The 72,089-nt window shown below is 33.4% G+C and overlaps 2 protein-coding genes across 6 annotated transcripts; one reads left to right on the top strand and one right to left on the bottom strand.

Annotated features, from left to right (window-relative positions):
* The first annotated feature begins 19,318 nt into the window (after positions 1-19,318).
* Positions 19,319-33,519, top strand: LOC120080519 (autophagy-like protein). Of its 5 annotated transcripts, none has more exons than XR_016530213.1 (7): positions 19,339-21,340; positions 22,110-23,790; positions 29,804-29,946; positions 30,116-30,168; positions 31,675-31,895; positions 32,471-32,663; positions 32,829-33,519. XR_016530213.1 is itself a non-coding variant. In XM_039035203.2 (5 exons), the coding sequence occupies exons 1-5, from the start codon at positions 20,397-20,399 to the stop codon at positions 33,237-33,239; spliced, it is 3,450 nt and encodes a 1,149-aa protein (XP_038891131.1). In that variant the 5' UTR covers positions 19,319-20,396; the 3' UTR covers positions 33,240-33,519. The 5 variants fall into 5 exon arrangements, 3 of the variants coding, with proteins under 3 accessions (XP_038891131.1, XP_038891130.1, XP_038891133.1); XR_016530212.1 differs by having other exon boundaries at positions 32,462-32,663; XM_039035203.2 differs by lacking the exons at positions 29,804-29,946; positions 30,116-30,168 and having other exon boundaries at positions 19,319-21,340.
* A 1,406-nt stretch (positions 33,520-34,925) lies between these two features.
* On the bottom strand, positions 34,926-38,795 carry LOC120080162 (uncharacterized). The gene is made up of 6 exons (XM_039034730.2): positions 38,353-38,795; positions 37,732-38,016; positions 37,472-37,645; positions 37,237-37,343; positions 36,536-36,846; positions 34,926-35,781 (listed from the first exon to the last, which is right to left on the bottom strand). Exons 1-6 carry the CDS (start codon positions 38,506-38,508, stop codon positions 35,213-35,215), a joined length of 1,602 nt encoding a protein of 533 aa, XP_038890658.1. The 5' UTR covers positions 38,509-38,795; the 3' UTR covers positions 34,926-35,212.
* Between the last annotated feature and the right edge of the window lie 33,294 nt (positions 38,796-72,089).

Here is a 72,089-nt window from a genome sequence, read left to right as displayed (position 1 = left end):
TCCTATTTCTAGGGTGCATGCGATGTGTAAATAGCAGATAGAATTTATTCCTAAGTTTCTACTCTTGCTTATGTGATCTAATCCGACTCTCCCAAGCCTAGATTCTATCTTTAGACTACTCTCTCAAGTACGTCCAAAGGGTGAATGATGCACACATAAGACAAGATGATCTCATAAAATGTATATCTTAAGTCATGCTAGCTAAGTACTTCTCAACCCATTCAGAAATTTAGCTACTCATGCATGGTGTGGAAAGATTAAACGTAAATCGAAATGAAGTTTCCATTTTATGCAAATAAGGTACTGAATACAAAATAACAAATGGATTTGAGAGATAACAAGCCCGGTAATCTTTCTTCCCGTGGCCTTTTACACTGCTCTTTTTCACTTCAACTCTGTTCTCGTTATGGATTCTTGCTCTCGCAAGGGTTGGTCTTCTTTCATTTGTATTTTTTTCCGGCAGTCTCTCGATCTGTTTGGGAGCGATTTCTCTCGACTTCACCTCGTCTCCTTGTTCTCTCCGTCCTCTATGTATATGTATATGTATGTGCGTGGAACATCAAGATAAAAGTAATTATGCATTGGAAATCCATAATTAAAACACCTAGCAAATGTTTTGAAAACTAGTCATTCACTATCTTAAGTTACTCCCTCAAAGGGTTGTAAGCCTCCCCTATACGTGTTTGCCCTGTAAGAATAACAAGAGTCTTTAATTAATGTCTTAGCTTCCTCTCGAGCTTAACTTATTATTCAAGGTAACGTATGCTAAGCTCAAACCTAGTTTGACACATCATCTTAATTTCTTTCTACTCGACGCATCCTCAATACATTGGTACTTAACGCCATTACCACACTTAACCAAATTTGTACCTTACGGCCAACTTGGTAGGTGGAAGTTTGCACATAAGAGGCTCCTAGGCATTAGAATGTGCTCATCTCCCCTGTGTGATGGATGTTTGTACACACTTAGTCTCTACTGGTCAGCTGCTTGCTTATGCGTGGGTTGCAATTGCCTGCTTGTTTATCCAACCAAAATTCCATATTTCACTTTCAACTTGAATAACTTAAATTCTAGACATAATCTCATGAAATTTCCTTCTGAGAACTCATTCCTAAACGTCTTAACTAGTTTACCTTAAAACCCCAACCTTTGATTCTTCTCCACGAGTTTGGAATTACCAATTCTTTTCAACTTGTTCGCATAACCTAGGATTCTAAAACACTTGAAGAATTTCTTCAACTTTCAGTCTAGTTTCATGGAAATCTTCTCCTAGCAGCCTTGAATTAGCTTCTTCACAACTCAAGCTTCAAATCGCTGGCAACTCTTCCTTCTTAACACAATTAAAATGCCTAAATCGAGCTTCTTCAACTTCAACTTCCTTTTATATTAAGTTTGCATGCTCATAAAGCTTTCTCAAAGTGACAGTTAGCATACTAGCTCATCTTTAGGGCCTCTAAGCATACCATTTAGCCCACTAATTAGGCGCTTAAGTTGAATACTTAAGTCATTCATCAACACCTAGGTTTGCATCCTGTCTTATTTTTCTTCTCAACCAACGCATGCCCCGACTAATGCTGCTTTCCCTTGTTCACACATCACTAATCAACACATGCGTTGACATTATCCTTAGACACTTGTGCAGGCCTATTGCTCATAAATGCCTCCATTAACTTCTAATATGCCTCAACGTCTACCATGCATTCACTTAGGCAGACTTAACTGCCCGCATACTATCCATCCTAGGCCTTCACTGGCCTCTAAAGGCCCTTGATACATACCTCCTGTTACACTTAGCCAATTTCCACCCTTAGGCTCTTAAGCCAACAGATGCTCATGCATTCCTCACTTATACACTTATAATTCCCTTCTAAGCATTAGCTCTCTTATCTTGCCCGATGGCACAACTTCTAGCATTTAGGCAAATTCCTACTTCCCTTTCAACCTGGCATCACGCCTTCCTTCACCTACCTTAGCTTTCCTAAATTTTGTCTAAGTGTAGGTTGTCCTTTACTCCGAGAGCACCCCATTTCAAGACTTAGAAAATTTCATCTTTACCTCGTACGCATACATCATTATAATTTCCATATTGTTTCAACTGTTACAAGCATTAAAACTACATACTTACAAAGAGTAAAAAACATACTGGGGTAATTAAACATGTAATTAAGGGAACTTAATCATGATTAACTAGTAAAATAGGTTTAGGGGTTTATAAGTATTAAGCATATACTTCGTTATCTCCAAGGAACAATCGACATGGGGTTTGTTTGATTCAAATAAATCAAATTTTGATCTAATTGGTTATGCAAATTCTGAATATTTATTTGATCCACACAAAGGTAGATTACAAACAGGTTATCTGTTCATATGTGGGGGAACTGCTATATCATGACGATCAGTGAAACTGACCATAATAGTCACTTCCTCAAATCATGCTGAAATTTTTGCAATTCATGAGGCTAGTCGAAAATGTGTAAGGCTAAGATCAATGACTCAGCATATTCATGGAACATGTGGTTTGTCTTCTAGTAAAAATCTTCCAATGATAGTATATGAAGACTACATAGCATGCATATCCCAAATCACATGAGAATATATTAAAGGAGATAGAACAAAACATATTTCACCAAAGTTTTTCTACACTCATGATCTTAAAGAAAATTGTGACATCATTGTACAACAAATTTGTTCAAAGGATAACTTGGCAAGACTTATTTATAAAATTATTACCAACCGCAACTTTTGAGAAATTGGTGCATAACATTGGAATGCGGCGACTTAGAGATCTCAAATGATGTTCCTATGAAGGGGAATAAATATACTTTATTCTTTTTAAGAGTATTAGATTATTTTAAATATGTATTCCTTTTCTTCACTAGGAATTTTTTCTCAATGGGTTTTTTCCTAGTAAGTTTTAACGAGACATATATATATATATATATAATGGGTATCTAGGGGGAGTATTATAAATATTACAAATTATGTGTAAAATAGATACCCATTCTTAGTGTCAAAAACTAAGTGTAACTCCCTCTGCACCCCATGTTTCTTGTCATGTGTGTTGTAGATACTCATTCTTAGTGTCCAAATAAACCACCTCTCACTTGCCATTTTGTCTATAAATAGATACATTTGGCGGAGCTCGTAAGACACACACATTGGGCAAAGTCCATGAAAATTGGAGAAAGTAGAGAATTTAGAGAAATTTCTTATTTTATATTTTGTTAATTTATATATTATGTTTAATTTATTTTATTATTTTATTATATTTTATTTATATCCGTGTTTCCAATTGTCCTCCTCGAGTTTACAGTAATCTTTAGTTTATTGTAAAAGTTTCTTGTTTAGAGTAAAATCAAATCAAGTACTCCAAATTATAATTTTTAAAAAATGATTGAAACTATATAAAAACTTGTGAGAATTGTTAGAATTTTAGATTTCTAAAAACCGATAATTACACAGTTTTCCTTTCTGTTATAATACTCTCTCACCATAATTTTGTCACTTTCAAATAGGGAAAAAAAAGTAATGTTTGTTTAACGAAATCAATTTGAATTTTTTATAGTTTATATACAATTTAATATAGTATGATCCAAATAATGAAAATATCAACATATTTCTTACATTTAAAGATTTGAGTCCTCAATGTTTGAATATGAAAAACACACTAACATCATTTTTAATGTAAAAGTATAGTAAAACAAACACAATAAAATATGACCAAATACAATGTATCAAAGTTGGTGAGTTCATTTGTTTTTATTATTAAAAAATTTGGTTAGTCCAACCTTGTGGCCATCAAAATATAGCACATGATTCATCAACTTGTGGGAGGGAGAAAAATGAAATATAAAGGAAGATAGGGAAATAAATATGAAAATGAAAAGTTGATTTTTTTTTCTGATTTGAGGAAATTTGAATCTCTAACTTTAGGGTCGGAAAAAAAAAACAAACTTTAGACCTGTTTGAATTGAAAAAAGTATTTAAAAAATATATTTTTAAGATTGTATTGTTTAAAATTAATTTTGAAAGTGTTTCAACAACTATTTTGAGTGATTATCAAATATTTCAATTTTTTTTTTCAAAAATGATTTATTTTCAAAATTAAACACCTAAAAGTTAATCCAAACACAATTTGCAATCTCTCAATAATTTCTTTACATTTTCAATCCTAAAACTGTGAAAAAAAGAATGATGTATTGAATGAGTTAAATTATATTATATACTTTAATAATTTGTGAAATTAATATCTTTGAAGTTTGAAAATTCTATATAGTTGTTGAGCAATTTGTATAAACAAAACAAAAACAAAAACGATATAAAAATATTTTGTCTTAAAAGTATATTGACTAATCGATCAATACTAAAAGATGGAACTAAAATTTGAACTTAAAAAGAGATTTTTTTTTATTTAGAAAAATAAAAGAGAAAATAAGAGCCCCACGAAATCGTCTTTGCCTCATCTCAAGTATTGTTCTTCAAAATAAAATAATAATAATAATAATCTTAAAAAATAAAGAAGTAGAAATTGAAAGTTTCAACCAAACTAAAATTTTAAATTAAAAAGGAGCTTATATAAATATACTTTTATAATACAAAATAAATATGTAGAAAATCAAACTTTAGAATTGAGTATGTTTTTCCACCCCTCTATATATATATATACGCAATATGTGATGAAACTTAAAGGAGATTTAAAGTTTTTTTCATCAAATTTTAATAAGCTTTCAATATATCCAACTTAATCTAGACATAAATTTTACTATTTTTATCCTGCTAAATTCATATAAAATTATTTTAATTTTAAGAAAAATATTCAAATATTTATTTAGGTATATAGATTCAATTTTTATCTTACAATTTTTCAAACTTGTCTTAATTTCCTCAAGTTGGACTATGTTTAAGTTTTACTTCATTCGTCAATTTTTTAAAAAAGAAAAAAGAAAAAAAGAAAAATGTGAAAATATTTTTAAATTCGTTGATTTTAATAATATTAAGTTTTGTATAAACTTAAGTTTCATTAGTGCTTAAATTGATCGGGGAATAATATTGCTAGAAACTTAAGAATTTCAACAAAATTTAGTTATGAAAATGATGAAATTTGTGACACGAATTATAATTTATTGAAAGCATATTATATATACTTTATTCTTAATAACAAACGAAAACTTTTCATAGGATAAAAATGGTAACACGAAGAAAGTGAATGAAATTGAGGTTTTAAAATCAAAATGGATAAAGTAAAAATTGTATTGGAGCGTTTGGGTCACAACTTGTCTTGTAGGGAGAGGGTTATTATAGCTCACATTATATTTAGGCCTCCTATTATAATAATTGAAATTCTCCATTCTCACCTACTTTATCTTCAAATTTCTTATTCTGTTTATCTACTTTTTATCAATGATTTAAAAAATCAAACCAAATTTTGAAAAAGAAAAAAAAATTAAAAACTTGTTTTTGTTTTTGGAGTTTGGCTACAAATTCGACCATTGTGCTTAAAAGATATGCAAATCATTGTAAAAAATGGAGAGAAAATAAGCTTAATTTTTAAAAACAAAAAATAAATGGTTATCAAACGGGCCTTAGCTATATTAAAAATATTTGAAAAGTCTCAATATTTATAATGTTTATTATTTTGTATCATTCTCTCCCTTAATTTGTAATTCAAATTAAAAAGTCTAGATTCCAAAGACAAACTATTGTAACTAAACTAAAATAATATCTACATCAAACACGGACTATTATAACACGAACTATAATAATTTATTGTAATAATTTTTTAATACGACAATATTAGAATGAGGGATCGAACCTTCAACTTTTAAATTATAATTCATACTAATTACTTAGGATCCTAACTATTTGATTTTTTTGTTTTTGTTTTTAAAAATCAAGTCTATAGACACCATTTTCTGCCAGATTTATTCATTTGTTATCTATCTTTTATCAATAGTTTACAAAATCAAAATTTAAGAACGTAAAAATGTAACTTTTAAAAAGTTATTTTTATTTTTAAATTTGACTAAAAATTTAATCATTATATTCAAAAAAAAAAAAAAAAAGATGATTATTATAATAAAAAAAAAGATTCAATTTTTAAAAATTAAAAATAAAATAATTATCCAACCAGCTCTAAATTCAATAGACTATAATGATCTCCACGCTCGAAAACAGAACTAACACTACATCTCGAATTTAATTTTTAGAGCATAAATTTATATGAGATGAATAAAAGCCGTTAGATCTGGGGCCCACTAGAAGATCACTTTGCAGAAAGTAGTGGGGCCCTGGGATTCGATCAAACCGTTAAGCATACTCATGTGAATTTCTAAGTGGGCCCCACTGATATTGGCCCACACGTGTATCATGTCGACACAGCCATTTACACGTGTGTGAAACAGATACCTTCCACGTCACCTTCTTTGATTTGAGCTGTTCAATGTTATCGAAAGAATGGACCAATATTTTTTCCAAATAATGTTTTTGTTTTATCTGGTTTATGTAGTTTTTGAAACGGATGGTTTAATTCCATTTATTATTCACTTTTAAAATCTTTTTTTATTACTAAAAATATTTTTTTTTATTTTGTTTCTAGGAGGATTCAATCGAAAGTTTTCTTTTTAATTTATATATTATCGACAATGAGAAAAAGAAACAAAATGAAAAATTCAATAAAAGACACCAATTTTAAAGGTTATGAAAACTATTTTGTTTTATAGTTTTCTATTTTTAAAATTTAGGTTTATTTATCATACTTTTTTAATATAATTTTAAAAATTATGTTTGAATTCTAAGTTTAATTTTAAAAATTAAATCAAGTTTTCAAAAACTCGTGACAATTTGAGTTTTTAGTGTTTGATTTTTTGTTTTTATTTTTTATTTTTAAATAAAATATGTGATAAAAGCAACAAAATTATAGGTGAGAGTAGGGCTTAAAATATAAAATGAAAACAAGATAGATTATCAAATGTGACAAAAAATCATATAAATTTCACTGTAATAAGAAAAAAAAAACAAGATCCAAATCCAAATGAGCCTTCACTTTTTTGTATTTAATTTATATTTAATTTAGCTCAACTTTTAAAATGATAATTAGTGTCTTATCATTGAACTGTGTTCATGAATTATGAATATTCCCTTAACACAATTTTTTTAGCACGACATATATTTGATATCTAAAAATTTTAATGAATTTCACGTACCTTCGTAATTTTTTTTTTAGAATTTTTTTTAGTGATTATGAAATTATTAAAATCACTTTTGTCATTTAAAAAAAAAAATCTCCTTTTCAGATGAGTTTAAATTATTTATTATTATTAATATGTCCATGTTTAGTGATACTTAGTTGGTATTTTAATTATATTTTATCAAATTTTCTATGTTATGATGAAAATGTTAATTCAACTTCATGTCCATATCAAATTCCTGGATATATATAGAAATACTGGCATGTTGGTGGAAATTTAAAACGTTGAATGGCACGTCCATTAAAATCTCATTAGAAGTTATTAAAAGGGCTAGGGACTTGCATGTAAATTATACTAGATAGGAATATTGCTTTCTTAATTTGCACGAGACTTAGTTGCCCTCGGAAGAGACAGTTATGACCTTAAAACTATCGACTTATGAAATATTCCATATCTATTAATACGTTGATTTTAATTGAACCATAAATTCAAGAAATCAACTCCTTAAAGACATATTTCACCTAAATTTGCTCACTCGCATTAACTTTGTTTAGTTTTAGTTTAAATTCATCATGTTTCTCTCGTTTTAAATAAAATCAAAGATTAGTATTTACACTTCTTATAAAGTGATCGGCTAGAAATCCAATTTAAAGGATAAAACTTGTATTTATTTACGCACTAAATTAAAACTTGACTTCTACACTCCATTAAACATTCATCGAATACCACGTGACAATTAATATTTTGTTAATATGATAGCAACAAAATTAAAATTATAAGAATGTCGTTGAAAATTTTTAATGTTGAAGAACTAAATTGGTAATTTACTTATATATTTGCAACAATCTGTGAGTTTTAAATATTATATAAAACATTAAAAATGCAATGATTTTGTTGAAAGAAAAAATATGTGTGTATATATATATATATAACTCGATAACTAAGACTCCCATGGGAATTAGCTAAGATGAGTGTATACAAAAAGTAGTTTTCAATGTACTTTCCTTCACATGGGAAGCATAGGCCAAAAGGAGAGCAAACAGCCAAGCAGCCATGGCAGCTGCCACAACTTGTGGAATTTTTTGGGATTGCTTTCCAAAGAGTCCAAACAAGGAATGGGAATAAGAGCTTAGATTAAGGATGGGGACGGGGATGGAGACGGAGACAGAGATATGACAATTTTGAGATAGTTGTATGAGTGGTTTAAAATTCGAGTCCAAAATGTAATTTGTCTCATTTTTAATTTTTTTAAAAATTTTCTTGAACATTTTATTTACATAGCAGGAAATCACCAAAACATTACGTATGCATTTTGATGAAATCACCAAAACAGTTCATTACATTAGGATCTCACTTTTCATTCCCTTTTTAAATTTGTTTTCTTTTCGTATTTTGATTAAATGTGTCATTGCTCTCGTTGTTTGCTCTTTGCTCACGTTATTACTGAGGTGTGAGATCTTTACTGTCACTACTATTAAGAAGTGAGAGTAAAGTATAGAGAGTGAGTGCGAGAAAAAAGAGCGCAGGATATTTAATCCTCACAAAGAAAGAAAATCATATCCTAATCCGCATGCACAACAATCCGTTTTGATAATTTCATGTTTTACAAATAGTCAACAACATTTACAAATATTTTCCGAAAAGCTTACTTATAAAGCGCTTTTAACTTATGTACTTTTAGGGACGTAGTAATAGTTTTTTTTTTTTTTTTTTTTTTTTTTTTAAGTACAGTAAATTATAATTTTAGGAAAATTTTCACAAGAGATAGTATATATCAAATACAATTATGATATGCTCACTTTAGCCATAGACATATAACTACTAAATATTTAAGGGGTGTTTGGACAATGAGTTAGTTATTATAATCCTAGATTATTATAGTTGGGTAATAATAGTTTATATTTGAGGGGTAGATTATTTTAGTTTGGTTATAATATAGTATGTGTTTAAGGTGTAAGCTATTTTAATTTGAGAAGAAAATAGTAAACACGGTAGCAAAAAATAAAAAAAAAATGTAAAATAGTAAAAACTATAGCAAATAATAAATATTGTAACAAACAGAAGTTTTGAAATAGCATTGATAATTAGAAAAAGTAAAATAATATCTATTGTAGCAAAATGTGGTTATTATAGTTTTAAGATAGTACTTACCTAAAACACATCCTAAAAGATTATTAAGTAAATTACAAAATATCCATGGAAATATTTACAAAATAATTTTGCCGATGGAAAGGCTATATTATTATTATTATATTTGTTTGTTATAATTAATTTGACTTTAAAATAATTAAATGAATTGTTGACTGATTTTAGTTTTTGTGGTGGTGGGAAATTTTCACGCATATAAAAAATCAAACAATTTACAGTTAAAAAAAGTAATGATAAATAACATTAATCACATCGTATTAATGATAGATTTCTATCTGTTTCTATTACGAATAGATATTGATAGATTTTTATCAACTTCTATTAAAAAAAAAACTATATATACACACAAAAAAATGATGCTGATTAATATTTTAGAGGCTGCTTTCAGTTTAGCACAAGGAAACACATTTAAATTGAAAAACAAATGCCCAGGCATCCTAAGAAGATGCCAAGAAATAGCCTTTTCTTTAATTTTTCTAACTTTTTTTTTTTTTTTTCCTTCTCTCTTTTTTCCACTTCTGTGGGTCATACAAAGCAAGAAAATGTGAAAGCATGAATAAAGAGATTTGAACTTAAGCCCATAGTTCTTGAGATAATATTGTCTTTATTTTTTGTTTAAAAAAATTATATCTTCTTCTTTTTATCATAATAGAACATTTAAAAGAAAATAAAGTTAACAAATACAAAATAACATAATAATATCGGTATTTTGTATTTATAACATTTTGCATACTTAAATTTACAGATTTAACAAAATACTAAAAGGAAAAGGAAAAAGAAAAGCAAATTACAAAATACGTTAAAGTAAATAAACCATTATGTACTTGAAAGGATTGCAATCTTTACTACTTTTTCAAAAATAAAAACACAGCCTTTGCAAAAAAAAAAATAAATTAATAAATAAATAAAAATAATAATAATAAATAAAATCATAGGTTGCTTTGATTTTAAAAGTTTTAAATTCAATTTTTATAGTTTACTTAAATTTTATATTTCTTCAAAAAAGAAAAAAGACATGTACCTTAACCAAAATTTACTCATTGTTCATGACATATTCGAAATGAATATATGTTAGAGTTTGATTTTAAGGATCAAGTAAAAAAACAAAGAAATGAAATTTATAAAGGTTGATAAAAGAATCAATTTAGATTATTTATTAAGATTACATTTGAAAATTATAAATTATTGATTCTGATAGTGTAGACTTCTTCAAACGTCTAATTAACAAAATGGACAGTTAGAATTAATACGTGACAATTTTAAGAGGAAATATTGTCACGTATCAAATGATTAGAGTTCAAACAAGACTCTAAATTGATTTACTTATAAAAATTTATGGGTTTAATTGATTAAATTAGTAGTTTCACACGATGATTATCCAAATGAACGTAGTGAATAGATTCGCTTTCGAACGAAAGTTAAAATGTTTAAATTAATACAACTATTAACTTATAATTTTAATCGGTATAAACTGATATTTTCTCTAACATTTTTAGTTTGATTATTATTATTATTTTAATTAAATAATATTTAGAGTTTGGAGATTTGAACGTTTGAAAAAAGATTAAAAAAACTAGTTTTTTTTTTTTTTTTTTTTTTTTTTTTTTTTTTTTTTTTTAAGTTAAAACAAATTAACTTTAATGATTTGGCGTAGGACATTTGTTTTTCTTTTATTCATCTTTTTTCCTTTTTATCCACACGTGGATTAGTGGGTGCCTTGCCTTTCTTCTCTTTCACGTTTGGCATTTTGGATTAGGCTGTAATTTTGCGTTTTCCCTTTTTATTGTTATTTTTTACATCTCAATTAAAAATATAAAAAGGAAAAAAAAAGTTGAACAAATTACAAAAAAATCACCCTTAAAATATGGCGATAGTTGCAATTATAACTTTAAATTTTCAATTTTAAAAATTGAGCTCTCAAACTTATAGGTTGAAGTTGGACACTAAAACTTACATAATCGTATAAATTATAATAATGGTTTAAATACTCTTCTGGTTCTTATACTTTCAGTGTTTGTTTATTTTGGTCTCTATACTTTAAAAATGTTTATTTTAGTTTCTATACTTTCAACTTTAGTTTATTTTGGCCCATGTAATTTTAAAATATTCGTTTTAGTCATTGTATTTTCAGAAAATGACAATTTCGGTCCCTTCATTTCTATTTTTACTTCATTTTTTAGGGATCAAATGTTGGAAATGACTTTTGGGCTTAGGTTCATGAGATTTGTCCCACATGAAAAAAATTAGCATTACCTAAAAGGTATAAATACCAAGGCATCCTATATGAGTCCATATAATGTGTCGGTGGTGGAAGTACATAACCCTTTCACCACATGTATGTGTCACCGCTGTCGTCTGTCCATGGACGAGTTTGAATAACTGTGGGTATACATAATACCGATCACTGAATGGCTTAAAAGCCTACTAGGTCCCACATGGGAAAATTTAGCATTGCCTAGATGGTACAAACACCAAGACATTCAAGATATAAGTTCAAAGTGTGTTGGTGGTGGAAGTATAATCCTTTCACCACATGTGCGTCTTATCCGTCCGGTTAAATTGGCGGAAAATTAAAGTATAAAGACTAAAGTAGTATTTAAACCTATAGTAATCGTATAAGTTTGAGAGTTTAATGTTTATCATTGGGTCCAACTTCTATAATTATTAAGCTTGAGGGTTTAATTTCAACACTCTTAGAAATTTATAGACCTAATTTTTACCATTAAAAGTTTAAGGGTTCAATTACAACCACCATCATATTTCAGGGGTGGTTTTGGTAATTTGCCCAAATTTTTTTTAATATATCATTTGTATTTCAATATCCTTTCCAATATTTTCAAAGTTTCAAAGTCCTTCCAATAATTTGAGATTTTTTTTCCAAGTATTATATATTATAAAATTAATATGATCCTCATTTCCGAAAAAAGAATATGATCCTATGACTAATAAAGAGAAACACGTGTACATGATCATTTAAAATTTCTATACTTACAAAGTAAATAAATAAAGAAAAATTAAATTTTAAATCAATTTCTATTTAATAAGCATGTTTCAAAATATTATACTTTTATGGAGTTAAATTATAAGTTTGATATCATGATTTGCAAATATATATATATATATATTCACGGTATATTTAAAAGTTAAAATTTAGTTCATGCGGGTGGATAAAACTTCATAAATAATCTATATAGCTCGAGGTCTGGGAGTTTCGTTAAACATATAGACTAGATTCTAATTATAAACCATACTCCATGTTGAGGGATATTTTAATTCTTGTCTGGGTGAGATACCATATATCATATATGATAAATGATGATATGTTGCTAGTTAGATTATATATATATATATAAACCCTTATACTTTCAAAAGTTGCAATATTACCCTTAAACTTTCATAAATATTTCAAAAATATACTTGGAGTATAAATTCATTAGAATTTGGACGGAAATTGAGATGTGGAATAGTGTAGTAGTTGACACATAACGAAATTTTGAATCACTACATCGTTTTAGGTCATTCCCATACAATTCTAAGTCTTGATTTTTATTCAATATTCTAAATAATTTATACCCAAATAGTAGTTTTAAAACGTTTATGAAAATTAAGGAATAATATTGCAACTTTTGAAAATATAGAGATATTTTTTTAAACAAAACGAAAAGTTCAAGAGCATTTAAACCTATCGTATTCTGTGAGTATTTAATCAAAATATGTCAGCTCAAACATGATTGTAGTTTAGCGGTTACTAATATGTATTTTTTTTACCCTTAAAGTCGAAAATTCGAGTCTTCGTACTTATTATCAGAGCAAAATAAGAGGGAAGTCAAAACCTAACGTTTGACATATGATGCAAGTTCACATGAAGTAAGCTTTTTAAATTTAATTTCAATATTATTATTGAATAGGCACTTGGGTTTTAAAAATATATATGGAATAAAAGAAAAATATTATATATTAGAAACTAATTAATAAATGGAAAAATGATGTATATTTACCAACCATATGATGATGTATTTAACTAAAAAAAGAGGTTGGATGACAAATTTATGTGCTTATAGTAAATGAAAAAAATTATATAAATTCTGATTTCTTTTTCAAAAGGAAAAAAAAAAATAAGTTCTAAAATTAATACATAGGCTTAAATATGATGTCTACCCCTTAATTTTTTAAGTACTTCAATATAAGTTTTAGTACTTTTGACTTTAGTGTCTAATCATTTAATCACTTTCTGTGTCCATCCTCAGACTTTATACGTTTAATTTTCAATGGCAATTTCATTATATCGAACCTTTAGTCGTTATCAACTATGATATATAGATAATAGAGAATGTTACATCGTAATTTAATGACTTATATGTGTGTGTGAATTAAATTAATATTAAGAGATCTTCAAAAAAAAAAAAAAAATTAATATAATTAAGGGTTTACATGGATCGAGTTGGCTATCCAAATAGGCTAACCAAATAAAATTTGGGTTGGGTTGAGTAGTTGAGTAGTTGAATTATTTATTTATTTATTTTCTTTTCTTTAATATTTTATTTTATTTTTATTAATTTAAAATACTTAAAAATATATATAACACAAACTAATAACTAAAATTTCATAAAATTTAAATATTAAATATCAAAATCCAAGATATCTATTACAAACTTAATACAAAGATCATAGAAATATATATGAGCTATAGTATTTGTGAATTATATATATATTAATAATATTAAAAACTCAGGTTGGATTGGGTCAACCTAAATTTTTAAAAATGTAACCCAGGTCTAATCCAACCAAAAAAATAATAAAAAATTCAACCCAACCCAACCTTTATAAATTAAGGTGGGTGGTCTGGGTTGTTCAGATTTCAAGTCATTTGAACACTCTTATATATAATTTAAACAAATTAATAAGTTTTTAAACAATAAATATCCAAAATAGAAATCAAACGCTCGCTAATTAGTACTACATCTTTAGAATTGTAAATTTCCCATGACGTATAAGCTACTAACATGTATTTTTCTCAAAGCAAATTTGCCACCCATCGTTGAATCATCATCCGCTAAAATTTATCCTTTTTTTAGTGCATTCACTTTGGCAAACTTGTTATTTTTGCTGCATAAAAATATTTTTGTAAGAACGAGATATGAAAATAAATAAATAATAGAAGTAATTAAATAATAATCTTTTAAGATCAACTTACAAATTTGTGGAAATTTTGATATTTTTATAATTTCACAAACACAAATGTGGAAATTTTGGTATTTTATTAAATACAAATTCTAAATTTATACCTACGAGATCAATTAACTTTTAATTTTAAAATTTAGCCATAGACGCAAAATAAAAAATTTATAAATTCATAAAATATTTTAAAAGTTTAAAAATCAAGTAGCCAAAAAATTCAAAATTTACTGACCGAACTTTATTTTATTTGCAAAAGTATTGAATTAAAACATGGAGTGAGGGAATTGAATCTTTTCCCTTAAGGTTGATAGTAAATGAGCTATATTCATTTCTATTGCAATTAATGTTAAAAAAACAAATGGCCCTTACAAATCAAATTTTAAATTTAAAGTAGTAAGAACTATAGACCAAACCCGAAAACATCCTAAATTGTAAATCATTCATCCATCCATCCATCAATATGAATAAAAATTACAAAATGCAACCTACCATCAAACTGAAATTTTAATTCTGAAAAATTAAAATTGGGACCAAGAACCACCGCTCTAATACCGAATGAATCGTGAGGTCCATTACGAAAACACGGATTGTATTCCCAATTTTACATAATACAAGATTACAGAGAAATAATTATGCATTACACAGATAATTTATAACATGCTTATAGATAGATAGGAGGAAGAAGGATTAGGAATTACATACTCTTGAAGAACCGATTCTTCGCGAAACTCCTCCTAGAACCGGTCATGAACCTTCCTTAAAATTCAAACTAGAACCAATACACCACCATAAGCGAGACCTATGTATTATCTATAGGGGAAGAGAATCCTCACAAGTGTGTGGGCTTTGATTTTTTCTTTTGGGAAGAGGAAGAAAGTTTTGAGGAATTTTTCTTCTGTGTGTTATCTTCTTAGAAAAAAATCACAGAGACATACCAACCTTTTTGGAAACAGGGGAAGAACATGAAATGATTCGTCAAAACCATCTCCCATTCTCCACACATTTTAAAAGAATTAAGAAGAGAGAAGTTATTTCCCTCCCTTTAATTTTAAAACTTAAAATTAAATTAAAATGTGTGTATATATATATATAACACATAATCTAAGTTTTTATATTGTATCAAATACGATATAACCTATAGTTTTTAATTCTCTCATTAATGCATGGTATTTAATATAAATCACATTTATACTAAACATAATTATATGAATTTCATCCATATAATTAGTATTTCAATCATATTGAAATATTTAATTTCTCTCTTAACAAACTTTGTTTTATAATGTATTAAATACATTATATTAACTATATCATATATAATTAATTTAAATTAATTAGATCATATATAATTAATTTCCTCCATTAATTTGAACAATTCAAATTAATCAAACTTTAATTCTCAATAATCTCAGTTGAGTTACAAAGGGGATCTTATGAAACTGTAGATTGAAACTTTAATGATACTTGAATAATTAATTAAACTCCTTTAAGCAAATTACTCAACATCCATCAACTGTCGGTCACTCTACTAAAAACCGACAGCTACACTTTTCGCACTATAAATATATTTTTGTGTCCATTGAATATAATCAGTCAACAATGCGATTACCCTTCACAAATTGCTCGTAAGTACAACTTAACCAAAATTACTCATTTTACCATCGTAATTACATTTAATTCCTTAAGTACCACTGATTCTTCTAATGAACAATAAGTCATAGTCAAACTATGACCAAACCCCTCTCAAGTCAAGAGAGGATGTGGAGCCACATTGTTCAAGTCCTGAAATCAGCCTTTAAGGGAACAATTTATCTACTTACCCCAATATTAGGGAAGGAGAAAATTTTTGTATTGTGTAGTTGTGTCCCCAGCTCCCCAGTTAGATGAATCTCCAAAATGATAGGCTCATTGAGTCGGTAATTTGACGTCTCTCACCTATACAAATAAAAGGCGCCTTCATAGGCAAGAATTCACAACTCATTTAGGATCTAGGTCATGTCATCCATGGTCATCATGGTGAAATGTAAGTTTATACTATTAACGACATTATATAATGAGACTATTCGTTTCGTGGTTCGGTCTTATACAAACCTTTTTGTATAGAACACCCCTGCTCACATGTCTCTATATGAATTATCAGGATCAGTTCATTTGTAGCACTTTACAACAATTGTAACATCTACAAAGCGGGTCATATTCGTAGTGTTACCAGAATAAGGTATCCAACCTTATTCATCTACTACAGACCATTTAGGTTATCACTTAAACATGCTCCACCTGTATGTCTCTACATACATGTTTAAGCTACAGAAGATAACCTTGAATGTTAGTTTATTGGTTTCGTGGGTTAATGCTACTAAACGTCGAATAAAATATTGCATATTTTATTAAATAAATAAATTATTTGTACATTACAATTACAAACTACATGACCCACGAGATTTAGGGTATCAACCACAACACAACCAACTATTAAGGTAAACACTTTCAGCATGAGTATAACTCTAATGACATAGACTTGTATTATCAACTTTGAAGTTTGAAATATAAGGTTCGATCTTTCCAATATCCATATTGTCCAAAAAAAAAAAAAAAAAAGATATTCAAGATAAACACAATTCAAAAGAGAGGAAAAAAACATGAAGTTTGACCATTTTAAAAAATAGATACTAAATAAATAGTAAACACAATGCTCAAATTATATGAGCACAAACAATTTAACCATTAATTTATATATAAAAAAAAGGACGAACAAACAAACTTAGTTTAATAAGAGCTAGCTCAACTGACATATATATGTACTAGGATCAAAATGTTCATGGTTCAAATCCGTCACCCAATCCATACTAAAAAAAACTTAAAAGCATTTTCTTTTCCAAGAAACATTTTCAATTAATAATACAAATATGAGGTCAAACTTTATAACAACCCATTTTCCTATAGACTTATATACTTCCTTAACTACCTTGGATGATGCTCTTATAACGTATGTTTAGTTTTAATTTAGTTCTATCATTTAAAAAAAATTCAATTTAGTTCTTATAAATTGATTTCAGTACCAATAAATTTCAATTTAATTTTCACATTTTTATCAAACTTCATAAATGATCCATAAACCATGTTTAACCTATAAAAAATCTCACATATGGTACTTTTTGTTCTTACTTAGCCATAAGCCTCAAGACAATAAACTAACAGTTACATTGAACTAACAATTAGTTTGAAAGAGAAAAAAAAAACATAGCTTGTCAAATAAAAAACATGATAATATTTTTTTTTTTGGTCAAAGACAACCTAGTTTAGTGGTAATTAGCATATAGTCATTTATTAAAGTCGAAAGTTCAAATTCTCATACCTCTACGTGTAAAACAAAAAAAAACGACAATAATTAAAAGTATTTGATTAAATCAAAATAAAAATTTTAAGTTAATTTGATAGAAAATTTTTGGAATTTAGACTATCATTCCATTGATCCAACACACAAGGAAAGACTACAAGTCAATCGCATTAGGTCAGCAACTTAGTTAACAGCCCTAAATTACCACATGAAGGTTGAATTATAATTTGATTCTTAATTTAACTAAGTTAAAAGCCCCTAAATTACCACCCTACTTCCCCTAAATTACCACCCTCCTAAGCCCTAACTTAATTATGTGATTGGTTTAGACTTTGATTCTTAATTTAACCAAATTTATAAGGTTGGATTGTGGGGTCTCTAAACTTTAATAAATAACAATTTAATTATTGTTCTTTAAAATTTAAAACGATTTAGTTTCTATTGTAAAATATATTACACAGGGACATTAGTAAACTAACCATGAATTTAATTTATTTATAAATCTTAAAAATTACCCTACCCATTTGATTTTTTGTTGTTGTCTTTAAAAATTAGGGATTTCTACATAAAAAGCCTAAAGAATAGGCATATATTAAGTTAATATCTTGAACATTTCATTTTTACGTAAAAAAAAAAAAAAAAAAACCTAAATTTCCATATTTTCACTAATAACAGTGGCTATTTACAATTTAGCCTTCACTTACGTTATATTTATTTATTTATTTATTTGTTTGTTTATTTATTTCTCTATCCTTCACTCATACCCCCTCCTCCATGCATATTATCTCCCCATGCATATAGTCTCTCTCCCTAATAATATATTTCCTATATTTCCCCCCCATAATTTACACCTATTTATTCCTCCTCCCTCTCTTTTCTCCTTCTTCCTCCCTCTCTCTTATTCTTTCAACGGTGTGAGCTGCAAGCGGTAGACGCCAGCGTGGGGGAGAGAATCTTCGACACGGGCACGAGCAGTTCTAGCGTGGGCTTGAGCAGAGGACAACGTGGTTGTAGATGGATGACGTGAGACAACGTGGTGCGAGGCGAAGCTTCCAGCACCGGGTGCGAGCAAATCTGACATGGACTTGGGTAGATCTAGTTGACGGCGGTGCAGGCTCGAGCAAACGAACAACGTGACGAAGCTTCCGAAGAACTACGCACGGACTTGGGCAGATCTAGTCGATGGAGCTAAGCAAGAAGATCCGGTCGATGGTGGGGGTTTAATATAAACGATGATGATATATATATTGTGATATATATAATTGTTTACTTTATATAAACGATGATGATTTTTGTATTTAGATTTCTTGTTTTGTGATACATGCGCTCATAATATATGTTTTATGTTAAACATCAAGTCCATATGTGATTTCTATACTATGGTTGATATTTTTTTGTTGTTGATTTTTTACTACTTTGAATTTACGATATATGATATATATATAATAAATTATATTTTAACAAAATGATTAGAATTTCCAAATTTCAATAAACCATTGCGACAGCGAGGCCCCTGGGCTTGCTTTGCTTCGCTTCATTCAAGTTTCGTACGTCGAGACTTTGAAGAAAGAGAAAGAGGAAGACGAAGAGCTTTCCTGCTTCACGGTGGTGACCGCCATAGAAGAACCGTCCTTAATTCATGGTTTTGCAATATTCAAATCAATAGCCAAAGAAGAGAACCAGAAGCAATTTCCTTGAAGATTATGGAACACACACGCAAAAAAACCGTAGATTTCATCTTCATATATTAATATATATATTTATATATTTAATAACGAGTATCATCACATTGCTGGCTGCAAGGTTTCGTAGAAGCTTTGTCTTATGCTAAGAATCAAGTTTCTCGCTCATCATTCTCCTCACGTTATCGCTTCTAATCATCTTCATCTTCTTCTGTTGTTGTTGGTCGTTTCCTTCAACCCTACAGTTTAGGCTCTTTTGGTTTTGATCCGCTGGTTCGTTCCTTTTTTTTCGTGTTCATCTGAGGAAGTCTGGGAATCAGGACGGAAATTAAGTTATATTCGGCTAAAATCCTGGTTTTCGCGTCGGATTTTGTGGGGGGTGGGTCGGCGATTAGTAGGGTTTTTCCGGACTGGGAGAGAGACGTTGGAATCAAGTTGATTTTGTTAATTCTTCGTGGTTACTTGCTGGGGATTGGGATTATTGGTTGAAGGTTGTGGGGGTTGGTTTAGAATTGAGTAGTTTTGAAGGTTGATAAACTTTGTAGATGGTATTAACTTTTTTAGGGATTTTAGATCGGGCTACTTTAGCAGTGAAGTAGTGATTTGAGATTTTAGTTGAGGGTTGAGGCTTTAATGCCTAAAGTCTAGCCGAAAGGGAGGAATGTAATCTGGAAGAACGGTTGATTTGACTTACCTTTGCCGTGCCTCCGCCGTAGACGACGGAGATAGTATCATCACTTTTGGGATTGACGCCCCCCCCCCCCCCCCCCCCCTTTTTGTTTTTGTGAAAAAGAAGGGTTTAATTTGGCCTCCTAATCTCGTCGACCTGCAACCTGTGGTTGAGATTCTTCGTTGTGGATAAGATGAGCTCCAGCGTGACAGATGCTGGTGGAAACAGCGGCAAGTTGCTGGTTCATGTTTCTGAAAATGGACATTCATTTCAGCTTGATTGTCACGAGGGTATGCTGGTTGAGGATGTGATGCGCTTGATTGAATCGGTCACTGGGATTAACTGCAATGATCAGGTTATTCTCTCTTTGGATGTTAGACTTGAATCACAGCGACATCTTTCAGTTTACAAGCTTCCAGCAGATGATCGGGAAGTTTTTCTCTTTGATCGGTCCAGGCTACAAAGCAATTCGCCGCCACCTCCACCGGAGCAGATTGATATCCTTGATATTGTTGAACCACCATCACCTTCCTCTTCTCAAGATTCCCATCCTTTAGATGATGCATCAGACCCTGCTTTGAAGGCTTTGCCTTCTTATGAGCGTGAGTTTCGTTACCACTATCACAAGGCTCATACGATATATAGTAGTACAGTGATGAAATATGAATACTGTGAGAAGCTTTTGAGAGAGCAGAAGATTCAAGAAAGAGCTTTAGAAGTTGCACGGGGTAATTTGGATCAATACTATAAAATGATTACTCAGAACTACACTGACTTCATGAAGCGTTATTCACAGCAGTATCGGGTTCATTCTGATCTGTTGATGAGTTTGGGTAGAGACATTGAGAAATTGAGGGCTGTTAAGCTTCATCCTGCCTTACAAACAGCCAATCGCAAGTGCTTACTGGATTTTGTAAAGGAAGATAGTTTGCGGAAATCAGCAGAAAATTGCAGCAGTTCTCACAGCCAGTTCGAGAACAAAGTTTTTCAATTTAAGGAGATATTTAACGAGGTTAAGCGGAAAGTTGAGGATTTATTTTCCAGCCGGGCTTCTATTTCTATAAAAAATTTGGAACTGAATATTAAGGAGCATCAGCGGTATATCAACGATCAAAAGAGTATAATGCAGTCCTTGAGGTTAGCTTCTATTTACTTCTGCCATAGCTCAAACATCTGATCGTCCATACTACTGCCATCTGATTTTGTCTTTGGCGTGTGAATTCCCCCTCCCAATTAAAAATTTTACCTTTTTCTCTTTCCTTCAGTCCTCTCTTCGTATATTCACTACTTTATCATTTATGTTTGTCACTTCTTTCTTAGATTGGTGATGTTAGTTACTTTAATCTCATGATTCATGCATCTGGTACAATTTGAAAATTGTTGCATGTTTTCATGTCTATTACAATGTTATTAACTGTTCAAGTGCGTTTGGGAGGTTGCTAGGTCTAATACTTCCTCGTGGACGTCGGTCACTAGGTCCCCCCTCCCCCCTCAATCCTTTCATCGTGGATTCAATACTTATCGCTTATGTTTGTCACTTCTTTCTTAGATTGGTGATATTCATTACTTTAATCTAATTATTCATGCATTTGGTACAATCTGAATATTGTTCATGATTACATATCTAATACGCTTGTTATTAACTGTTGAAGTGTGTTTGGGAGGTAGCTAGGTCTAACACTTCCTTGTGGACGTTGGTCATTATGCCTTTTTGTAGTTATGAGCACGATCTTGTTCTTTTGAATTGGAGTCATTTTCTGTGGTTAGGCTTGGGCTCCCCTGTAGGTTCTTCCATTTCTCTCTCTTAACAAGCATGGTTTTTAACAACCCCCCCACCAAAAAAAAAAAAAACTTGTTTAAGTGTGTTTACAAGGACTCTAAAGTTTGTTTGTGCATAATAATGCAGCAAAGATGTTGATACTGTAAAGAAACTGGTGGATGATTGCTTATCTTGTCAGTTATCTTCCTCGCTTCGCCCTCATGATGCGGTTTCGGCCTTAGGTCCTATGTATGATGTCCATGACAAAAATCATCTGCCAAGAATGCAAGCTTGTGATCGTGCAATTTCCAGACTACTTGATGTTTGTAAGGATAAAAAGATTCAAATGAACAACTTCTTGCACTATTACATGCAAAAGATCGCTTATAACTCTTACATCATCAAGGATATCAAGTTACAGTTTCCTGTTTTTAAAGAGGCAATGGGGCGTCAGGATGACCTATTTATGGACCTAAAGTTAGTGCGAGGGATCGGTCCAGCCTATAGAGCTTGTCTTTCTGAAGTTGTGAGAAGGAAAGCTTGCATGAAGCTTTACATGGGTATGGCTGGTCAAATGGCTGAAAGGCTTGCAAGAAAGAGGGAGGATGAGGTTAGAAGACGTGAGATGTTTCTGATGGAACATGGTGGATACTTTCCAAGAGATGTAATAGAATCCATGGGATTAAATGATATTCCTAACCCGTGTGATGTCCATATATCTCCTTATGATGAACGTTTAATTGATGTTGATATTTCAGACCTTGACCGTTACGCTCCCGAGTACTTATTAGGATTCCCTTGGAAGAATGAGAAGCAAGGAGTCTCTAAGGATTCCTCTATAAAGTCAGTTGGAGCTTTGAGTTCTGTTGAGGCTGAAGAAATTTCGAAGGATACCTTTGAGAGTTATGGGTCTGGGGAGCTTGTTGAAGGTTCTGAGTTAATGGAGATTGCTGGAACCAGCAAGATGGAAGTTGAAAATGCAAAATTGAAAGCTGAACTTGCTTCTGCTGTAGCGACGATCTGTTCGTTCTCTTCTGAATATGATTTAATCGATGACAGCAAACTTGACAGTGTATTAAAGAATGCTGCTGAGAAAACAGCTGAAGCCTTGCGTCTTAAAGATGAATATGGAAAACAACTTCAATTAATGCTTAAAACTAAGCAAATGCAGTGTGAATCATATGAAAGACGCATTAAAGAATTAGAACAAAGACTGTCAGATCAGTATTTGCGGGGTCAAAATCTCTCAAATAATGCTGCGTCTGATTTTTCAGTTTCAGCTGTAAAGAGTGATGATTGCAAGCCACAAATCCTAGGTGGTCCAGAAGCCCCTGCACCTTGTATATCTACTACAGAGCCAATGGATGAGGTTTCTTGCATCTCTAATTCGCTGGATATTAAGCTGGGGCTCTTTGCTGAACAGCCTGGTAGAGTGCGAGAAGCAGTTGATGAAAATATGTTGGATTCCCGTGGTGACCAGAATCCTCAGTTGGATTCCTCAATGATGGAACCAAATCGTGAAGAATTTCAAGACAACGATAAATATGTGAGAGATAAAGTAGTAGGACAGATGGGAATATCTCTGACGAACAGTTCCACAGCTGAGAGCATGCCTCGATCTCTGAATGTCTTAACTTGTGAAGCAGTAGAAAATCCCAATTTGGAATCTAATCTTCAGAATGACCTTCTGCTGGAGTTGCAAAATGCGCTTGCAGACAAGACCAATCTGTTGAGTGAAACTGAAACCAAACTTAAAGGTGCTTTGGAGGAGGTTGCCGTACTGAAGAGAGAGTTGGAAGCTAGTAGGAAGCTTCTTGACGAATCTCAGGTACTAATTTATTTATTATTTTTTTCCACAAATTATGACCTAGGCTCTGCTATAGGCCATGGGTCTTTTGATCGCCTATTAAAGATTTATAGCTTCCTCTCATACGTTTCTCACTTTTATCCATCCAACCATTTCCTTTCTTTTTTGATACGCACGGATCCTCTAGCCTTTCTATATTGGTATGATTCAGTCTTGATTTACGTAAACAGTGTACAAATGAACGTGGATGGAGTTTAGGTAAATATTGATTCTGAACCCAATTCGTTAGATGACCTTACCTTACTAATTTTATATTAGGGTTTCGACCTTACTAATTTTATAATAGGGATTCTTTAAAGCATATTAAATTGATAGTATTACAATGGTTGTAATTGTGATCAAAATTTAGCTTTCTTGGGGAATTTGTTAAAAGAAGAGGCTTGTTTCCATTTAAAAAAAAAAGCAATCTTTTGAATCTGGATATAACTTTCGATGATAATGGATTTTTTTGTTTACTCCACTCTTGTTCCTGGGGTGTGGATAGATGCTGGTGATTTGTCTGTTCAATCACCATTTCTAGCTGAGAGAAGGTGTCAGAATATTCAATATTTGTTGTCAAGGTGAGATAATTCCAGTTAAGCGGTTACCATTTAGGTTCCTGAATCATCTCCACTCTTACCTGGGCTGGCATTTGAGGAAGGAGTCTTGCTATCTTGAGATCTGCAAAATGATTAGATGAGCTCAATCTGCGGTTGGAGAGTTTGAGAGAGGTCATTCGATCGCGATACTCGTTGCAAGACAAGCTGAAGATTTTGGTTGGTTTATAAGGATAACTAGTGACGGTTCTTGATGAAATATCTACAAAATGGAAGTATGGTTCGATCTCAATTCTTCTTTTATACTAGGAAACTTTATATACTTACTTTTTTGGGTGGATCATTTAGGGGGCGTTTGGTCCCCCAAGTTGGGTTGGGTGGGTTAAAAAACCAACCCACCTTTTGGTTCACTAATAATTAAAGAGGTTTATTACCTCGTTATTCGGCTAACTCACATTTCTCACCTCGTTATTTGCGTCAATTCTCCCAATTATTCCCCTCCTATAACAATTACCAACTTAACTCTGCCCGTCAAACGCCCTCTTATATACTAATTTTTTGGGGTGGATCATTGGTGTGGGAAGGTGGTTCTGAGCAAAGATATCCTTGCCATTCCTTGCTGGGTATTTCTTAGGAGTGGTCTATTGCTAATTGTCTGGAAGAAGACCTAGGAAACTGCAACTTAAACTTTAGATGACTTGTTGGGCTTCTCTGGTTGTTCAATTTATTAATTTTTAAATAATTTTTGAACTTTTATTATTATTATTATTATTTTTGAGAGTCCAATTCAAGATAAGACTTCGAAGATTGAATTGCTCTCTATCAGACATTCTTGTTTGGGATGTTAAGATACCATGGCAGGGGTTTGCTTGGTCACTGAAGTCCTGGAGGGTTTCTCCACTGTCTAGGATGAATTTTTGGCAATTGTGAGGTAGGGCTTCCTAGTAATGAAGTCGTTTTTGTGGGGTCTTCAGTTCCTAAGATCTTAATAGAACAGTTAAATTGCGGAAGAATAGTTGGTGAAGTCTTTTCACTCCTTTGGATTGGTGGGGTTGTTACCTCCCTTTTTAACCTCTTTTGTAGTTTCATTCGTCAATGAACTTCTTTATTATATGTTCCTTATAAAAAAGGACAGAAATTACGGAAGAGAAATTTTCACTTGTTAGTTGATTCTGCCTCCTTTAGTTTGCTTAAATTTTAAAATGGGAGGAGAGCTATCTCTTCCATCATCGCAAATTTTAAAGTAGTTGCTGGAATCAGTTAATGGAAACGTTTGATATTTCATGGGTTTTTCCCAAACCGGATTGGGGAAGGGAAGGAATGTGCCAGTTGCTTGTGGTGGCTTACCAATGGGAATTAACCCAATAGCTTTTGGTTCAACGCTTGCAAAACTTGTCAATGTAGCTTATTTGAAATGGAACAACTGCTTTTAGGACAAAATTAGGGATTTGGTTGTTTCATTTCAGATTTAGTCCAGGTGATGGAGGCTTACATAATATGAATTGGGTGATTTCTTAGCGTCCTCGATTATTGGGTGGTCTTAGCATTGTTTTTTTTTTTTTAAACGGAAACGAAACTTTCCATTGATATAATGAAAAGAGCAATAGCTCTAATGAGACAAAATACAAAGAGATAAAATATCAAACCAAAGCAAACAAGAACTGAAAATTGAAAACTGAGGATCAGTAGGTGCACCCGGACATCTCAACTATGTTGATACCCCCATAGTACCCTTATCATTTCCAATATGAGATACAATAATTCAAAGATTACGAACAAACTAAACACTTGTCTTGATTACATAGAGAATAAAAACGCATTCTAATTAAGACAAATATCTTGGATAGAATAATCTTCAAAATGCTTGGGTGGTCTTGGCATTGGTAACTTTAAATGTTGAAACTCTGCTCTTCGTGCAAAGTGGACTTGGCGTTTCCTATCTGAGCATGATGCTTTATGGAGGAAGCTCATTGTTGCTAAATATTATTCCATTGATTGTGTTTGGCCCTTGCCTATTTCTGGTGGTTCTTCCATAGCTCCTTGAAGATATATTTGTACTTTTGCTGATATGATTGCCAATTGGATTCAGCGTCGTATTGGTAGTGAATCTTCTACATCTTTCTGGCATGACTCTGTTAGGAACCCTCCTAACAAGAATAGTACTAGAAAATATAGAAAAAAACTAAAGGACAATTCAATTATAGAAATATAGGAAAATGTATTGAAATATGCTATAAACTCACAAACTAACAAGATAAACCCTAGCCTTTCGAGAGGGCTAGTCTCTCCTAAATTCCCCAATGGAAATTTCCACCAAATTTTCCTACCTCCTCTCAACCCACTCCCTCTATTTATAACCAAAAGCCCTAACCAACTCCTTATCTAATTACTAATTTACCCCTTCTAATACTTATCCTAATATTTACTAGTAATCCTACTAGTCCCAAAATAAGGGGTCTTACATTACTCCGCCCCCTTCGAAGACATCTTGTCCTCAAGGTGTGCTTACAAAACACAAAACAAAAATTAAAATTTAAGATCAGATTTTTTTTTCATGCCCCTGTCTCCATATACAATTTTCTTCCAGTCTCAAAAACAAAATGGGCTTCCATTGATTCCCTTGACTTCAATCCATAAAACAGCCCAAGAACACAAAATTTCCCACAATCAATTTTTTTAGACATGTGAACGAGCCCACCTTCACGCCATCTGTTTTTGTGTTTAAAATTGAAGTTTCCCCTCACTTCAGTTTTGAAAAGCCATGGGGCTTTAACTAATGCACTTGGATTTGGCCCAATAAGCAGCCAAGGACCCCATAAACTTGCATAATCTTCTTTCTTCTCACAAAGTACGTGGCCCCAATTAACAAGTTGCAAACCTCTGGGCAAATTTCCAAGCCATTTGTATTGGTCTTTAAATTTGAAGTTCTCATCTCATGGGCTAGGCCCATGATCCACATGTTGGTCCAGCCCCATTTGGGCCCATACCTCATCCTCCTTAAAGATAGCAACTAGCTTCAAGTGAATCCAACCCAAAATAATGCTGCCAATCTTTCTGTTCTCTGGTCTCGAATTGTTTAGTTGATGTATTGGGCCTTTTTGTTGCATTTGAAGCCCATATTGGATGACAGAACAGGCCATATCCCTAACTCCTTTCCTTAACTCTTTTTCTTTTTCTTTTTTACACGTGTTTAACCTTTCTAACCTTCTATTGTTCTTCATATACGAGAATAGATGGGCCTGTTTACTCAGCCCAAAAAGGCTCTTAAATTCAATGTGGCCTCCTTTTTCAACCGTTGGTCCCACCCTCCAAATGACGTGGGTAAAATTCTTCTTCCATCTCACCCCCTTTTTCCTTTTCTCGAACCTTATTCTCTGCCCATGGTCTTCCCTCTCCCTCTGCAAATCCCGACCCATCTTTCGTGAAGACTTCCCACCTTACTTGCTTCTTCGCTGCCACCCGCATTCCGACGATCGCCATTCGTGCACTTGCTCCTTGACCTTTGTTGCACAACATCTGCTCTTCCCGAGAATAGTCTCTCCGTTTACACGTCTTCTTCTCCCACCACCGCCGCTTGTCCTCTTTGGCCATATACATTATTTCCGTCCTCCTCACCTTCCCGTTTTCTTCTCCTGGCATGATCAGAAATGATTTCGTCGCCTGACTTTTTGCCATTTCAACCCATCCTCCGCCCGCGTATTCTCCGTCCTTTGCTTGCCATTTCGTTTATTAGAGTAAGTCCAATCAGTTAAGTTTGTACCTTGTCGTTTCTCTGTCTGTACGCCACCACGTCGGGAAGTTCTTCTTCGAGACTTTTTCTTTCGCCACACCCATTCTTGCCGTTGGTAGTGATCTCCTTCGTTGGTTCCTTCATGGTTATACCTTCCCGATCTCTTCTCTCGCTTTTCTTGGAACTTATATCGGTGCTTTTTAAGAAACTTCATCTCTGACCCTGCTGATTTGTGACGCTTCTTCCACTTGCCTTTTTGTCTTTTGGCCGGTATGTTTCTCCTTTCTCTATTCATCTTTGCCTTTCGATTCATTCTCTACCTGAATGTGCTATCGAATTTGTTCTCTCGGACTCCCTGATCCTTACCTCCTTTTTTATTGTTTTGAAATTGTTCCCTTTCAACAAGTTTGATCTTAGGTCTCTGTTCTGATTTTGTCTTTCCCGGTGATACCTCTTTCTTTCCTTCCTTCTTGGTTTGTCGATTGACTCTTCCTTACTTTTTCGAAGGTGTTTTCAGGTACGATTGTCGCCTTCCAGCCACTCTTCGAACTCGTCTTAATAGTTTCTAAACAAGGTTTTCCTTCTCTATTTGGGTGTCTGCCAGCCTTCTCTATTCTCTTTCTCTATCTCTTTGCAGAGACTCCTTGATCCTTTGTTGTATTGCCTTTATTTCTTCTTGTATCTCCCACAGCCTTGAATCTAGCCTTTGACCACGATCCATAGCAAAAACAATTCTCCAAGAAAGAATGGCTCTGATATCAATTTATTAGGAACCCTCCCAACAAGAATAGTACTAGAAAATATAGAAAAAACTAAAGGACAATTCAATTATAGAAATATAGGAAAATGTATTGAAATATGCTATAAACTCACAAACTAACAAGATAAACCCCAGCCTTTCGAGAGGGCCAGTCTCTCCCAAATTCCCCAATGGAAATTTCCACCAAATTCTTCCTATCTCCTTTCAATCTACTCTCTCTATTTATAACCAAAAGCCCTAACCAACTCCTTATCTAATTACTAATTTACCCCTTCTAATACTTATCCTAATATTTACTAGTAATCCTACTATTCCCAAAATAAGGGGTCTGACTCTTGGTTAAGTTGTGGTGTCCTTGCCAATGATTATCCCAGGCTCTTTCGTCTTGTTCAACAACCTGAGGTTGCTCTTGCCAACGCTTGGATTTCTTTTACCTCTGCTTGGATTTTGAATTTCCGTCATAATCTTACCCAGTTGGAGATTGTTGAATGGACTTCATTATCTCTTCATCTGGTATCTGTTCACTTACGTTCCACACCTGGTGCTTGGTTGTGGCCTATTGATCCTTCTATGGGCTTTACTATTAAATCTCTTACGATTGATTTGATGAGTGATATGGATTCGATTTTGATTGACCTCTATTTAGTGATTTGGAAGGATAAATATCCCAAGAGGATTAAAATCTTTCTTTGGGAACTCATTTGGGGTGCCATCAATACTTCTGATTGTTTGCAGTGCCTTATGCTTTTATGTCTCTCTCCCTTTTGGTGTTATATGTGTCATAAACATGCTGAATCGCCGGTTCATTTCTTTTTCCATTGTTCTTTTACTACTAGCTTTTCGGATCTTCTCTTGCTTGCTTTTGGTCGGTCCTTCACTTGTCCTAATAATATTCCCGATGTTTTGGCTTCCGTTTTTGTGGGTCATCCCTTTGGTGGTATTAAGCAGGTGCTTTGGTTGGCTTTCGTTCGTGTGTTCCTTTGGTGCTTATGGGGTGAAAGGAATGGAAGACCTTTTAATGATACCTGCTCTTCTACTGCTCGGTTTTTAGATCTTGTTATGTTTACTGCTTTATCTTGGTGTAAATTAAAGTATCCTTTTACTCACTTTAGTTTATCGTTTTTAGTTAGTAATTGGAGATCTTTATTGTAATATCTTTTCTTGGGGTTATCCCATATTTATCAATGAAATTTTTTACCCAAAAAAGAAAAAACTATTCTACTTTTCAAAAACACTATTATAGTCCTTAATACTTTTCAGCTGTGAAGCTCTTCAGCGGCAGCGTGGTTGTGTTTCGAGGATACCTTATCTGAGTTATCTCTCTCACCTTTTCTTGCTTGTAGCAAAAACGTCCATCTGATCAGTTTTATCCTCCTATTGGAAAATGAGGAATTAAGTACTTCGTGATTACCTTTTGTCCCTGTGCTTTATCTTTCTGGAACTGTGCCTGTGGCTTCTAATCCTTAGCTAGGAGTTGGATATGGATACGTTTGAACACACCATAAGATGTATTTGAATTAAACTTTAGGTTACTTTAGTCCCTAGAATTTGAAGTTTGTATCTATTTGGTCCTTAAAACTTTCAAATATGTCCATAAACTTTCAATTTTATGTTAATACATTCCTGAAAATTTTGAAAATTTAAAAATTAATTGATTTAATAGATATAAAATCAAATTTTATGTTTCATGGAACCATGAATTTTCAATTGTCTATTAAATTTGTAAAATTTTAAAAAATTCTAAAGTTTTGTATTTTAAAAAGTTCAAGGACCAAATAGACACAAACCTCAAAGTTCAAGGAACCAAAAATAAATTTAGTCAAAGTAGTCTGGACAAGGCTGATCAGTTCTATTTTTATTTTTTATTTTAAAGTTTGTCTTGTCAAGCTTTCTCATGATTTTTCACTACCCTCATAGGTGAATTTTTGTTATATGTAACGTTTTTGTTACTAAAAAGTAGACTTTTGCTCAAGAAAATTATTTTTGCTGTACTGATTTAAAAAGCACTGCTAGCGCCGAGAAGCTCCCTAGGGTGCCCTCACTGTATTGCGTGCCTCATGCCCCAGTGGCACACGAGATTTTCTTACTTCTCCCCATGTGAAGAAATTATGAAATAAAAAAAAATCCTCTTTTCTTCGAACATTCTCTTAGAAAACTTCTAATTTCTTAACTTAAAAAGTTATTATTTTATATATAATCAATCCACATTTTCATTTTTCTATTGTGAATTTAATAAAAAGGCCTTAGTCTTTTTCCCTTGCACTAAGTTTCGGAGAACTTCCTTGAGCCTCATTTTTTTTATAATAGAAACACCTTTTTTTTTTTTAAAAAAAAAGAAACCGCTTGTTTCGATTTTCTTATGTGCTGTGCGCTGTCTGCGAAGTGAATGAATTATGTGATATTCAATAATTAAAAACTTCAATGCATCTAGAATCTTAGTTTATCATTCAATATAGGCTTCCTGGTATATACCGATGAGGCAATAATGATATCTCCTTTTAACTACCACGATTTTCTGTTTTTCTTAGAGGAGAAACAGATTTCATTGATGTATGAAATGAAAGGAGCATAAAGAGCTCCCCGTCCTACCATAGTTTTCTGTCGACTGTTAGTCTTCAGTTTCTGAGTTGTGAGCTGGATTGCTTGCCGTGAAAGCACAAGATTACTTCTACCATACGTGTGATTTGTGAAACAGTGGTTTTCTATATTTTATATTTTCGTCTTCATTGTGATGATCAATAATTCTTATGCCGTCAATGCAGATCTTCTTGTGAGGTTTTTGTTAGTCATTGTAAATTTTTCTTTATCCATCCTTGCAGATGAATTGTGCCGACTTGGAGAATTGTCTGCATGAAGCAAGAGAGGAAGCTCAAACTCATCTTTGCGCAGCTGCTCGTAGGGCTTCAGAGTATACTGCACTTCGTACATCAGCTGTGAAAATGCGGGGCCATGTTGAAAGACTAAAATCCTATGTTTTTGCTCCGAATGGAGTGGCTGCTTTTGCAAATTCGTTGCGCATTTTAGCTCAATCTTTAGCCAAGTAAGCTACTTTTGATTTTTGCTCAGTTGCTGCTTTCCAAACCATTCCCCTCTCCCACATTAAAAGGAGAGGATCAAATGCACCTCGTTCTTGTATTCTGTTGTTCTTTTCTCTGCAAATGAACGGATTTCTGCTCTTTCAAAATTTTCTTAAAAACATTTCATGTATTTTTAAATGCACTAGCACTATAGTGGATTCTTGGACGACAAATCTGATCCAACATATTTGGTTTCTCAATCCATTATGGAGCAATATTAATTTTACTTTTACTATTAAATGGGCAAACTATCATACGGAATTTTGAAGTTTGAAGGCAATTTCCTGATATTTGAACAAGTATGACTTTTGTAGACATATTGTCGGTTATATATATAAGATTCCTCAAGAATCCTCCTAGTTATGAGATTTATTTTCTTCTATGACTAAGGAAAAGAATCAATGCTATTCTTTCTATTTTCCATCAACTTTTAATTCTGGGTTCTAGAAATTTTCTTGTGCAAGTATCCATTTTATGAAATGTTTTGTCAGTTGATTTGATTAATGAAACTAATCTAGAATTCTATTAGTTCTGGCAGTGACAATGATAATGATGGTACAAATGAATTCCGCCAATGTATCTGGGCTATAGCTGAAAGAGTTGGAATTTTGGTCAAACAACACGAGAAATACACAAAGCTTGAAGCTACTAACGTACAGCTCGTCAAAGAACTTGAAGAAAAGAAAGAGCTTGTTAAAACTTTGTACGCAAAGCTTCAACTCGAGAAGCAGGTAAACTTCCTTTATGAGCTCCCTAGTTACTACCTAAAGAATTTAGAAGGGGTTTTAAGAATTGTTTATGCGAACCACTGTTTGTATATGTTGTTCGTTTAAGTTCGGGTTCAGATTCTACGTAATCTGGAGCGATTTACTGAATTGAATTGCGCCATCATACAGGCGAACAAGGAAAAGATTTCTTTTGGTCGGATGGAAGTCCACGAGATTGCTGCATTCGTTCGGAATGCAGCTGGGCATTACGAGGCAATCAATCGTAATTGTGCCAACTACTACCTGTCTGCTGAATCTGTGGCTTTATTTGCAGACAATCTCCTAACTCGTTCTAACTACATTGTTGGGCAGATTGTCCACATTGAACACCAAACCGTGAAGCCATCACCACCTTCTCCTTGGCGTGATCACGGTAGGGTGGATCAAACTGATTGTTTGATCTCCGACATGGGGACTGACAGGTTGACCTTGAATTCAGGTTTATCTTTGAACCCATACGGTCTCCCGGTCGGGTGTGAATATTTTATAGTGACCGTAGCGATGTTACCGGATACTGCTATTCATTCAACAGCTTCCTGATCCCTGCAAACAGATTGACATGATGGAAGATCCCAAGTGTACATATCAATAACATTGAAGAACAATTGTTGGGAGGTGAACTTTTTATTTTTCCTTTTGTACAAATGATGGTGGAATGAGTTTTTAACCCCCTCACTTTATACCCATCTCTTTGTAAATATTTTAAAACACTTCAGTGTGGAAAACTGTGAATATTATTGCCACCTACTCTACTCTTTAGTTTGACTCGATGACTTCATATATATATATATAAGAACTTATCAAGTTTATTAGTTCAAAATGCCAATGTTGAGCCAGTTTCCAATACCATTCCTTGATAAAAATCTTAATGCTCTCTTGGATTTTACAGGTTTTTTGGGACTCCTTTGACTTTTTCGATTCTTCCTCTTTTGAGAAGTTGAAAGCTTCTTAAGTATAGGGATGTTTAGTTAGAGAGTTGTTTTAAAATACATATAGCTAAATTTTTCTTTTATTTCAAAAATTTAGATTTAGTTAGTATTTTTTGGTGTTTGGTTTTAATTTAGTGAATATGGTCTGTCTTTATATTTTTGTTAAATCTTTTAACATGTTTTGGATGGTACCAAATAGTAGAAAATTTTGATTGTGTTAGTTCACTTTGGTTTGCATTTGAGATTTTGATTATGTGATCAAAGTGATCTAGTGTTTGGTAACGTTATAAATTAATTTAAAAGAAAGATTTTTTTTTTAAAAAAAAAAAAATTGCACTGGTTTGTAAAATATGCAGCTTTTACAATTTTTGAGATCGTCTTTTCAAAAAATTTGATATCTATTCTATCAAAGTCATAAGCATTTATTTTATCTTGCATTTTCTAGCTTAATTTTGAAATTAACCACAACACTTAGGTGCCATTTGATATCATTTCATTTTATTTTTGGTTTGTGAAAATTTTTCCTATCTATTTTCTACGATGATTTGCATTTTTCTTGAACACTAACAGTTAGACTTCTAAATTTTAAAAATAAAAACAAAATTTTAAGAGTTATTTTTTCTTTTTAGTTTCAGATTTTGGCTGTTTTTTTAAATTATTGGTTAAAAAAAATTGAAAATGAAAATAGTATTTATAAACTTAATTTTTTTAAAAAATAAAAAATAAAAAAAGACAAATGGTTATCAAATGGATCTTGTATATTTTTTTCCTTTCAAACCTGACCATTACTTCATATATTGCAACCACTTCAAACTGCTCAAAAACTTGGATCAAAGTATCATAAATCTAAGTTGATCTGTAATTTATAAAGCAAAAGGAACAATGGAAAGGCAGGGTGGCACATTATGAGGCACATTATGAGTTAATCAAAGTTTCCCCTCAACTAATTTTTGATCGTTCAATTTCATGGATATATCAATAAAATATCGATATCAACAAATATTTTTTTAATAAAAAAATTTATCAAAATTATTTGAATTATTCTTGTTTCCAAACCAAGTGATAGATCTCACTATAAATATTGATATTCATATTGAGATTAATGGATGATAATTTATAATATAATACTATAGGGATAGATTATTCTTAGTAAACACTCCGATAATCTTAGTAAACACTCCGATTTACGGATATATTGATTGGTATCTCAATTTGATAGCCATATGATGTTTTCTCTTCTATTTATCAGCTATAAGAAGTTGAAAAAGAACATTTTGGACGTGCAAAGGAGGCAAAATTTGTAGCTAATTTTGTTTCAAGTTGTATAAACCCTAAAATAGATTGATTCACCAAAGGATATTCCATTTACAACTTATGTAAGGGTGGGCTCGTCTCATAACATTACTTGGAAAAGAATTAAAACAGCTGTAGACATACATAAATTGCCTAAATACATGAATTACACATACAGGATTCTTCATCAATATATATTTCAGAATCCCATCAAGACTTTCTCATCTGCTTTTAGACCATCTCGACGCCTGTTTCTGAAGCAATTTAGAGGAGGAACATTTCCGTCAGCCTTTAACTCTCACCATCTTCTTCTGAGATGTTGAACAAAAACTTCGGGATAGAAGTGATTCGAGGAAGATGCAACAGCAGTTCACCAAATGAATCCTTCCTAGACATACCGCCTGCCTGCTTAGTACCTGAGTTATCTTTTACGTCCTCTGCAAAAGCTTTGACATCGCCCCTCAATGTATTACCGACTTTATCATTCTTCCTACCATCGGGTCCTTCGCCACGACTTCCATCGTTGAACAGGGAATTCTGAGTTGTGGTGGTATTGGTTGGATCTTTCTGCAAGAGACAACAGAGAGAATTGACTCTTTTCATAAGAGATTTCTCATCAGAAGTTGTAGATTGGTTGTCATTCAGCAGATATTGCGCAATATCCTCTAGTATGTCTTGGTATTCTGGTCCTTGATTGGCAAATGATGGATTTGCCGCCGTCATCTGCTCGGAAATGCAGTGTCCAATGTGATTCACGAGATCGCTCATTGACATAGATGGGTGGAGCCCAGGCACTTTGATTTGTTCCCAATTCCTTGGGCTTCTAGAGCTACCAACTTCAAAATTTGCACTTGCTTCGGCTGCACAAGATTCCATTTTTTTTATTAATAACAAAGGAAGGGCACAGATATTTTGGATACAAACAAAAGTTTGACTAATACTTCACAAAATCCTTGGAAAGGGTACAACTCTAAGATTCCAGTAACAAATTACCAAGATATACCGATGGAAAAGGAATATTGACCATTCAACTCATGATGTTGATACCATGTGAATTTTTTTGGACTCACAGGACATTTCGCATATGGCTCGATTTTGCACCAAGAATTCATGAACTAAAAAATAAAAGACATATTTTCCTTTTGTCCTTGAAATTAAATAGAATGAACACATCATTCAACCATGCCAATACATATAATCGTAAACAGAAATATGACGTGGAAAAAGCATGCTAAATTCTCCACACATATTTCCAGAATGTATTCCTTTTAATAGCAAAATCCATTTAAACTCACAAGCTATATAAGATATTTGTTGTCAAGTATGGATGACAAGGTGAAAGGTGGGTAGATTGCTGGGCTACCCTTCATTCATCCTCGCTCTTTTTTCCATTTATAAAAAAATTAGAATTATTAGTTAAAATACCTTGAATGTTGGCTTAGTTAAAATATCTTCAATGGGGAAGAGATTCTCTCTGTAGGGCCCCCGTTCTATATTACTTTTTAACTCATTCAATTCAATAATTTTTAATAACATAATCAAATAATAATAAAGAGTATGTAAAACATATCCACTAAAACGCATATAAAAAAAAGCAGACCTATAAATTGTCACCTGAACAAGGTGATGGCGCTTCTTGAGAATGATGTTCTACTGTCGTACAAGTAGAGTCTTGTTGTTCTATCTTCAAGGATGATTGCTGAGGAGATGGCGAGGCACCGTCTGTCAGAACAGATACAATTGATCCTTTACTATTTTCTGCTTGGTGTTCTGGATCCTCAAAAACAGAAACCCTCCGTTCAAAATAAGGTGAATCCAAAACTATCTCTGGTTGTCGGCTCAAGAAGTTAAGACGCATATCACACTGGATTAGCTTTTCAAAGTGTTTGTTCAACAATCCTTGAGGACATTGCAGAAAATGTTGCCTAACAATCACAAAATTAGATTTCCATTATGATCTTAATTCCTAGGAGATGGAAAGTAGCCAGCAAAAAGAAAATTACACAGTCAAAGATAGAGTTCATACACCCAAGATATGAAAATCCAGTCAGCACTCAAAGAAATTCAGATGAAAGGATAAAGAAACGATAATCTAATCTAATTCTCTCGTTCAGGCATCTCAGAAATGAAAATATCAAAACAGAGCTTCCTCTACTAAAAAAATTAAGAACAAAAGACATGAAGAACATCCATAGTTGTAAATATGGAGAACTTTCTTCCACTGATTGAGAAGTAAATTTATATGTACATCACAAAAAGGAAAGTGATTAAGCATGAAATTTTATAGTCTTCAAAGATGGTAAGCAAAGCATTACCTGTGTATGGTAGCCTGGCCATCAGTAAAGTCAGCAGTTGCCTGCCATAACGTGTGTTTTCTTGGTTGAGGATTTGTTTCCCGGAAGAAAAGGGGCTGCCTAGCCAACTATAGAAAAAACAAATGAAAATAGGCTGCCATTTAATAAATACAAGAAGTCCTCCATATAACTCTCATGCTTTTCGAAAAGAGAAGGTGAGCAAGTAAGGCATTAGGCAAAAATAAGAAGCGCTTACCACCACATTCAGAGTACCAGGTCCATTATCAGGGCAGTGGGCCTTTAAGGCCATAATATCAGACCACTGAATTTCTATTTTACTCTTCAACCCACCTTCAAGAATCTCCCATACGAGCTTATGCTTAGCAAAATAACATTTTGCCACCAAATCACCTTCATATCTTGATTTATACTGTCAAAAAACAAGAGCTTAATAACTTAATATCCACAACATTAAAAAAAACTATCAGAAGAACAGAAGAGATCAATCGATTTTACCTCCCAACCACCAATTCTTAGAAGCGATGCAGGAAAGTTTGAAGCTTTCAATTTGTCAGTAGAGGCCGGAATGGCAGTGCCTTTATTTTCCTTCCTCAATGGAGAGTTGAAGCTTTCACATTCAGCCACATCGCTTGAAGTAGCAGTCGACTGAGAAAGCTTCATCTGAATTAGATCTAACAATGAAGGACTCTTCCTCAACCGCAAACCAAGAGGACTAGGCTCATCAAGCGGATTGTATTGTGAAGGCGGTACAGGAAAATCATCGATACCATCACTTTGTTGCTTCAAGTTCGGCAAGATCATGCAAAAACAGCAAACAAAAAAAGGCCAAAATCATTTCAACTGATGAGAAAATCACAATTTAAAACAAAGAAATCAACCGTAACTCTTCAACAATCAAAAGCACATCATCTCGCCCCTCAAAAATAAATGGAAGACCAAAAACAATACAGAAGATCAATCTCCATATATATTGAAAAAAAAAAAGTTATCAAATATTCAACATCGAAGTTGAAATGCATAATATTCAACTTCCCAAAATAGTTCCAAGAATAAAAAAAATTCCCCTCCCCCAATATTTCTTCGTAACCAACCAGAAGAAAAACCAAGTCCACGTACCGGAGAAACCGTCGTCGCCGTTTTCGATCGCTTGGTGAACGGACCATGTTCCTCTTCAAGAGAGTCCTCGATCTCCAGTTTCACCGGTACCTTGTCGCGAAATGACGCCATATCCGGCTCCAGAGAACGATTCCCGGATTTCATCAACTGCACCATCAAATCCTTCCTCTTGTTCTCCCCTTTTTCAGATTGAGAAAATTGAAATCAATGGCGAAAAAAAAATCCAAATCAGAGCTTCAAAATGAATAGAACGAAACCCTAGAATGACGATCTGTGACCGAAATGGATAGAAATGCGAAAGACGACGGAGATTCTGAAAACTCCACAAATTTTTTTTTTATTTATTTTATATGTTTATTTTATTTTAAATAAATTAAAAAAGGAAAAAAAAAGGAGAGAGAGATAAATATAGAGAGAGAGATTTTGGGAAAAATCATAACGCCGTTCGGGTCGGGTTGCAGAGTCTAATTTGACGGCGATATTCACGTGCGATGGCACGTGCGGTTGGATTATAAATAGATAATTTGTCTTTGTCATATATATATATATTGATTTTTTGTGTTGAGATCACCTAGTCCCAACATTTAGAGGTGTTCTCTATTGTTAGTATAGATAATAGTTATTAATTTACGTCTTTAACTGTACTTTTATATCTTCAAGATCTTTCATTCAGATATTATATGAACTTATTTATTCAATCCTTTTTTATTCGAACATTATGTATGCTTAGATTGATCGATCTCATATTCTTGAAATTGTGAATATTTTCCTTGAGTTCGGCAATCTCTTAATTATTTAAACATCACAATACATATTTTCTAAAGTAGAAAATTACACGTCAAAGTACTGTATTATAATGCACTATCTCCCAAAAATTTTTGTAATTAAAATTTTTTTGAGTCAATATGAACATAATTTAACTGATATACAAATAAGAACTATCAATCAAGAATTCAGAGATTTGAATCTCCCTCCTCATACATTATTGAATCCAAAAAAAAAAAAAAAAGTAAAGGACTTTTATTAAGAATTAGTTGTAGTTTTATCATTTTGGAAGTTGAGTTTTAAATTAAAATTATTAAATTATGCATTTAATTCTTTGGGACCATAATTTTCTTATTATATATTATGACTCAATGAACTCCACTCACTTTGCTTTCACCCCCAAGCAATCTAAGAGTTCATTATTTTTTTTTCATTTCTCTTCTTTTTATTGTGAGATTTTGAGTCCAATGATGAATACTAAAGTATCTTTTTAAGCTATATAACATTTTGATTTTAATATCTTGAAAGGGACAATTCAAGAGTTCATTTTTTTTCCGATGGTTATATGTATGAACATTAGGGTTGGTAAAAAAACCCGATAGGACGGAAATTCCCCGATTTGTTCTGGGATGGGGTCAAATTGGAGAATTTATTCGGGGTCCCATTCGGGGATGGGGGCGGGAATGGGGGACAATTTCCCCCACGGGGCCAGGGACGGGGGACGCCCCTGGCCCCGTTGCCAACCCTAATGAACACAAATTATATTATAGATGATTCTCCTTTTATACATATATATATATGTATGAGGGCTTCAACTTTGTTGTTAATATAATTCATCTTTCAAGTAAATTTTAGTTTATTTCCAATATCATTAATTTCTTTAATTACTAAGGTTAATCTAAAAGCTTGTAATATTTTTTCTCAATTTGTATCAATTTAACTACTTTCCCAAGTTGTATTTATTTTTACTGAACTCTTAACTACATCTAATTGAACCTTATACTTAGTTAATTGCTGTAATTTTCATCTAATAAAGTGTTAGTTTTTATTTTACAGTAGGTTTTTGTTTGAAAAAAATATTATCATAGCATCCAATCAATGATTTGGCATAAAATCAATAGGATTTTGACAAAAAAAAAAAAAAAAAAAAGTGGGTTTTTTTTTAAAAAAAAATATAAAAAGAAGTTATAAATTTTGGTGGAGATATTTAATGGTTAATTTAGTACATTAATTCAAGGTAGTTTTGTACAACGTTTGTTTTTATTGAATTAGTGACCTTTCTTTCCAAGTTAGTAGGTGAACTAGTTAAATTAAATGGAGGGTAAAAATTGTAGCACTTGCATTTAGTTGGGTCCATGAAGTTTTAGGGAAAATTATAACACTTGTATCTAGTTGGGGTACTTATGAAGTCTTAAGGTTCCGACATTCTTGCTTATGCTCATTTGGAAAATGATTCAATGAGATCTAGCTAAATTTTTCCCCTATATAAAACATCGAGTCAAGATTATAATGACAATAGTCAAATACATGTTTCCCTCTACAATAAATACAAGACATAAATAAATATGGACATCTTCCACCAAAATAATCTTCACAACAATCAAAACAAAAAGTGTCAGAAAGATTATATTTTAGAGTAATAGAGGTATTGTTTCTCCCATATAGATTTTCAAACGTGTTGGCTAATTCTGCAAATTGTGCAGTCAATGTTGCAATGACATGTGGGGCAATTTCGTGGGTCATTTTGAACAATAGATTTAATTAAAAAATGATAAGCCCTTTTGTTTATGCACTAAGCTCAACCTACAAAAGAAAAGCAAACCAAGATTAGATTTTAAGAGAAAGAGACAATGTGGTCTCAATCTAATCACCATTTCTAAAAGAAAATTAAATTTGAAATAGTCCTCGACAATGATGCCAAAAACTTGATCGACCAAATGTGCATGAGTGATGAAAATGAAAATAAATATGGTCTAGATTTAAGCATAGATCAATGAATTAATAAATCTTGAAGTATTCCAAGAGTCAAATCCCATTAGACTATTTATGCAATTCAATTTTAATAAGAAAGAGCATTTCGATGCAAACCAATGGGTAACTGATAAATAAGTGATCCTGGGGTTCGATATTGATAAAAGTAGTAAACAAGAATGTTGAACAGAGATACAGTTACGTTCCAACCTCTTGGGTTCTATGCCAAAAATGATGCGGTCGCATCACACCATGACAGTGAAATATGCATGGACAGAAATCTACACCTATCCAGTCTTGTATCAAGTTTCTTTAGAAGTTCTAAGCAACTACTACCTAATGTTCCCATGGGTAGTCGAATCTTAGATTAATTAAATATTGGTTTCTTTACCCTACGATGTCATTTGTTCCTAAGGTGACGTGACACTCCTATGTCCAGGTTCTTGGTCCCATATTCCTTTGTGACATCAATTTATATCCTAACCTTCTCAATATTAGGACTCCATTAGATTGCTAAATTAAGTGATCAGTTTAACTTAACAATATTTTCCTCTAAATTCAATAAATAAAATGCATAAACCAAGGAGGTATGAAACATAGCATTGCTCAAGTCATAAAACCTGTATCCACATAATTGAACCCCTTAGAGAATTTAGCTCATGACTAACGATAAAATAATGTCCTTCATTAAATCATAAATCATAGCTACAAGATGATGTTGAACGGGTGAAAAGAAAAGAGAAAATTACAAGAAATAAATGAATAATAAGTGCTGGAAAAATATAACTCAAATAACTTGGGATAAATTCTCGAGCTTAAAGTCTTTCCCTAGGATGATTCCCTATTTTTCAAGGTGAAATCATACATCAACACGCACGTTCTTGAGGCTACTGACTTGAAATACTGAGAAGAAACCCAAGGGGTTGGTGTATGGTAGAAATGGTGGTAAATGGTGATGATTCGGTGATGGAGAGTTGATTGATGAAGGAGAAGGCTTCACATCCTTTATATAGGCCTAAATTGGTTAAGGAATGACCTAAAATCGTGGTATGGACGTTTACCCATCATTTTAAGGGTTAAATAATAGCTTTGATCGAGAAAATAACAACCATAATTGACTAAGCGTAAATCTAGAAAATTAGGGCTTTTCTGATGCGGGTGCATCACTTTACTACTATGGGCGCATCGGTTAGAAAATCTACAGAAATAACAAAAAACCTGCCAAAATTCACCAGATTAGCAAATAACATCTTTTAAGCTCATTAAGACCCTCTAAAGCTCATTTTAACTAATTTATGGCATCTTGGGATTAAAATATCACAAAAAGTATCTTTTTACTATATAAAAAAAAGTACCAAAATGAATGGTAAAACCATGCACTTTTTTACATCAATAAGTTTGAAAGTGATTTTTTTTTCAAAATTTATAATATAATTGCGTGTTACTTTTAGCTTAGTAAGTGTAAGATGTGTTAATGACTAAAAAGTCTGTAATTTATGAATCTCATCACCCCTATTATACTAAGCATTATATGTATATATATAGTTTATGTATAGTTTATATAATTAAGTTTACATGAATTATTCTTTTCTAATGTAATTATAGTTCAAATGGTATATGAAAGTATTAATGATTGTGAGTTCCGTATTCAAATCTCTGTTGGGATTGGTGTCCTAATTCTCTCGGAGTCTCGTTGTTTTGTAAAGATGCACATTGTTCAATGAATAAAATAAGTGTTATTTAATTTTGACATTTACTCATATCCAATAAACAAAGTTCCTTGGTTATCTTATGTGAATTTAAGCATGTATATGTGATATACAAGTGGATCGTGCCTTAAGTGATTACCTAAATAGGTCTGTAGTATAAGGATTAAGGTAGGATACTTGATCCTGTTGACACTACGGATACGACCCACTTTGTAGAGGTTTGCAAGTGTTGTAAACTACTACAGATGGTAGATCCTAACCATTCATGTGGAGACGTGGAGCGGGGGTGTCCTATACAAAGAGTTCGTATAAGACCTGGACCACGAGATGACTAGACTCTGTATATAACACCGTTGATACTAGAGACTTGCATAGGTGACACGACCTCAATCCTGAGTATTTTGGGAACTCTTGCCTTTGAGGGCGGTCATTTGATTAGTATGGATGAGAGTGGCCAGATTGTTAACTTAACATGCCTATCTTTTTGGGGACTTGTCTGATCTGGGAGCTGGGAACTCAATCCACAATATGAAATTCACTTTATTCTGGAAACAAAGATAAATAGAGAGATTACTCCCTTAAGGGCTGATTCTGGGGCTTGAACATAATGGCCACAACTTCTCTTTGGAAGAGAAGACTTAGTCATAGTAAGACTATGACTGATGTTCATTAGAGGGATCAGTGGTACTTAAGGAGACAGATGTAACTACGGGGGCATAACGGTTATTGGTCTAGCTGTACTTACGAGCGATCTATGAAGGGTTGTCGAACTGCTGATTGGTTAAGATGGACACATTATATATATGTGGTAAGGAGATTCAGCTGTCGGTCATTAGTGGAGTGCCTAATAGTTAACGGATGGTGGATCTCATGATTAAAGAGTTTAGTCAGTTATTCACGTACCGTTGGATCTTCAAGCTACAGGTCCATGAGGTCCATTTGGTAGCTCAATGGATTCGGTTAAGGATCAATTCTTGGTGTTGATTTGAAATGTTCAAATTGACAAGAGGTATTTTGATTATATATGATATAATCGATTTAATGTATGAGATACATCTAGTGGAGGATTGATGTAAATGAGATTTACATTAAGTACCATAGAATAGAAAAAGAACTATGGTTTATATGTTTCATGAGATGAAATATTAAAACTATAGGTTATAAATATAGTATGATAAGTTGGTTATCATTTGTGTTTATAATAATATTAATTATTGGATAATTAATTCATTTTCTTTTAAATAACCAAAGTAGTGGGTGGTTATTGAATCATGGTAACCGTGAGTTTAGAAGGAAAATGATTTTTCTATTTTGAAATAATGTTTTACAAAAGTTTGAAAAAGTTTTGAGTCTTCTCTCCGCGTAAAAGAAACTCACGAAGTTATCAAGTAAAATCGGATTTATTAAATAATGGTTGGGCGAGCTAAACGATCATGTAGTGGCGAGCTAAACGATCGTGCAATATTTACTAAACAATCGCTGGCCCAAAGTAAATGATCGTGTAGAGTCTATAGGCGAGACCGAGCTAAATGATCGCATAACTTTTGCTAGACGATCGCATAGTTTTATCTAAATGATTGGGCATCGACCTATACGATAGGTCTCCGCTATCTCCCACTTGTCCAGTCGTGTACGCGATCAATGTTTTCTTCTTCATCTGCCTCATACCAAGTCCGAACAGAGCTCGCCCTCTGGATTCTCACATCGAGAATACCAAGATCGCCTTGTTGGTGGTGCCAGACTCAATTCGACATCGTCGAGGTTTTCTGGAGGTTGTTCGTGGTGCTGTGGAGGTCATTCGCTGTTGCGGAGGAGATCGTGACAGAGGAGATCGTTGAGGACGAGCGCGAAGAGTTATGCTGTGTCGTGGTCGTGTAGATCGAGTGTTCGAGGTTGCTGATTGTTCGAGCGATCGCGCAACGGAGCGTGGAGACGCATCTTCATATGTGCGTAGAGTTGCTTTCTGTGCATTGTAGTTTTCCATGCTGTAATTTCTTTGTATGAATTATATAACCGCTTGTTTGAAGTCGACTGTAAATATTTGTTCATTCATGATTGTAATTAGGAATAGTCTTGTTCCGCTGCTCATGAAAATCTCAGAATCTGATTTCCTTCGATCTCCTACCCCTGTTCTTATATATATATAAAGCCCACCTTATAATTTATTGATCTATAATGCAAAACCTCCTATTTAAAAGAGGTTTTGATTTCCATTTAACAAATAAACTTGTTAATGACTTTTTTAAATGTAATTTTTGAATTTGTAAAATGTAAAATTTATTAAAAGGTAAAAGTAAATTTACAAAAAGCGAAAATGAACTTTTAACTCTACGGTAATTGACATACTCTATTATACTAAACACAAAAAAGAATAAAATTTTTCTTTTTTAATTTAGCTAATATTTTGAAATAACTAAAAGCAAAAGAACATGATAAAAAATATATACATTAAAACATCATTTTGATCTCTCACTTTAAAGTTGGTTAAGATTTCTTCTTTACATTTTCAAAATTTCAATGTTAGTCTTTGTAGATTTAATAAATCTTAAATGTGGTCCACTCTTAGTTTATTGTTAATTTTGTATAAAAAAAAATGTGAATTCTATTTATTTGCACGAAATTATTATTATTTTAATTTTCTTAAAAATTAACTCTGTAAACTAAATTTAAGATTTATTGAAAGGACAAAAACTAAAATTAAACATTTGAAAATACATGACTAATTGAACAAAAATATAGAGACCAAAATGATATTTAAACAAAATAAGTATACATCTTTGCATAAAAAAATGTAAACAAATCCAATATGAGATTCTCTCATTGATCAACATAGGAATGTTTTCAAATTTTATGGACTCAAGACATGTAAACAAAAAATGATATAGTCATGTGAGGGCCAAGGAAGTGCGAGAAACGAGTCAGTAAGCTAAAGGAGAAATTGACCAAGAGAAGGGAATAAATTATTTATTGTTAACTGATTTAAGCATCGAAGTTTTTATGACAAACATCACATATGTGTTTTCTTTTTATTTGTTTTTGCAGATCGTCTATCTTTTCCAAAATAAAAAATTTACTACTGAGAACACATGAAGGTGATATAAATCTTCCTGTCCATATTTTGCAATGAATGAGTTATTTCAAATTTCTTAAAGAAAATTATTTTTTAAAAAATTGAGAAACTATTTTTGTTCATACAAAAATTGGAAAGGAGGATGACCTTACCACATACATGAAAGTGAATAAGTGTAGTAAGTAAATAGTTTGTGAATTGAGAATGGACTTACTTCCTCTACATATAAATAGATGACCTAAGTTATCTTAACATACAATTTTAGATTCAGATTAAGATAACCTTTTGAATCGCTTAAATTGGGACATGTTCCATTGGATATTTTGTTAGGCTCGCTCTTGCCTACACCCTGGTTTGGGTATTGGTCCAATTCAAATCCTCCTTTTGTCCGTCTTGATACTAGGGTGCTACTTTTTTTAAAAAAAAAAAAAAAATATTTGATGTCGGTTTTGTTGAGAATCCCACATTGAAAAAATTAAGGGGATTCACACTCTTTATGAGATGGATGAGTTACTCTCATTACCAAATGAGTGATGTTGGTCCCAAGGAGTAAAGGAGAGAACTCACACTTTTTATAAGATAGTATGATTTCCATCTCAAAACCATACCATCAAACAGATTTTCATAACAATTTTTTGTTATAGATTAAAAAATATTTTTTTTTTGTTGATCATTGGACATGAGATTCCTAAAAGTTCGTCGAGCAAAAGAGGTTTTTTTTTTTTTTTCCTCCTCATAGGTAAGAGTGAAAAGATTCGGTTGAATCGAGAGTTACATAGAAAATCATGAAATATATATTTTTGTATGTGTAGCTAGCCTATACAAAAATATTGAGAATCGATTATTTAATAAAGAATATTTGTCTCAGAAAAAAATAAAGATTGTAATTTTCATTTGGAGATAGGAAAATCAAAAAATAGAAACGGATTTACTAGAATACCTTTATATAATAGCCTGTCAGACCGTAAATGAAAATCTTTGTAAGGGTAATTCTGTCATTTCTCAACTTAGTAATGCAAGGGTGCGCTGGCCGACAGATACGGATTAATGGATTATGTGGGACCCACAAATTCCCAATTGAGAGTTTGACACGTGGACCTCGATTAACACGTTTCTCGGGAGAAGCAATCAGATGCGAACGTCATGTGATTTCATAAGGTGGGGCCTCACTGCTGATTGGTCCACACAAGCATCGATCAACAACCATTATCACAGGAGACAAATTTTCGAGTTTGAATTCTTTTAATTAAAATATCACTTTAGTGATAGTATATTTTTTGAAGTAATCAAATGATATACTTTTAAAAAAATCTAATATCCTCAAAATTTAATAATTATCTAAATTGGTTAAATAATAATAATTTTTATAAAAATAATATTTGAATATGTTTTTAAAATGAAAATACTAATAAATAATAAAATGCATTTTAAAAAACCAACAATAAACTAACAATAGGAACTAAAAATTTAAAATTTATTAAAAATACATAGACTAAAATAATTTGACATTTGAAAATATAAACACTAAAATTGAATAAATACTAAAAATATATGAACAAAAATAGTATTTTAACCAATTTAGTTTGAATCCAATTGCTACCTAAAATGTTGAATTAGAATATTTGTTTATTTGCATAGATGGTAAGTTATAACATTGTCATTGTCATTGTAGATGTCATGAGATTACAAAATGTGTAATACTGAAATAGAAATATAAATGAATGAATCCGTACTCCACTCAAATGAGATGGAATCGAAAGTTATGCTTCCACTGTTAAAAAAAATTGATAATTGCAATCCATACAAACAACAAAATGTATATTCTGATGGAACACGAGACATACGCAGCGGAATTAGGATTTAATTACACTCTAATTGCTTATAAATAAAAGGAAATAAGCAAGCAAATTGTAGTGGATAGGATATTTGAAACCTTACCTTTGAAGCTCCCGAAACTCGCTTTTCCTCGCTAAATCTCGACCCGAACTCTTTCGGACCACTACTAGAGTTGACCTACTATCCTCTGGACTCAGAAACGGGTTATGGGACTAGATGGATGAAGAAACCCGAGAGAGAGAAAGAGATGGAAAAATAAATAGAATTTTGTGGTTTGAGTTTTTATTTTTCCAGTAACATTTTGAAAACTAAAGTTGGCAAAAATAGCAAAAATTTTTCATCCAAATTCAAAAGCCCATATTTATAGAAAAGAGTCATGCAACAATTGCATGAAATCAATTTATAAAAATCCAACACCTAGAATCCAGGGCTTAATGTCTCCACTATAAGCCAATACCTAGCCTACTATTTTGTTAGTGGAATTATCCAACAAAAGTTTGGATTTTTCCACTAACTTTAGTCAAAAGGTAAAATAGTAATTTGGTCAAAGCCAAACTTTGACCAAAAAGTCAACATTTTGACTTTTTATGATTTTTCCATGTTGACTAATTTTGACCTCCCGAGCATGAATCTGCATTCATTTTCTCGAAATTCAAATCACATTGAATATAAGGTCGGTCAAAGTTTGACTTTTCAAATTCAAAAAGTCAACTCTTTGACTTTTTCCATCTTTGACCATTTCCATTATTTTCGAACTTCCGAACATGAACGTATTCATATTCTTGATATTTAAATCACATTGAAATATTAAAGTTGTATCTCTAAACTAAAAAACCCGACCACTATATCATATATACTTGTCGGCTTCTCTTTCTTCTCCTAATTTGAACAATTCGAATTATTCTATCATACTGTTCTAAGTTCATTCCATATGAGTTAGTAGGGGAACCTAATGGACCTAGATCATAGGCTCCAACGATCCGAGATTAGTTAGCTAAACTCTTTAGACGGAGTTAATCAACATTTGTTAACTAACGGGTCATTTCACTATAGTCCGTAGTTGCACTCCCCTCACTATAGATATATTTATGTCCATTTGATATAACCATGATTAGTAAGCTAATCCTTCACAGGTTGTTCGTAATCTCGGCTGGGTCATAAAAACCGTTTTACCCCCGAGACTACATCTTATTCCTTAAGTTTCATTGATCAGCTAATGAACAATTGGTTTAAGATACAACCTATAAATCAAACCCTTTTCGAGCCAATGAGAGGGTGGGGCCCTTTATTCAAGACCTAGATTCAGTACTAAAGGGAACAACCTATCTACTATCCCTATAACGGGTAGGAGTGAAATCCATCTTGCACCTTATGTTTTCAGCTATCCACCTGATCTTACCCTTAAAATATGAGGCTTATTGGGCCAGCGATGATGAGCTGCCCTCACTTATGCAGATCTATGGATAATTCCGAGTGAACAGGAGTTCATAGTTAGCTCAGGATTAAGATTAAGTTACCTAGGTCATCAATTAACGAAATAGTCAGTTTTATACATAAAACGACATTTAGAACGTAAAAAGTGACTATTTCATGGTTCAGTCTTATGCAAACTCATTGCATAGGATGTTCCCACTTACATATCTCTATATGAACGATTCAGGATCACATCATTTGTACTAATTACAAAGTGGGCCGCATTCATAGTGTCCCCAAAATAAAGCGTCCAACCTCATTCATATACTATAGACCATTTTGGCTATATTTTTGAACTTGATCCACATTTATGTCACTACATAAAGTTCAAACTACATTAAATAGCCTCAGGACCTTAGTTTATTAGATTCAAGATTACAATTTCAATAACAACTTTATAAAAAAAAAAAAAACAGAATATGTTTATAAATTTACAAACTACGAGTTTTAGGATATAAAATCCAACACATTCTTTTTCGATGACCTCGATTATACTAAGAATTTCAAAATAAAACGTATTTGACTTGTATAATTTTGAGGCTAAGAAAAGTACGAGTACAACTGACATTTGTCTATAATTTATGACAAACTCATAAAATATAATGCTTTAACTAGTTGGTTATCTTCCAATAAATTTCTTACTCTTCTAACAAGCTTCCTACATCGAATTAGCAACGTTACAATAAAATATTTGTCTAATAAAATAAAAAGGTAAAACATAAGTCACAACGTTTATAATTTCATCGATTCTTTTTCTATTTTTAGGCACAAATAACAATCACAAACAACCAGCACCACCGTCAAATTAACACTTCTTGAGAATAAGGGGAGCAACATATGGAGGAAAAACCTCTTTCTAAAAGTTGGAAGACCCAAAAGAAGATCCCCAGGCTGCAATATTATGGACAATTTGGTTCTCTTCTCTAAGAATTTTATGAAAAGAAGAAACATTAACAAACATAGCAATAGAAAGAGCCTCTTCTACAAGAAAATGAACCTCTGATTCAAGAGATTGATGACTTCTTGAAAGTCGGACTCAACCACCATGGGGGATTTACCCCTTCCACACCTCTCTAAGATTCGAGAGGCCATCATTGACCGCCTTTGCTTCTAAGACATTCACAGGGCAACTAGAAGAGAGAAAATTAAAGCCTCCCCCAATCAAGTGGCCATTCTAGTCATGGATGACCCAACACATTCTGCCACGATGGACACCCTCTAACTAAGCCGTGTCAATTGTTTCTTTTTCTTTTTCATTATCGAATTGGATTATTCAATATTAATTAGGGATTGGTTGAAATAAAATATTCACAAAACATAAAAATCGTCACAAAAAGATTTTACAATAGCCAAATTAAGCATAGCTCAACTGGCGTATGAATGTATTAATATCTCTACCCTAAATTATACCCAAAAAAAAAAAAAAACAATTTACCAATACAAAACACTATTAGTATAACTTTATAGCTAATAACTTGTCGTCAAAGGAATTTAACTCAAAAGTAATTGATGAAGGAATGAAATTCCTCGCAGAAGCGTGTGAACATCGTGCAATTGGATTTTAATTTTGAACAATTGAATGCAAAGAAATTCATACAAAATTACAAAGAATAAACATTGTTAAATAATTATAAGCATGCTTTCTAATTGAGAAGGAAGGAAGAAGAAATCACATAGCCTTGAATAATTTTCCTCTTCTCATAAATCCTTTCTAAAAGTCACAAACAACAAGAACTCTTCTGCATGTACACTGAAAATCAACTCAACGAATATCACCACTTAGAATCTCTTCTATTCTCCGGACAAGAGAATAAGGAAGTGTGGTCTCCTTGTTTTATTTTTTTGAGAGAAAGGTAAAGACGGAAGGATTGAGAGAGAGTGTGAGATATTTTTTTTTCTTTTTTAGAGAGAGTTCTTCTCCAGTAAAAAAAAGTTTCATGTATCACACATTAAGTCTGTTTACAATTGACGTATTAAAGAGGAGGGAGAGAGGAGTTCCATAACTCCCTCCGTACGTGCAAGAAGTAACTCTCGGTAGATGGGGTTATTTTATAATTATATTAATATTATTATTGTTATTAAAATAATATTGATAATATTAATAATATAAGATATGGTTTATTAATTAATCATTAATTAATGAATCGTATATTATGCATCTTAATCATATTAAAATGCTACTCTCCTTTATAACTTATAATTTTAATATGAATCTTATTCACATTAATTTTAACCTATAGTATTCATATGAATCTTATTCAAATATTTATCTCCTATATATTATATAGTTTTAATTATAAATCATTAAAACTATATAATATATAGGAGATAAATATTTAAACAATTCAAATTATTCCAAAAACAATTATCTCTTCTTTTATCCTTAGTGAATTAGCAAGAGAACCTTATGGACCTACAGAATAGAAGCTTCAATGATATGAGATTAATTAATTAAATTCTTTATTTAAATCAATCAACATTCAATAACTGTTGATCACCTCACTAAAGACCGAAAGCTGCACTCTTTGCACTGTAGATATATATTTTTTTGTCCATTTATATAACCAATCAACAGTAAATTAACTCTTCACAAATTATTCGTAAAATTATCGTTTTACCCTTGTAGTTACATCTAATTCCTTAATTACCACTGATCCCTCTAATGAACAATTAGTTATAGTACAACTATAAACTAGACTCTTTTCTAGCTAGTGAGAGGGTGAGACACCCCATTGTTCAAGATCCAGATTCAGCCCTTAAGGGAGCAATTCATCTACTTACACTCAAGATGGAAAGAAGTGAATTTCATCTTCTATAGTTGTGTTCCCAGCTCTCCACTTAGATAGATTCCCAAAATGTTAGACATATTGAGTCGGTAAATCTTGTCACTCTTACCTATAGAAGTTAAAGGATTGCCCTCATGGGCATGAGTTTACAACCCACTCAGGATTAAGATTAAGTTACCTATGGTCATTCTAGTGAAATGTAAGTCTTTTCAAGTAATGGCGTTATAAAGAAAAACTAATAATTTCTTTGTATAGGATAGAAAAGGAAAAAGCTCATATATGATAACAAGTTTTATTTCTAGGATGAGCCATTTCTCTACAAACAAGGTCCTGATTTCATCATGTGTCGACGTATTTTAGAGATAGAAGTGCAACACATACTTTCATAGTGCCACAGTTCTCTATATGGTGGCCACTGTAGAGGTCAATGGACTGCTGCCAAAATCCTTTAAAGCGGGTACTTCTGGCCTAACCTGTTTAAAGACGTAAGAGATTATGTGCTTAAATTTGACCGGTGCCAACGCACGTGTAATATCTCAGCCAGAAATGAAATGCCCTTAAACAATATACTTGAGGTAGAAATTTTTGACGTTTAGGGCATTGATTTTATGGGACCATTTTCCCTTCTTGTGGGTAACAATATATCTTAGTAGTAGTTGATTATGTCCCAAGTGGGTTGAAGTGGTGTCTTGTGCCAAGAATGATGTAGTTATTATCTCAAAATTCTTAACCAAGCATATCTTCACACGTTTTGGAACGCCCAGGGCGTTGATCAGCAATGACGGTACACACTTTATTAACCACATTATTTCTAAATTGCTTGCTAAGTACAATGAAAGGCACAAGGTAGCCACTGCCTATCATCCTTAGATGAATGACCAAGCAGAAGTCTCCAATAGGAAAATCAAGTCCATCCTAGAGAAAATTGTCAATGCATCGAGGAAAGACTGGGCACAGAGATTAGATGAAGCACTTTAGGCATATCGTACTGCATATAAAATGCCTATTGGAATGTCCCCATATGCCCTTGTGTTTGGGAAGGCCTATCACCTGTCGCTAGAGCTGGGACATAAAAGATTTTGGGCTGTCAAAAAGCTCAACTTGTATTTGGAAGCAGCATGAGATGCTAGAAAACTACAACTAAACAAGTTAGCTGAATGAGGACTCCACGCGTATGAGAATGCAAAGATCTATAAAGAGAAGACAAAGCGTTGGCATGACCAACACATCGGTAAGAAAATTCTGTTTGTTGGACAAAAGGTCTTGCTTTTTAATTCGCTTTGCGTTTATTTTCAGGAAAGTTGAAATCTCGTTGGTCTGGACCTTTCATTATAAAACAAATCTTTCCTTATGAGGCAGTCGAGCTGACTCGAGAAGATGGATCAAACCCCTTCAAAGTCAATGGACATAGATTAAAACCCTACTTTGAAGGAGAAGGTGAGCGAAGCAAAATTTCCATCAACTTACTAAGCCTGCTTGATGCTCACGTCGAAGCTATCCCTACGTTGAAAACGGAAAATCATATTCTAGGGATGCTTCCTTAAATCTGCTTTATTTCTGCATTCTTTGTGTTGGTTTCTTTACTTCTTTAGTTTTTTTTAACTTGTTTGGTTTGGAGATTGATTTTTTGATTTTTTTAGAATGAATTAGTTTTCTTGCTTGCAAAAAGACAATAAAAAATACAACTAATACTTAAGTGCTGAAAACCAATGCATGACTGTGTTGGAGTAAAACTAGCCGTTATATTGGGGGAATACACCACTCGAGTAGTGCACTATCCCATGCACGTCTCTTTAGCTGCACATTTAATGCACTGACTTAGGGCACGTACGAGTGACATGCGTTGTCACACATACACACACACTCTCTCTCTCTTTTCTCTCATTTGTTTATTTTAAAAAAAACCCAATCCACTTCTTATTCTTTTCTACCTCTCGATTTCAAACCATTAGCTCTCGATTTCAAGCATACCTCTGTTTGGAATTCTCCCACTCCGATAACCAAACTTCAAAGATCGTTCATGTTCTCTTCGTCGAAACAATGCCGGATGCCTCGAACTCTCAGAAAGCATCGATGAGCTTCATCAAAGCTCCTCTTCTCCCCCTTTTCATTTTTTTTCATCTTCCCCGCCTCTCCAAACAGCCATCAAGTCCACAGCCTCCAGCAACCTCATCCAAAAACTATCATTCCATCCACCGAAAAAACCTCATAAAAACCCTAACCTCTGGTGACCATTCAAATTCCTAAGAAACTGGTATTAACCAAACCTTTCTCATGTACCCGAGTCCCCTCAAAACCCAAACCCTTTGTCTCCTAAAACCCTAAAAGTACCAAGTCCTCAACCCCTTCCAAGCATACGCATCAGCCTGTGTCAAAGGCATCAACCACAAAACTTGCTGCGAAACCCTATAAACAACATGCTCTTCCACCTGTTATCCCAACCATCACATTAATCATCCCAACGCAAGACCCAATTCTCAAGCATCTTTGGACTACTCCATCTTCTGACAGTTCCCCTTTCCATTGAACCATTGGCCACCATATTTCCAATAGAGGTCGAAACCCAACCCGATGCATCGCCACGACACTCCCTGCATACCCTATCGAACCTCGCCCTCTTACCCCACTGCTGCAATATGATCAAGCTTTCCCTCAAGATGACTAACAGTGTGGCGCATTTGAGCTGGCTAGGAGGGATGAATAGGAGGTCTTTGGAGACATCCTAGCCAGCCTCGAAGAGAGGCAAGCACTATAAAGTGCGGAGCAGCCGATGTGTCCGAAGATGGTGACTGTGTTGAGCAGCAACAAAGAGATGTTAGCTCAACCACAAGAGAAATTGAATAAAGCTAATCGATAAGCCATTATTTTAGGCCACGAGATGGCTAAAAAAGAAGAGAAAGAGCAGTTGTAAGGGTCTGTCCCTGCGACAAGTGGCCTTGACGCATCCACAACACACGAAACTAATGCGAATGAGAAGCCTGTAGTCTATCCAACGAAGAAAAGAAGATTAATCTTGGCTGAAGAAAGTGATGAAGAGAGGAAAGAAGAAATTGTAACTGGTCCTGAAGTTACTATTGGGGTGATGCCTTAAATCTCGTAGGGTTCTATAGTTTGTAAATCTTGTATGGACAAACATTTCAATGATTTATAATATTTAATATTTTATTCACTCTGTTTATGAAATAGATATTTTAGTTGCATTAACCACAAACCAATGAACTAACATCCATGGTTATCGTTGTAACTTAAACATGTATGTGGAGATATGCAGGTGGATCGTGTTTAAGTGATAATCTAAATGGTTTATAGTATATAGATAAGGCCCGGTACCTTATCCTGGTGACACTACTAGTGTGACCCACTTTATAGTTATTAAAAATGTTGCAAAGTGCTACAAATGATCTGATCCTAATCATTCATGTATTAGACATGCGAGCGGGGATATTCTATACAAAGGAATTTGTATAAGACCGGACCATAACATGTTTAGTCTCATTATATAACATCGTTCATAATTGAGACTTTCATTTCACTAGGATGACCATAGGTAACATGATCTTAATCCTGAGTGAGTTGTGAACTCCTGCCTATGAAGGCAGTCCTTTGATTTACATGGGTGAGAGTGGCCAGATTGCCGACTCAACAAGCTTACCATTTTGGAGATTCGTCTGATTGGGGAATTGGGAACTCAGCTACAGAATATGGAATTCACTCCTTCCCGAAGCAGAAGTAAGTAGATAAATTGCTCCCTTAAGAGCTGATTCCGAGTCTTGAACAATGTGGCGCCACACCCTCTCTTGGTTCGAAAGAGGTTTAGTCATAGTGACTTGATCTATTGTTCATTAGAGGGATCAGTGGTACTTAAGGAGTTTGATGTAACTACAGGGGTAAAATGATAATTTAGCCAAACCATACTTATGAGCGATTTGTGAAGGGTCATCGTACTATTGATTGGTTATATCCAATGGACATAAAAATATATCTATAGTGCGAAAAATGCAACTATCGGTCTTTAGTGGAGTGTCCGACAGTTAACGGATGGTGGATAATGTGATTAAAGAGTTTAATAAGTTATTCACATACTGTTGGAGTTTCAAGCTACAAGTCCATAAGGTCCCCTTGGTAGCTCAATGGATTTAAGTCGAGAATCAATTTTTGGATTAATTTGAAATGTTCAAATTAATAAGAGGAAATTTAATTATATATGATATAATTAAATCAATTCAATTATATATGATATAATTGATATAATGTATTTGATACATTATTGCTTAATTGGAGGAATAAATATTTGAATATGATTCAAATATATTATCTATAAATAAGATTCATAGTTGTTAAATCAACTCAATTATATATTATTGCACTGTTGATTGGTTGATATGGACACATAATATGATTCAAACGCTTATACACCACAATAGCTACCTTGATATTCTCGGTGTGAGAATCCAGAAGTATTGGGCTCTGTGTGGACTTGGTTAGAGGATGAGACCGGAGGGACAATCGTGTAAACGATTGAGCAAGTGAGAGATGACAAGGTCTATCATATAGACAATACCCAATCCTTTAACAAATGCACTGCGATCGTTTAGCAAAAGCTCCACAATCGTTTAGCTAATGGCCAGCTGAGTGAACTATCGTATAGTGTCACTCCACGATCGTCTAGTCTCTCTTCAGCTATCGTTTAGTGAATCTCATTCACTTGACAGCATCTACGTGAGATCTTTCCGAGAATGGTAATTCTCACAATAACCACTAAATATAGGAAAACATTTTTTCTTTTATCTCACTGTTACCATGAAACCACCAATAACCTCATACTCAATTGGTTATTAGAGAAAAAGAGATAATTATCCAATAATTAATATTATTATAAATATATATGATAACCAACTTATCATATTATATTTATAACTTATAGTTTGAATTTTTCATCTCATGAAACATATAAACCATAACTCTTTTTCTATTTCATGGTACTTAATGTAAATCTCATTTCATTAATCCTCCACTTGATGTATCTCATACATCACACCGATCATATCGTATATAATCGAATTACCTCTTGTCAATTTGAACATTTCAAATAAACACCAAGAAATGATTTTTAACTTGAATCTATTGAGCTACCAAGGGGACCTTATGGACCTGTAGCTCGAAGCTCTAACGATATGTGAATAACTGACTAAACTCTTTAGTCACGGGATCCATCATCCGTTAACTGCCAGACACTCCACTAAAGACTGACAGCTGAACTCTCATTACTACAGATATATTATGTGTCCATATCAACCAATCAATAGTGCGATAACCCTTCACAGATCGCTCGTAAGTACAACTGGGCTAATAACTATTATGCTCCTGTAGTTATATCTAACTCCTTAAGTACCACTAATCCCTCTTATGAACATAAGTCATAGTCCTACTATGACTGAGTCTTCTCTTCCAAAGAGAAGTTGTGGCCACTATCTTCAAGACCCGGAATCAGTCCTTAAGGGAGCAATCTATCTACTTACTCCTATTTCGGGGAAGGAGTGAATTCCATCTTGTGGATTGAGTTCCCAACTCCCAGATCAGACAAGTCCCTGAAAAGGTAGGCATGTTGAGTTGGCAATCTAGCCACACTTACCCATACTAATCAAAGGACCGCCTTTAAAGGCAGAAGTTCCCAGAACACTCAGGATTGAGGTCATGTCATCTATGGTCGTTTAGGTGAGATGTAAGTCTCCAGTATCAACGACATTATATGCAGAGATGAATCATCTTGTGGTTCGGTCTTAAACAAACTCTTTGTATAGGACACCCTCGCTCACATGTCGGCACATGAATGGTCAAGATCTACCATCTATAGTAGTTCACAACACTTGCAAACCTCTACAAAATGGGCTGTATCCGTGGTGTCACCAGGATTAGGTATCTCTCCTTAATCCTTATACTACAGACCTATTTAGGTTATCACTTAAGGCATGATCCACTTGTATATCTCATATAAATGCTTAAGTTTACATACGATAACCATGGAGCTTTGTTTATTGGATATGAGTAAATACCAAATAAAATAACTCTTATTTTATTCATAACAATGTGTATAGATTACAAACTACGAGACTTTGGGAGAATTAGGATACCAATCCCAACAATAATATGATAAGTTGGTTATCATATTTATTTATAATTTATTAATTATGTGATAATTAACCATTTTTCTCTCTAACCACCCCTTAGTGGGGAGTTATTTAGTTTTATGGCAAAAGTTGGATAAATGAAAATTATTTTTTAATTATTCCAAGACACAAGCTTTCATGATCGAGTAAAAGAAAGTCTTCTACACAACAACCTTGAGAGCCTATGCGATAGATTCACTTATCTAAACGATCAAGAGTGTCTTGCTATACGATAGCCTTGCTTCCTCTACCATCTTCCTCCTCAAACTCTAAACTTCCCCTCTAATCAAAATTAGCCAGAGCCCACCACTCCTGGATTCTCACATCGAGAATACCAAGGTCACTAAGTGGTAATGTCCCTTTTTGGTTCAAGTTTCTCGTTGCTATTTGTTGCTATTCGAGGAGAGTTTGTGACTTGTTTGACGCATTTGTGAATGAGTTAGATTGAGGGATTAACGTGAAGAAGGGTTCTTCAAAGGTATAGTCTCTTGAACCTTTTGTTTATTATGAGATAACATGCTGTAATTTAGTTTTATGCATAATATGTTATTTTTTTTACTTTAAATGTATGCGTTCAATCGAAATGAGATTTGGACGATCTTCTTCTGCTCAAAGGTTCTCTGTAAATAGAGTTCCTTCAGTTGCAATGTATGAGGAAAGATCGATTGAATCGAACGAGCTGGAATGCATGCTCAAAGTATGTGCCAGCCAAAAGTGGGTGGAGGAAAGAAGCTCTCTAAAAAAAGTTGGAAAAAAAGTTGAAGGCATTGGCCTAGGAAGCTGTTGCCTACGAGGTAGGAAGGATTCACTACCAGAGTTTATATCAGAAATAGTTGACACAAAGGGCTAGCGTCAACTCTGTGTCAGTCTTACAAGAATCTAGCCTAATCTCATCCAAGCCTTTTATAGTAGTGAATTCAATAAACAAAAGGACGCAACATTGGTGGAAGACACAATAGTTCGTTTCTCTCCAAGGATTTTCAATGAATTTCTCAACGCAACAAGCAATCCCGACGCTGAAGGCAATCACATCATTGAGAAACCCACTCCAAATCACTTAGTGGATGCGATTCAAGTCGTAGCAAAGCCCAAAAACAGTTGGCAAATCTCAATAGGTGCTATGACTTTTGGCTAACAAAGATGTTCTCCCTGACACACACTTGTGGTTATATGTTGTCAAGTATAGAATCATGCATTAAGGGAGTACGACCACCATTTCCACTGCCAATCACGAAGGTTCTATCGGAGTTAGAGCTCGAGAGAAATGATATTTATCAAGTCATCACCCCAATCACATCAATAAGCACCTAAAATCAAGCCAAAGGGAGCAAGAAATTGACCCGGGCAGTTTGACACTTTCCTTTCCCTTACTTAACATTTTCTTCCATATTTGTCTTGATTGAACTGGGATTTTGTAGAAATATTTCATTGATATTAATTCAATCATGATTTCATCTATTTCCACATTCTTTTTCTTACTTTCCTTCATCATGAGTAGCTAAATTCATCGTGGGTTGGGTGGAACTAAATGTTAATATGCTAAGTCACATGTATGTGTGTCCGACTTACTTGATGTTTACTTAAACATTTTATGCTTGAATCCATCTGATCAATCGATTTGAGTAGAAATAGTTAACTATTTGAGAGAGTAAGTAACTGTGGAACACATGAAAGAAGAATATTGAGTAGCTTTAAAGATAAAGGTAGTCATATTGATATGTTTATATTAGTAAACACATGCATCTTAGGGATAAGATAAATGTGATAAACGCATTGAGAGATGTTGAAAGATTTAAGTAGAGAACAAAACCTAGACGCACCACACATGCATACTTAGGGATTACCTGTTAGTCTTCCCAACCCATCATCCGTTGATTTCATATAGATTTATTGTCTGTGACTTGGGAATCCTCACATTGCATTCCAACACATTACATATTTTGTCAACGCATCCCATTTCTCCAACCTCTCTCTTGCATGTATGCTGTTTTAGTTTAGTTTATATTCTTAACACATATATCTATACTTAGAATCACACTGTGAAAGATCATTTCACCATCTTGCGTTAGCACTAACTAATCCCTGCATTCAATCCTGAGCTTGCCAGGAAACTTGGGCTAGGTTTATACTTGAATCTAACTCAAGAAAACTTGTACGCAACTAGAGCTTTGCATGAAATATAAATCTTGATCTTCTAACGCATGTCTCAAATTAAGTTAGAAAATGACAAAAGCACAAAGAAAATATAAAAGCGCAACATCCATGACTTTGATTTGTAACGGTTTATTCCATGAACTTTCAATTTTGCAACAATTTAGTTCCTAGTGTATAAATTGGTGTTGAGATTTAATGAGATTTATTGCATAAATAAACTGGTAAATTAATTGTAGACTAGATATATTTATAAAATACAAAGTCTATATCATAGAAGAATAAAAATTAACATCAAATTTTGATACAGTTTTTTACATTGGGGACTAACTTGTTATAAATTTGAAAGTATGATGATTAAATTGTTACATATTAAAGTTCGGGGACTAAATTATTACAAAACGTAAAGTACATGGACTATATTGTTACTAACCAAAGTTTAGGGACTAAATTGTTACTTTCATGAAAGTTTAGGGACCAAAAGTGTTTTTTAATCATTAATTTAATTAAAGAGTCTAATCAATTAATCACAAATCATTGGAGCCTCTAATATGTAGGTCCATTAGGTTCCCTTGCTAGCTCACAAAGATAAAAATGAGAATCAATTAATTTTGGATTGTTTAAATTAAATAAGAAAATTAATTGTACAAGATACAATTAATATAAGATCTAGTTTATTATAAATATGATTTATAATTAATACTATATATGAGAGAAATAAATAATTGAATAAGGTTCAAATATTATTTATATTATTGAAATTCATATAAAACTATAGGTTAAAATTAATGTGGATGAGATTCATATTAATCCTATAAGTTATATGAAAAAATAATGTATTTGAAAAAGATTCAAATATTAAATAAACTATAGGTTAAATTTAATATAAATGAGATTCATGTTAAAATTATAGGTTAAATTTGATATGAATGAGATTCATAATAGAACTGTAATATATGTGAGGGAATACATTTGAATATGATTCAAATGTGACATTAATTATGTTGGGGTTGATGCCCTAAATACCGTGGTCTTGTAGTTTGTAATTATATTGTAAAATCATTTTATTTATCTAATAAAATACGAGTATTTTTTTTTCGATATTTAGTTATATTAACCCACAAAACCAATAAACTAAGATCCAAGGTTATCTCTTGTAATTTAAACATGTATGTGAAGACATACAGGTGGATCATGTTTAAGTGTAGCTTAAATGGTCTGTAGTAGATGGATAAGACTGGGTACCTTATCCTGGTGACACTATGAATACAACTTGTTTTCTAGTTGTTACAATTGTTGTAAAGTGCTATAAATGATCTAATGATCATTTATGTGGAGACATGTGAGTGGGGGAAAATTTATACAAAGAGTTTGTATAAGACCAGACAACGAAATGAATAGTCTCTCTATACAACACCATTGCTAGAAGAGACTTACATTACACCAGGATGACCATAGATGACTTGACCTGAATCTCGAGTGAGTTATGAACTTCTGCCTATGAAGACATCCTTTGGTCTGCATGGATGAGAGTGATAAGTTTTTCCGACTTAATATGCCTACCATTTTGGGGATTCGTTTGATTGAGGAGCTGAAAATATAGCTATACAAGAAGGAACTCACTCATTCTCTATAGTTAGATTAAGTAGAAAAATTACTCCCTTAAGGGCTGATTTCGAGACTTAAACAATGTGGCACTACACCCTCTTCTAGTCCGAGAGGGGTTTGGTTATAGTTAGACTATAACTTATTATTCATTAGAGGGATAAATGGTACTTAAGAAGTTAGATGTAATTATAGGAACAAAATGGTAATTTTGACCCCGACTATACTTACAAACAATTCGTAAAGGGTCAATGCACCGTTGATTGGTTATATCCAACGGACACAGAAATATATCTGTAGTGTGAAGAGTGAAACTGTTGATTTTTAGTGTTCGATAAGTAATGGAAATTGATTAATTTAATTAATTAATCAATTGATCAAGTACCATTGGAGCTTCAATTTATAGGCCCATAAAGTCCCCTCATTAGCTCAATTGAGATTAATGAGAATTGAATTGATTTTGGATTAATTTGAATTTTTCAAATTAATAGAAGGAATTAATTATATAAGACATAATTAATATAAAATTAATTATATGAGATATAATTAATATAATATATATGATACATTCTAATATAAAGTTTTATTTGAGATAAAATAAATATTTGAATATGATTCAAATATTAATTATATGAATGTAATTCATATTAAAAAGAAACTATAGATTATATTATATGTGGTATAATATAAACTATAGGTTATATGTGTTATATTAGATATAATATAAGTTTTAATATATGATACATATAGCAAATTAGTTAACATATATATATATATACACACACACATTATATTATATTAAAATTATTTCTTAATTTAAAAATTAGTTTTTGGGAGGGGAGTTATTGGATAACCACCCCTCCCCCCAATCTTTCGTTGAAACGTGGGGTGAGACAGAGATAATCAAGGGCCTCTTCTTCCTACATTTGATTGATAACATAAAGCATATTGATTTCTTGGGTGAGACCTCTCTCTCAAAGAAAATATCCCAGAATGGTTTTGGATTATTGCTCTCTAAACCAAAACACTCTTCCCCTACCAAATTAATTACTTTGAAGCCCACACACTTTTCATCGATTTAGCCTTGAGAATATCAAGGTCTCTGCGTGGTGGTATCCGGTTAATTGGTTTTTCATTGCTGTATTTTTTGGGAGCTTGTGAATTCGTGGGAGATTGAAGAGTTTGTGGTCGTACTATGAAATTGGAGAGGATTGGTTAAACTTTTGGTCTTCAAGGATAAGTCCACAATTTCTCTTCATTTCCTCTCAATTTTTCTATTCAAGCATGCTTAATTAGAATGCAAACTCCATGTTTCTGTTCTCTGTTAAATTGTATAATTGTGTAAAATTAAATTGGGACAAAGAGCGTTTCTGCTGCAGGTAATCACATACTGTTTCAATTGGTATCAGAACCAGGTTTTAAGTCTAAATCTAAATTTATGGAATTAGTTAAGAGTATTGGTGGGTTTATAGTTCGTATTATGAATGTTGGACGGGTTTTTCCACGTTTGGATGTTTTCGGGACTAACCATTTAGAATTCTGCTATTTTTTATTCAGTATGTAAAGGCTCTGTTATTTTGGGCATAATTATTGTTATTGGGTCTATATTTGTTGTCCTTGTCGATTGTGATCAAGGTTCTGGCTTCAATTTGATGAAAAACGGAGCTCTTTTGGTCAAATTCGGATGAACGGGCGAAGAACAACAAGGAATCCGCCTTATAGCGTCAGGGCAGCGTTGCAATGTTGGTATGACGTTATAAAGCAAAACCTTCAGCAGCTTCAGCCGCAGCGTTGCAACACACAAAGTGTTGCGACGTTTCGATCGTTGCTATGCAAATCGAAGGTCGCCAGTGTCGCAATGCTGGCGGAGGAGCGTTGCGACGCTTCGAGCGATAGGCATGCGTTAATTGGACCGATCCAGACCAATAGTTCGAGGGTTCTAGGTGGTCCAACAATGGTTTTTCTTCAGTTTTTTTTTAATTATTTGTAATAATTAAGGTTTTTGATTAATATTTTAGGAAGCCAATCCCGGTCCAAATTGTTGCTTTTAATTATGTATGTGATGTATGGTTAATTTTATTATTATATATATGTCATAATATCTGTCACATAGAAAAATCCCACCATGGGATATACATTTGTTCATGCATTATTTAATATAAATGTTATGTTATAAGGTTGCATGATTTAATTAAGCATGCTCATGCATCATATTATATAAATTTTATAAAGTATGAATGCATGCATAAATAACATTTCCATCCATCATTTATATTATAAATGTTATAATATATAGTTTAAATGTATGGATGGATGTTGTTTATTTTTCATTACCTTATTATATAATTGTTATGTATGTAATGTAATGAAAAAGGAATTGCATGATGCATAACACCACTTTAGTAAATTATAATCGTTATAATTTTTAAAGTATGTCATTAGATGCATGATTAGGTTTTAATTATTTCATTTAACATTTATAATGGTTATAAGCTATGAAGCACATATACTTCATGTGACGCAACGAATCAGTATTAGACACGTATTGGATACCAATACTTCCAGATACTTCACAGATACGTATCTGACACGCGATTTGACGTATCTATATTTTCAGATACTTTCAGATATGTATCTGACATATGATTTGATGTACCTATTTATATTCGTATTTTTTTTTTAAGAAAAAAAAAACAAGTAACTCATATGTCTTTCCCAATCTAAAATTAGGCAACCTATTTAAAAAGTTCACTACTCGAATCCAAAACTAAAAGAAAAATAAATAAATAACGGACCAAACCATAGATTAGAATCATTTAATCTCCATCTTCACATTTGAGTCCCCACAAAATCCACCAAAATATAAACCCTTTGGATGTTTTCAACAATAAGATGTTTTCAACAATAAGTTCTTTGTTTATCTTCATACTTCTCTCTCTAATCTTTTCTTCTTCTTCTTTTTTACAATATGAGTCATTTTCTATTGCATTTTATTAACTATTGTACTTCAACATCTTAGATGTTACTTTTTTTTGTATTGTATTTCACTGTTTGTATTCTATTTTGTGCTATTGTTATTAACTTGTATGCTAAATTTATCTATATCTTAGATTTTTTTAAAGAAAAATGAGAAATATATATATTAAAAAATATATAAAAAAAGTGACGTATCCTTAGACGTATCCATATCTTAGTTTTTTAGAAATTGATGAATCGCCGTATCCAATTGTATCCGTATCGTGTGGCCGTATCTGTATCTATGCTTCATAGGTCATAAATTAAATGAAATTAGAACTAAAATCTATAATAAGAGTTGCATGCTAACATAGGTTAAATCTTTTTTAAATAGTTTAAAATTGATTACATCATTAAACCTATGTTCACAACATTTCTAATATGATTAGAAATGGGCTTAATCTTTTAATTCAATTTATTAAGATTAAATTATTTTTTTAATAAAAGATTAAATTTGTAACAAATGTATCTATAAGAGACATTTTTCTCTAAGGACAGTTCTGTTTATACTAGGGTTTTTAAGCTGACGAAAACAGAACACCCCTTTTTGGGAACTAACCTGGAAGGTGAATTAGATAGATTTGTTACAAGCATGCAATGAGTGGTTAATGTTTATTAAAGCGTTTAATGAGTATAAATTAACATTGTTAAACTATCCAACATATATGTATTGGGCAAAGTTAACAAACATTTTATAAAAATTATTAGCCAAAATTTTCCAAGTTAATCAATCCTAGGTAAAACACTCAATGGGAGGAAAATAGGGTATATGATATTTCACTTTTCCTTTCACGTTTCTCCCTAAAATTTCACATTGTGAGATCTATGCTCGCCCTCGAGGCACCTTTGCTTGTGCCCCCCTATAGGTGATGTTTGCATAGGTCAATAACAAGGTGAATGGAGAGGGTGTTTATAGTAAGTGGGAGAGGAATGTGTGTCAACACTTCTCATGATCTTCTTCATTAGTTTGCTGTAAACTTTCATACTCGGCCTCAAGACACATTTGCTTGTGTCCCCTTATGAATGATATTATGCATGAATTTTTACTTAAACTCCAAAAATGGATAGGATTTCTTTCTTTTTGCTCCAATCAGTTTTTCCTTACGATTGAGTCATTAGGGTAGAACTCTGAATCTAAAATGAGGGGTTACACTTACAAGAAAATATTAAGTAAGTAACAATTTCTGGACCAAACAATGATGACTAGTAATTATAGAAATAAGAGTTATTCTGGTGTAATTATTAGTTGAGATTGTCTCAATTCAATGAAGGGGTAACCGATCATCTTATGATGGCTTTTACCCTACCCCACTAAAGCATCATTGCAAAATGAATATCACATAGGGTATATTCAATTTTTTGCTAAATTGATTGGTTGTTTAATTGGGTAATGCATGTATAACTAATATAAATAAATTGTATGATTTCAACAATTTCATTGTGATAACAACACAACTTGGACAATACTATTAATACTGTACTTATAATCGATGACCTATGATTTGCCCTCGTTGAGGAGTGTCCTTAAGTCTCAGTTGCCAATGCAACCTGAAATGTTCGGGAGGCATATGAATGATGGGTCTAGATGAATGAAAAGGCCCCAGCATATATCTTGGCCAATTTATCTGAAGTTTTGGCCAAGAAATACGAGTCGATGCTCACAACTTGTGAGATCATGGAGTCTCTGAGGGGAATGTTTGGATGACCATCCACGTAGCTTTGCGATGACGCTCTAAAGCACATCTTCAATGCCCAGATGCAAAATGAGGTCTCTGTTCATGAACATGTTCTGAACATGATAGTTCACTTTAATATGGTGGAGGTAAACGAGTCTGTCATCGACAAAACCAGTCAGGTTAACTTCATTTTGGAAACTCTAATGAGAGTTTCCTCTAGATCCGTAGCAATGTTATTATGAACAGAATTGACTACAACCTAACCACTCTACTCAATGAGCTACAGACATATCGGTCTTTGATGAAAGTCAAGGAAAAGAATGGGAAGGGAGAGGCAAATGTTGACTCATCCTTCAAGAAGTTCTTTAGAGGTTCGTCCTTTGAAACTAAGTCTGCACCTTCTTTTTCCTGTACTAAAATATGGAAGAAGAAGAAGGGAGATAAGAGGAAAGCTAACCCCACTGCTGTCCAAAAGAATAAGAAAACCAAAGCTGCAAATAGAATTTGTTTCCATTGCAACCAGGAGGGACATTAGAAGAGGAATTGTCCCAAGTATTTGGCAGAAAAGAAGAAGAACAAACGAGGTAAATTGATTTGCTCGTATTGAAAACTTGTTTAGTGGAGAATGATGATTCAACCTGGATAACTAATTCAGGTGCCACTAATCATGTTTGTGTAGGAACTCAAAACCGAGAATTCCATGAGCGAGTTTAGAACGCTCCGATTTTCATAGTGATCGGAATATAAACGATATACATTCTAAATAACAGTTATGCATAATACAATCTAAAAACAACATGCTCAATATACAATAAAGCATAGAGTAGAGGTTCATTACCAGAGAAAGACAATCTTCGAATGTATGAACCCACGGCAGCGGAAAAATTCCATCGATCTACAAGCACCCTGGCGAATCTCTCGTCTGAAACTACACGATCCAGAAGACGGGGACAACACCATCAATAGGGAGACCCAGGTATCCTTGGCGTAAAAAACCCAGAGAGTGGGCTCTGGTGAGTTTGGTAGAAGACGGAGGAAAAGAAATAGTGTAGACGACAAGCGTGCACGAGAAGAACTTCGCTATCATATAGCGGGGATGCTTATCGTATAGCAAAACTACACGATCGTTTAGGAAAAACTGGACGATCGTTTAGGAAACTGATGTACAATCGTTTAAGGGATGCGTGAGTTAGACAATCGTTTAGACGACTGAGAAGCTATTGTATAGGCTCTCGATGATCAGTCTTTCTCGTTTTCTTTTGGGCGCGGGATTCTTTTGCACGACTTAATTCTATCCACACAAATTGAAAAAAATTTTCAACTTCTATCTCGAACCTTCGGCGCCCATGATCCCATTTCCTAAACGTGAGAATTGGTTAATTAAAATCAATTAATCAATTCATTTATTTAATAAATATAATCATATTATATTTATATCCTATAGTTTGATATCATATATCTACTATAGTATTTTTCCTATATTTGATATAAATCATATTTATATCTAATTTCCTCCAAAATAATGTATCTCATACATTTAGCCAATTATATCATATATAATTAGCCATTCCAATTATAACATATATAATTGTACGTCCTCTTGTCAATTTGAACATTTAAATTAACCCAAACATTGGTTCTTGATTTTATCCAAGCTATCCAGGTGACCTAATGGACCTGTGGCTTGAAGCTCTAACGGTACGTGAATAGCTGACTAAACTCTTTAGCCACGAGATTCACTATCCGTTAACTGTCAGTGATTCCACTAAAGACCAACAGTTGAACTCTTCTTACCATAAATATATTTATGTGTCCATTGGATATAACCAATCATGAGTACGATGAACCTTTATAGATGCTCGTAAGTACAGTTGGGCCAATTTACCGTTTTGCCCCTGTAGTTACATCTCACTCCTTAAGTACCACCGATTCTTCTAATGAACAATACAACATAGTCCAACTATGTGTGAACACCTCTCGGGCCAAGAGAAAATGTGTGGTGCCACATCGTTCAAGCCCCAGAATCAGCCCTTAAGGGAGCCATCTATTTATTTACCCCTGCGTCGGGAAAGGAGTGAATTCCTTCTTGTAACTGAGTTCCCAGCTACCAAATCAGACGTATCCCATAATGGTAGGTTTGAATCGGCGACTTGGCCACTCGCACCCATACAAATCAAAGGACCGCCCTTAATTGCAGGAGTTTCCAACTCACTTAGGATTGAGGTCATGTTACCTATGATCATCCTAGTGAAATGAAGTCTCTTTCATGAACGGTGTTATATAACGAGACATTAACACTTTGTGGTCAGGTCTTATACAAACTCTTTATATAGGACGCCCCCGCTTGCATGTCCCCAACACGAATGATCAGGATTAGATCATCTGTGGCAAGACACTACACTTGTGACCATTCCACAAAGCGAGTCTTGTCCGTAGCGTTACCAGGATAAGGTTTCCCTCCTATATCCATATACTACAGACCATTTTGGTTATCACTTAAGACATGATCCACTTGTATGTCATTACATATATGATTGAGTCACATACTGATAATCAGGGATTTTATGTTTATTGGTTTGTGGTAAAGTAACTAAAACGAGTAAATGAGCAAAACAACAAGATATGAAGTAAATATCATATATTAACAATCACAGGTGTTCGTATGTACTGTTTACAAACTACAGGACACGAGACTTTAGGGCATCAACCTCAACAGTTTGTTCTTCCTTTCAGGGAATTTTTTCCTTGCGGCAGCTTAAAATTTGGGTGATGATAATATGGGTTAGAATTGGGCATGCCGTCTCGATAAAGGCAGTGGGAGGACTTCGTTTAATTTTATAAAAAACATATTTATTGTTAGACAATGTGTATGTAGTTCCTGATTTGAAAATGAACTCGAATTCTGTAAAATGTTTACTTGAAAAAAACTATTCTTTAACTTTTAATGTAAATAAAGTGTTTATTTATAAGAATGATGCATTTATTTTTTCAGAAAATCTCGAAGATAACGTTTATGTGCTAAGGCCATTAGCATTTAAGGTCCTCCTTAATACTGAAATATTCAGAATTATTGTAACTCAAAATAAAAAAACAAAAATTTTCTACTAAAAAAAATGCCCATCTTTGGCCCCTAAGATTAGGACACATTAATCTCAATAGGATTGAGAGATTGGTTAAGAATGGACTTCTAAGTAAGTTAGAAGAAAATTTTTTACCAGCATGTGAATCATGCCTTGAAGGCAAAATGGTTAAGAGACCATTTATTGAAAAATGTCATAGAGCCAAAGAACCCTTAGAACTTATACATTCGAACCTCCATGGTTGTATGAATGTTAAGACAAGAGGAAGGTTTGAATATGTCATCACTTTTATAGATGATTATTCGAGGTACAGGTATGTTTACCTAATGCAACATAAGTCTGAAGCCCTTGAAAAGTTCAAGGAGTACAAGACTAAAGTTGAAAATCTTTGATCTGATCGAGGTGAAAAGTATATGGATTTGAAATTCTAGGACTATTTGATAGAATATGGCATTGTATCCCAACTCTTAGTACTTAGTACACCTTAACAGAATGGTGTATCTGTCAACCCCGTACTCTATTTTTCCTACAAAAATGAGTAACAAGCATGTTAAGTAAAATTATGAAAGGAGGTAAAGAAAGTAGGAAGACGGAGAAAGAAAATTCTAAGTATTAGAAATACTTAGTCGGGTGAGTTTTAGATAATATAACAAGTAAAAATTGGCTAAGTATAGAAGCAAAGTGTAGGCATGCGTTGATGGAGAAGTGTGGACGCATGAAGTTGTATGTGTAGCAACCAAGGCTTGTAGAGGCTAAGTGTTGAAGGAAAGGATAAATTATGCGTTGATAAGGCATGCGGCAACCTAAGTTTTGAGAGGTTAGCAAAGTATGCGATAGCCTCAAGTTATGTGGACATAGGCACTTGGTGCTGAAGTTGCATACGCGGGTTGATTGTGTAGTAAAGAAGTAGTGCTACACGATAAGGTATACAATCGTGTAGCTAAGGGGCAGTGCTACACAATGGGGTATGCAATTGTATAGTAAGCGAGCGGTGCTACACGATGAGGTGGGCGATCGTATAGTAAATGCGGTAGGTAATCGTGCAAAACAGTGAGATGCTAAACGATAGCGCTATGCGGCGATGAGCTACGCGATAGCGATGGTGCGCTAGACGAAATCCAAGTTTCGCTGGACGATGGGCGTCAGCGCTATATGATGAGCAAGAGCCGTGTGGCAGAATGGTGCTATGCGATAACATTATGCGATGGTGCTATGCGGCAATGCTACGTGATGGTATGCGGTGATGCTATGTGGTGGTGTATGCGGAAAGGCTAATCTAGGCGATAAGCAATGTGATGGTGCTATGCGGCGGCCTTGCTAAACGACGAACTATGCAGCGATGAGACAAACCATTGTAGACGCATAGTGAAACGTCTTGCGTTACTAAGGCTTAACGCATGGTTGATATGATAAGACAGCTATGCATGGGCTAGGACATGTGTTGGCTTAGAAGTATGCGACCAAAAGAGGGACGCAATAACCTCTAAGTGAGCTATACGTTAGTCAGATTGGGCGATGCATTGAAGAGGTATGCGACCATGTGCTTGCAAGCATTGGCTTAGGAGCTGACCCTTGCGTCGATATCCAAGAGGAAAGGATCATCTTAGTTATTGATCAGCTAAGCCAGCTGTCATACTCAGGTTTGATATTATCCCTTAAGAATGAGGTGGCAGCTTGATGTTAAAAGGAGAACATGTAGCTACTAGTTTTAAAGGGGGAGCTCAACTTTAAAGAAAGGTTTGGAGAAATTTACTCGACCAAATGGAGTAATTTCAGAGCCATTCAAATCCTGAGTTTGTCTAGTTGCTGAGGTTGAAATGTCGGAAGGAGATTCTGGCGGAATCGAGCTGGAGAATGAAGAATCTGACTGAAGGTCGAATTCTCGAGTAAGTTTGGGCCAGTCTTGATGATCTGAGGATTCCGGCTCAACCCTAACAATCTCCCACTTGTCTTAAAGCGAAGTGATGTGTACAAAAGAAATAGTACTAAACAATAACTAGGGCATGAAAAGCCCAGTACAAGAAAATCTCCCACTTGCCCTAGTCCAGCCACGGGCGATCTTGTAGACCCATGCTCGTATGTGACCCTCAAACACTGTAGCCGTGAGAGCCTTCGTAAACGGGTCTGCAACATTGTGCTCCTAAGCGATCTGCGTGACAATCACGTCCTCTCAATGCACTATCTCGTGGATTAGATGATACTTCTGCTCTATGTGTTTACCGCGATGGTGACTCCTTGGCTCCTTGGAGTTCGCCACTACCCCACTATTATCATAATAGAGGGTAATGGGTCTAGACATATTTGGAACAACTTCCAGGTCTATCAAGAACTTCTTGAGCCAGACGACCTTCTGAACAACTTCGCAAGCCGCTACGTACTCCGCCTGCATAGTGAAGTCGGCGATGCCCCCTGCTTAGTGCTTCGTGACACTAA

The sequence above is a fragment of the Benincasa hispida genome, chromosome 6 (assembly GCF_027475165.1).
Source record: "Benincasa hispida cultivar pf3 chromosome 6, pf3_genome.v1.1, whole genome shotgun sequence".
Classification (NCBI taxonomy): Eukaryota; Viridiplantae; Streptophyta; class Magnoliopsida; order Cucurbitales; family Cucurbitaceae; genus Benincasa; species Benincasa hispida.
Note: the sequence above shows the minus strand (reverse complement) of the source record. Positions and strands in the feature narration are given on the sequence as shown.

Coding starts and splice junctions, on each gene's coding strand:
- LOC120080519 (XM_039035202.2), top strand. CDS start 20,397: ATGAGCTCCAGCGTGACAGATGCTGGTGGAAACAGCGGCAAGTTGCTG. Junction 21,341..22,109: donor AGTATAATGCAGTCCTTGAG/GTTAGCTTCTAT, acceptor ATAATAATGCAG/CAAAGATGTTGATACTGTAA. Junction 23,791..31,674: donor AGCTTCTTGACGAATCTCAG/GTACTAATTTAT, acceptor CCATCCTTGCAG/ATGAATTGTGCCGACTTGGA.
- LOC120080162 (XM_039034730.2), bottom strand. CDS start 38,508: ATGGTGCAGTTGATGAAATCCGGGAATCGTTCTCTGGAGCCGGATATG. Junction 37,344..37,471: donor CTGGTACTCTGAATGTGGTG/GTAAGCGCTTCT, acceptor TTTTTTCTATAG/TTGGCTAGGCAGCCCCTTTT. Junction 36,847..37,236: donor GGCCAGGCTACCATACACAG/GTAATGCTTTGC, acceptor TGTGATTGTTAG/GCAACATTTTCTGCAATGTC.